The 72,089-nt window shown below is 40.6% G+C and overlaps 1 protein-coding gene across 1 annotated transcript; it reads right to left on the reverse strand.

The window, feature by feature from the left end:
• Positions 1 to 3,973: 3,973 nt before the first annotated feature.
• Positions 3,974 to 26,340, reverse strand: TNFSF11 (TNF superfamily member 11). Its single transcript, XM_066571424.1, has 5 exons — positions 26,122 to 26,340; positions 17,737 to 17,904; positions 11,253 to 11,298; positions 11,072 to 11,170; positions 3,974 to 5,906 (listed from the first exon to the last, which is right to left on the reverse strand). Exons 1-5 carry the CDS (start codon positions 26,338 to 26,340, stop codon positions 5,485 to 5,487), a joined length of 954 nt encoding a protein of 317 aa, XP_066427521.1. The 3' UTR covers positions 3,974 to 5,484.
• Between the last annotated feature and the right edge of the window lie 45,749 nt (positions 26,341 to 72,089).

The raw sequence follows: 72,089 nt of genomic DNA on the forward strand, positions 1-72,089 counted from the left end.
TTTTCCCAGAGCAAGATCTGGAGCCATGATGAGTGATAAAACATTTAACCAGATGGACCTTGTTTTGTTTTAGATGTGTCACTGCATGTGATACTGCACTGCAGAAAAAAACCCACATTTAGTGACACTAACATTGCAAAAAGCTACAAGTCAAGCAGGGAGCTGGTCAAACTTGTATGTAACACAGAAAACTTTATATCTGGGAGATGTTTACACAGAAAAAGAGTAGTCAATGTGCAAATAGTTGCTAACTAAAGCAGTGTCATGTGTTACTAGTTCCCAGAGGGCAGAATAAGCATGTAAAGGTTACAACATTTTGCTGTACATCAGTTCCCAGGGACGCCAGCAGGGTGGAGAGCCCACACTGGGGTCAGAGCAGACACAACAGTAAACTGTGGACAAGCAAGGAAGGTCTGCTCCACTCTGCATTCATAGCCAGCATCTGTGGTGAACTGATTTTAACTATGATGTCCATGGAAGTTTGTGATTGCAGCATCTGGTGTTCTTTTGTGACACAGTAAGGAAAAAAATTCCAAACACTACACCAATCCCAATTAACAGCGAAAAGTAGGTTAAAATCCTTCAAACTGGTGGGATGTATGTACAAGAGAGTATCTGAAGTTGCCATAAACTTATCTGCCATGTGATCATGTTCCAGTGCCTTCCAAGTCTATCACCTCTGGTGGAGGGGACAGGGGGAGGAGACCCTATTTGTGAATCTTGCTCTTAAGGAGCTGGGGTCCCCAAAGCCACCCACCAGGCATCCTTACTCACTCCTGATAATACAGACCGGTAGGGAGTTTGTAACCTCTAGGATCAGGAAGCAGCCACATCATGATCTCATCCAGAAGGCTGGGAAAATGAACCTATCACTTTGTGACTTGCAGCAGGTAGGGAGCTGAAAGCAATTGGAGTTCCTGCTTGTCTTCTGTCACAGCCAAGCATAAATTGATTGGCATTTGGTGATGTGCAGTCTGGGGAAAAGCAGCGTGGCACAAGAGAGTAGGCAGTAAAACAGCACATGACTCAAGCCCTGAACAAATGGAAGGAAAATATGCCCTCCCTAAACTTCACAAAATGGATTGTGAACAGACAGCACTAAATCAAAGATATCCAAGCCCTCACCTCCACCCCAGCACAAATATTTCCTTGGAAACACAGCTAGAAACCCCAGCACATCCATACTTAAGGCTAAAAAAAAGCAGGAAAAAACATTTGGAGTTGCCAAGCAGTTTTTGAAATCTGATTCAAACAACCTCAAGCTGACACAGGTTTCTCAGCTTTCCAAGACTGAGCTTTTCTTTGGAGCTAGTCACACATGGAGATATTAGGAAATGGTATGGGATCTACAGGGTCGGACTCCAGCGAGCTCAAAAATAATAAACAGTTGGCAAAGTGTGCAGGTTGTGATCCCGAATACAGCAACCAGGAAATACTGGACAAGACACCAATACTGAAAGGGAGAAAGAACAAGAAATTGCCTATGTATAAGAGCATTTTCTGGTTTAGGTGTGATTTTTCTCCAATCACCACAGCAAAATGCTGCATACAGCCATCTATATTAAGTTCTGCTGCAGATTAATTTTTTACCAGCAGAATACAAATATGTGGTTATTGTCTGCAGCCTTTCAAAACTGGTACATCAAACCAAAGGGCAGCACAGACTGCTTCATGCGTCTAACCTGCTGGCTCCTTATTCCCCAACTACTTTTCTTCATTCCTATCCAGCTCAGCCCTTGTACTAATGGTTCAAAAATCTTTTTGAAAAACAAAGTTCTTGTTATTTTCCATGAAAAGGCACAGCAAAGCTACCTGAAAGTGGGCCAAAAAAGGGGAAGTATACCTAGATCTGAACCGAGGCAGTTGCTGCCACAAGGAAAAGGAGCTGTAAGTCAGTTAGAGTGGGGTGAGCAGAACACACTGGCAGCTGGAAGGAGCCAGAGAAAAGGAAGTGGGATAGACAGAAAAAGAAACAGCCGCTGGCTGGAGCAAGCTTGGGAAGGAGGGGGGAGGAGTACCCAGGTGCCAAAATATGCAATCATAACCCCATGTATAAAAATTAACTTAGCAAGAACATGGTAAGAATATACAGATGTTTACATGCACACAAATACCCTGAATTGCAAATAAACTATTTCCAAGTAAGATTTTTTAACTTCAATTTTCAGCAAATAATAACCCTCTATCCACAGACCAAAATTATCTTTTGACGATTATAAAATAAGAGTCACAGGTACTTTTATTGGCCTAGAGCACATTCCCCTCTTCTCAAGGTAACTCCCTCCCATTAATTGATTAGTCTGCTCTTTTCATTAATTGTGTTCTGATGAAGCAGACACCAAGGAACAGACACTTCAGGGAGAAGACTTGGTTTTAGGAAGGCTAGTGCTAGTGCAGGCAGGTTTCATCATCTTGGAATATGTGCCCAGGTTGCCTCAAATGACACCACTGAAGCTTTTCAATCTGTGGCTACTCTGATATAAAAAGCTAAGTCAAACTGTGCCTAGAGCTCTACCTGGAGCTTCCTGCTTTCTTTTGAATGCACAAAACCTAAGAAGGGACCAAGGCACGACAGGCAGAATAATAAGATCTCTTACTTAATTTCTATTTTGTAGAGAGCTGAGTAAGGGCTTGGCTTCTAATTGTTACTCTCACAGCAGCCTACAAAGCCCCATGAGGACATTATCACAACCCTCCCACCTAGTCTATCACACTACTGGAAAACTTGCAGCCAGAAGATGCTAAGGAAGAAAAAAACCCAAAAACCACCACAACCCTCAAACCATTTAGGCTTCAAAGTTGTTGCACAAGGGAAATTTAAAGCCTCATATTGTATTGTGAAATTTAGATGCTTACAGCCCTCCTCTTGAGAACATGCATGCTAAGCTGAGCCTCAGGAGACATTGTCTCAGCTCTGGTGGCTTAGGATGCACAGACAACCAACAAGTCTGTGCTCAGGGGTTCAACACATGCTACAGGTCCTGTGACCTTCTGCAGAACACACAGGCCACTGCCACTGTCATTCAGGTGACATTTATGCTGGTGGCTCCCCTCCTTCATATCACACCATCTGTGATCATTTGCTAAAATCAGCGACTAAGTCTACTTTCAAACCACTTGAACCCCCATCTCTACCTCCCCAGAGAGTGACTTAAACCCCCAGGACACAGAACAGGCATTTTTCTCCCAGCCTGCCACTGGACATCTTTATAGTAGGAAAAAATGATTGTGACCTGTAGCCCCTGAAAATAAAAAAATAAGAGCCCCAGATTCCTCAGTCATTTGTGGGTTTGAACTGACAACTGTTAGATGTGAAACATCATGGGAAGCCTTCAGTTTCAGCTGAATTTCCAAGCCCTAAAAATATAACCTGACTTGAAAGTGGTGTATGTATATCTGAAGCCAAATAAAAACTCCATAAAATTAATTGTAATTGTCTCAAAATAGTTGATTTATGCCTCAGTTTTCTTGAGTGAGTTATACCATTCTGAAATCTGAATAGAATTATCAAAGCTGCACAAGAAATATGGGTACACATGAAAATAAAGAAATCACAAAGTTGTTTTTTTCTTAGAAATATATTTTGTAAGAAAACAATATTAACATTAAAAGGAAATGTTTATTATACAGTATAAAATAATTGCTTGAATTCAACTCAGTTCCTTTAACAAAAAAAAAAATTAAAAAGCCTGAGGATTTTTATGAAGTCCCAATTCCTACAGATTTGATTCCTACTGCAATAAATAGTGGGCTTTCCCCACATCATCCATAGAGCACACACACACTTCAAAACCCTCCCTCATCCCCCTCCCCAAGAAGTTGCTGTCCCCTGTCCAAATGTGCTCTAAAAATCACCCCAGTATTTGCAGCCCCCCCCCCCGGCCCCTGCACCCACCCCCAGATTCCATCCACCCACCTCTCTTGGCCAAGCACTGTACAAGCGACAACTCAGGCTGCAGGAGTCTCCCCAGGCAATCTCTTGGCTAAAATCAACAGTGGCCAGCCACTGACTAATGTATAAATGGCTGAGGTGTTCTCAGCTGTCTGTCCTCATAAAACCTGCAAGAATATCTCTTAACTCTGCCTTTCATCTGCCAATGCTGGCAGAAGGGTGCAGAGTTTTAAAAGCTACAGTGGGAGACAAGAACAGGCAATGCAATGACATAAGCGTCTCTTTTTCAGGAAACTAAGCTAAAAAATTTACTGCTCAATTGCAGAATTTGACACTGGCAGATTTTGTTGTAGGAAAATATGCCTGCTCAATAACTATAAATATCCCTAAAACATTTCTAGGGCTTACTACGTATTAATTTTTTTTTAAATTTCATTTTTACATAATGCCAGCTTAATTACCCTCCAGGTTTGAAAGGCACCCAGTGACCAGCATTCAGGTATAATTACTCATGGCATTGGTGTGATTTCATCTCCCTTAATACTGACAAGTTTAAAAGAAATGTATTAAGTTAAGAAGAACAAAGATATATATTACATTTGCTAATTGCAAACAATCTCTTATAGCTGCATTTTTTCCCATTGGGATTAAAAAGTGCACGAGTTTAACATGTCTGTACATAAAAACAGTTTAAAACATTAAATATACAAACAGCAAGAGGTTTTAAATATTTTGTATCAAATACTATAGGACAATATAATTTACATTTTTTTTTACACAAAACATTACACCTGAAATATAACTTTAGATATTACAGAATATAAAAATACATACTTTTTGTTTAAAAAAATGTATTTGCAGGTTCTGGCACAAAGTAACACTTTAAAGGCACGTCATATTTTGGCAATCTATATTTGCAATTAACTGTGCAACAATAACAACATGACCTGTAATTAACTTTTTAGAACTGCAAGACCAGATGATCTCCCTTCTTCCTGGAATGGCCCTATTAATCAGGGAACAGTTAAGTTGGACTGTTTAAGTGTTCTCCAAGCCATTTCTGCCATGGTCTGAGCTCTCCAACCCTAATCCAGCAAAGCATAATCAGCCCTAACTCAGCATCTGAAAAGCCACATCAAATGCAATGAGATTAGTCACACTTTCATCATCTTTGCTGTCTCAGGGTCAGAACACTCAACCTAAGCAAAATGGAGCCCTAAAAACAAGTAGGGAGCCAAGTTCTGTCCTGTCTACGTTTGCACCCAAACTAGTAAGGGTAACCAGGGCAGAACTTGGCAACAGAAGCTCAATAATTTTAATTGTTTTGATTTCAACTACAGCAATGCAAAAGGCACAATGACTAGTGAGGCCAGTGGAGACAAATGAAGTAAAACTGCTTTAAGACTGCATCAGGAGAACTGTGTAATTTTGCCCTTCCATGTATTTGCAGGACTCCCACTGGAATTTACATGGGACAAAAACGTGTCTTTATATGGCTTATACAGATGCAATTGGGCTGCAGAAGATTTTCAGTTCTTCAAGTTGTTTTTGGACAACTAAAAACTCAAATTTTCAGCACACTAAAGAAAGATTCAATCTAAATCCCTAACTTTAAATGCTCCAAAGTAAGTTGCTTCTTGCGAAGAATCCAGTAGCAATGGGTTTGATACCTGGATACTTATCATTTCTCTGGATTTTAATTTAAAAAATCCCCCTACATTTACAGAATAAAAATGAAATTCTGAATTCCCTGACCAGTATTTGGTGCTTCCTCCCTTCATCAACACATCAAAGCGCCTTATTTTAACGTTTGTTTTTATCACATAAACCATCAACTGAAGCCCTCTTTTAGTCAAGTTTCCTGAAGTTTCATGATGTCTAAAACAAATATTGGCATAAAGATAGTAAAATCCATCTTGATTAACAATCAGTTTTCCATCGTTGAATGTCATATTTGATAAGTTTGCCTGGCCTTTGTCATGATGCCAGGATGTGAGGTTCACTTTGCCAGTTCCTGGAGATAAAAAAAAAAAAAAAGGATTATTTACAAACATAAATGATAGGGCTTGACAAACCCCAACATTTAGAAAGCAACTTCTATGTTTTCAGAATCAATAGCAACTGGAATTCTATAGGCTAAAGTGAATATGAAACAATTATGATAAAAATTCCTAAAAAGAAAATGTCTTTTCACACCATACATTCCCAGATCTTGCTTGGTACTTATAACTGTGCCCTCCCAGCAGAACACCTGCTGAACTATGGTGCAAAACAGCCTCTTGGCCTATAGTTTGATTATGCTAAGCAACCATGAAACAAGCTCTGCTCAGGCATTGCATTCCACCTAAAACTTTAGTCAAGTTACAAATAGTTGAGAGGAATGTGAAAAACTTGTTACTGGTCTTTAACATGCAGGTGTTGAAAAGGAATAACTAAAGTTTGGAAAAAAATGCTGAACTGGCAAGTCCCTAAAGAGAAAGCTTAGGAAGCCTTCCATATTTTATGTTCTTATGACTGTAGTGGTAGAAAGGTAAACATACTTTTCATTTGATAACACCAAAAAAATGGGGAAAGGTCAGTACAGTTGTGCATCTTTAGTACTACACACTGAGTTGCCTAGACTTCACACAGCACTTCAAGTATTTATGACAAACTTCCTGATAGGCACAAGCCACTAACATTCTATTATTCAGGGTAACAGCCAGGGCATAACACAACAGATGGTGGCCAACTTATCCCCCTAACCCCTAGTAATTTTCAGCACACAAGACTGACCCCACTTGCTCCCTCCCACAGCAGTGTGTTCACGTAGGTACCAGAGTACTGTGCACCTCAGCCTCACAGTGCAGCTAAATGCCTGCTTGAAATATTCAGTACCTTATTCTCCCAACATGGAACCAAAAAACAGTCCATCCTTAGCAAACTTTCCATGGCACACAGCAGGGCACAGTGCCCTCTCCTTCGAGCATGTACAGGAGCATGCCCCAGGAGCCCACCGGGTCTGTGCAGAAAGGGAGGGGAAGTAGGAACAGGGGGATTTGAGAAAGATGAATCTCCCCTAACTGCCAAGGTCAGCAGCTTTTCCATGTGAGAGGAATACTTCAACAGCAGCCCAGAACAAAAACCTTCTGGCATTCTTCCACAAAGACAGAAGCAAAAGCACTGTCAAAGGCAGATCACAAATCGCTGCTCCCCTATGGGTCTAGTGCAGCCAGGTAGAAATTATGAAAGCAAGAACAGACAGAGAAGCCAACTTCTCTGCAGTGCCTCAAAAAAACCATCTGAAATCCATCAATTAACTGGAAAAGACAGCAAGATCTTAAGTCTCTGAGCCTGCAATTATTCACCTGCAAAATATACTGAGTTAGGGGTATCAGAGTGCACCTCTGAAGAACCGGGAACAGCTGAGGAAATTACAGAACTTCATCTGCACAGCATTAAGTCTGGAAGAAGTACTGCCCTGTCGAGGGGGGGCTGTCTTCAAGATGAGGAGGACAGGCAAAAAATCACTAGCTGGATCAGAAGATAGGCACATTAGATACAGGACAGGAATGCACACCTATGACAGAACAGAAAGGCATGCCATGATTGCCTGGTGTCACACTGGGTAGTTGCTAGGCAGGTTTTATTTACCTGACAAGTCAACTTTTTAGTTGCTAGTCAAGCTGAAATTTTGAAGAAATCCTCAGTGGGAAGATGTTCTGCTGAAGAAAGGAAAAGAAAGCAAATAGGTGCTACAGTTGCTTGTAACTGAGAGAGGGGCTCTGGGTTACACTATTTGGTTACACTATTTGGATGCTCAGGGGCAAGAGATGATGGGTGATGACCCTCTCTGTTTTGAGCAAAGGATGTGTACAGATAACTTCTGGAAGTGCAACTTCTGGAAGTGCCTTCCAAGCTATATTATAATGCTGTGATCATGTGTGCTGAAGCAGACAGGCAGTTTGCCACAATTCAGAGTTCCAGAAGAGGTGTGCCACAGCCAGCAGCAGAGCACAAAGATGCTCTAGTAGGGGTTATGCCACACAACCTGTAATGGAAGGAGCAAGCAGGTTCTCAGCACTTCTGGTGGTAACACACCTAGATTTGGAGACAGCAAAACAAGCAGTACCCTGGAACATAGGAAGTGCAGGAAACTGGAGCATGTAAGTGCTGGATCTGCTGTCCATGAATGTGATGTATCAGAAACTCTGACACATAGCCCAAGCCATGGGACAAACAAAAGTGCTGCAATACAGTATCTTCTGGAAGATTACTTACTTTGGAACCATGAAAAAAACAGCACAAGCTAAGTCCTGTTGACAGACAAGGAAATGGCTGGGGGATAATGAACAAAATAGCCCTCCAGACAGGGCAAAAAGCTTTATATAAGAATTCAAGATAATGCATGCTTCTTCTCAAAACTGAAGATAAATAAAAACAATGTCTTGCTTTTTTGTGAGGTTAAACTAAGACTAATACAAATGAGTTAAATAAAATTAATTAGCAAGAAGGAGGATGATGTGAGAGGAACAGGGGAGAAAGGAGCCCTGTTTTGATAATTTGTTTGCACCCTAGTAGCTTTCAGTATAAATAAAGCCTGAAAAAAGGACCAAAGTACTGTTTGCTCTGAAAAGTCTTCTGGAGGCAAAGGGCAGCTAAGTCAAACCTGCAGCTGTAAATAGCTCAGAATACTACAGCATTTCCTTAGACAGCTAAAGGTATCAATTCACACCCCAAATGATATATTTAACATTTATATTTATTTCTGTTCGCGATTTTCCCCTTTAAACAGTGACTAATTTCTGTAATCAATTTATAAACCAAAGTTCACTGTTTTCATTTAAAACCTAGGTAGCATTTATAGTGAACTCTGGTAAAAACCAACCAGCAAGCATCCAGCTTTAACCTAAGGCAGCAAACTTAAAAATACACACAGCAAGCCAAACCACTACTGCTTCTGTGCCAAAGGGTGGGTGGGGACACCATGATCTGAGAAGGGTAATTTCCCCCCATCCCTTGCACTATCCCCCAGCTGCAAAAGTGCACTTGAGGCCTGACATTTTTGTGAACCAAGTCAAAGCAAAATGTTCTCTCACAGACACTGCTCAGTTCCCCTTCATGAAGGGTGTTCAGTAGAAAACTGCTTAAAATCCTGTTTCACAGTGATGAAGACTTTTTTTTTCCCCTGGCACTGTTTATTCTGGATGAGTTCAATGACAGTAGAGAACCTTAAAATACTAAGAATAGATTTGTCCACTCAGGGATGGCAGAAAACAATTCAGATGGATTTCAGACATGCAGGGTAAAGAAGCAAAGGAAGAAAACAAATTCCCATTTGCAGTCAGAGAAAACAAGATGGGAGAGGAAAAACTCCTGGTGACCCCTGAGGCAAATTTTTCTTTCTTTATGCCTGTCACTAATCTCTGTGCTACCCAGGCAAGTGGGTACTGCCTCATGCCAGTGAGCATGATATTGAAGTGCCTCACAATCAGCAGGTTCAGAGTTCCTTCTATCCCTAAGGATGCAGCCCCTCACTGCTGCAATGCCCACAAGGGCTGCAGAAGCTGCGCTCATGGATTAACTCCTGGCAATGCTCTTCTGAAAGAGGCAAAAGCCAGATCAGAAGGAAGTACATGCAGCAGCTCATCACACTGACAAGGAGCTCATCTGCAGAAAAAAAGAACAATGTCTCCCTAGCCATCACCCATAGATGTGCTGTGCCACATCCTTGAAGGTTAATGCAGCAAAGCACAACTGTAAAAATTATCAGCTGCTGTAAATTACAGTTGTAAAATTACAGTCTACAGCAACATCCAGCTAAGCAGCAAATAAATGAAAAAAAAGGATTTCACAGACTGTAACACTGACACACACTCCACTTCTGCAGATGAGTGATCTGTTCCTATGACTAGCAAATTAATTGAAATCTTCCAAAGACAAAATGCTAAGGCAAGTTTACTGATACTGAATCCTCTACTATTGACCTACCGAAAAGTAGGTCAAAGCCAAAATCTGACTAAAATAGAAGATTGTCAGGAGGCATTTGAGCTAACAAGAAAACCTGTGGAAGTTCTGACTGCCATCTGACAAGCTGTTTAAGCTCTCTGCTATAAAGCTCTGGATTGTAGCAATGCCAATGCACTTGAAAGAATTCTATCCCTCCAGGCAAGAAACTGTACAGAAGTGCTTTGTCTCTAAATAGAGCATGAGCAAGGTATTACTATGCAGGCTGCTAAAATCTCAGATTTCAATTCTCAACACACCATTCCCCTTTGGTTTCGTTATATAAAACAGAAAATCAATGTGCATAGCTCAATTAACAATGAGTTCAGCCCTGCAGAACATATAAATCTTCAGAGAAAGAAGACAGTGGTGATCAATGCACCCCTTCTTAAGATCCCCTACCTAACAGCTTCAGAAAAAACTCTGGTTTACTTCTACCACACCAACTGTTGAGAATACAGCATTGAGAACACAGCAAAAAATCTCAACTGACAGTGCCCCAGGGCAAAAACTAAAACTGTTCTAACACTATCTTAAAATGTTAGGAATGAATCTTTTCCTCTGGAAAGTGTTCCAAGGCAACTCATGTCTTGTTCCCTGGTATTGTACTAGCAAGGATATTCACAAAGCCATCTGAATACTTGTGTGCAGAAAATAAGAGCTGTGGCAAGATAAAAGAATGACATCCTCTTACCACAGGGGCAGATAAAAGCCACAAGAACAATTTTTTTCCCCCTGCCCAGTAGTTTGGGCAATGTTTGTGCTGGTACATGCTTGTATGTATGCATGCACCCTCATGGCTGGCGTCCAGTGGGAGTGAAAAACTCCTGATGGGCCATACAGGCCAAAGGAAAATGGCAAACTTTAGAGGAGAGCATTCAATGTGGATCTTCCTCACCTGAAGACAGCACAAAGGGACAGGATTTGCCCCTCAAGAGGTTGGTCAAGAAAAAGGGCAATTTGAAATAGAGGCCACTCCAAATCAGCAGAAGGCTGATACAAAGGGGAGCCATCCTCCTTTAACCACTACTCCTGCTGCCTCTGAAATCCTTTAATGCATCCAATTTATTCTGACTATCAAAAGCCATTTCTGAAGTTCCAGTCTGTTGCTGTTTTGCTGAAATATCTTCATATACTTCACTTTTGATACATTTATATTAGTACTGGAAGTATTCACTTAAAAAATGAACTTACCAGATGGAATATTCTTATCATCAATAATGAGATGGGCAAATGGTTGCTTCTCAGGTTTGTTCCTCTTGTACAGTTCAAGTCCTAATGCCTCCATTGCAGCTAGAGATAAAAGAATTGCATTATCCCAAAAAGACAAGTTTAATGGAACTAAAATATTGCTTATTCATAAACCAGTATCTACCTTTTTCTGGTCTTGGTGGCGTTCTTCCCATAGCACGGTGGACTTCCTAAAATGAGAAGGAGACATTGCTTTGATGCTTTCTTGGTTTCATAATAATGTTTAGTTTGCACACTTACAATAGTCTGTGAATGTATCTGGGGACACTGTTCCACCTGCAGCACATTCAGATGTCTGGGATATAAATTATCAGATTTACATGATTCATGTAACAGGCACACACAATCAAATTACACCTAGTAATTTGGTAATTCTAATAAAGGTTCATAGAAATGTTAGTATGTATGATCACTGCAAGATTTACTGTAGTGGTGACAGCACATTTCAAACCTTTTCTACTTACTGTACTTGGAATGTTTCTGCAAGCATAACGGAACAATGATTGATAAGAAGGCATCAGATCAAATAATAGAATTTATGAACTGATTTAATGACTTAGATTCTAAAGGCAAGGAAAGAGGCATTTCTATACAGGAACTAGTGTGTAATCACTCTAACAATTAAGGATAGCTAAATTCTGAATTTCACTTGTGATGAGGTGAATGCAAACCTCCACGCCTCACCATTTTCCCCCAACAGGGAAGGCTACAAGGCTTTACAATCAAGGCTCACTTCTAACCAGGTATGCAGGAACTGAAGGATTAGGTATCATCCATACTGGACCAAAGGGACTGGGTGCCAGACTTCAAAAGGGTGTAATTCTTAGCTGCAGATACATTTTAACATGAATAAGAACTATGCTACCCAGACCCAAAACCAGCACAAAATGCAAACATCAGGCACCACAAAAAGCTTTGCTTTTAATCATTCACACCTCCTCTTGAGAAAAAGATAAAACCAGCAGATTTCAAAATTTAAGCAGCCTGTTGTTGTTACAAGCCCAGACTAAGTTTAGTATTAAACTCAACCCTCAGAACTGTCTCCCTTTTCCCCATGACTCTGTCTGTTTTCTAAAAAAACAGGGGTAATATGTTGGTTATTCTGAATACCTCATATCATGGAGCTGTCAAGAAGGTGTTTAGTAAAAGGAAACATTTTGCTGAAGACAGCCCTCTTTGAACCTAGGAGTGGTCCTTTATATCATCTTTATGCCTCGCACACTGCTATTTGCCTGATTCAATCCATGTATATGAAATACATCTCAGATTTGGCCAGATCAGCAAAGTCCCACTGTGCTCTCAATCACTGGGGTGTTTCAGAATTTGAAATCCTGCTCTGAATACACCTGAAGTCCTGCTTTTATGTAGTTTTGCAACCGCAGTGAAATATGTAGTGCCTTGGCTGGTGCATTTATTACTCTCGCTTTCCACTTTCAGTAGGTGTTTAAATGTTAAACCAAAATGAAAAGCCACAGTAGTGTGGAAGTTGTAGTATGACTATCAAAGCATAATGCTTCAGCTGAGATATGCTGATTTCATAGATAAGAACCATGAAGATGCTTTTTGCTGTAAAGACTAGAAGAAAAGCAGAAGAATCACAACTTCAAAAGCAGCAAAACTCACATCCACTTCCTGCATTACATTCACTTTGCTTCTCTGATCTTCCTACTTCAATGTCAGTTCTAGGAGCACAAAAATGAAGTTCAATTCTAGGAGCTGCATGTCAGCATCAGCCACTAGCCACATTTGAGTAAGAAATAGGAAGATGACAAGAGAATGCAAGTACTAGGTACTGTGAAAAATGACAAAAGCCTCCACCCTGAAGAGAACAGGATGTAAGGCAAAAAGAGCCTGGGAGATAGACCACATTCTCAGAGATTATTGCAGCAAACCTATCTCAGCCCTTTTTCCCTTGAAGGAGAGACATATTTGTCCACTTGCTTTCTTACTGGAAACTTCTCAGATGTGAAGTTTGTTTCAATATCCTTTCCTTTGAGAGGATGTGATAGTGTCCTTGCCTGGAAAGCCTACTGAGCAGATCCAAAAAGAACCATGTACATTCTAATCTCCTACTATCTAGACTTGGTACTAAGAAAAAAAAGAAAAATCCCATGATTGATAATTGCTCGGCCCTTGAAAGGCCTGAATTGGTGGACTGCTATTCTAGTTTTAGCTTACATTTTTCTTAGGAGCCTCCAGTTCTGCTTCTGCACATTTCCAAAGATGTTCTAGCTTAAGCAGCTGAATACCTCATCTTCTGAAACCCAGCAGCCTGACTCAGCTCATCTTCCACACGGAATGGCTCTGGTCCTCATGAGATCAGTCTGAGCTGCTCTCCTTCTAACTGGTGGTGGTGCTGTTCATCTGCAGCTTCACCACTCAGTAAGCAGGACAGCTACCCAGGAGGACCTGGGTCCACAACTCTCCTTGTATGGAATTCATGATTAGCTCAACTGGTTAGATCATGGCACTAACAACACCAAGGCTGGGGGTTTTGAGCCAATTGTTCATTGACTCTTCTGTGACCCTATCACTGGGTCAGAAGTGGCAAGACTGTGGCCAGAAAACAAAATCCTCCAGCAGCTCTCTAAGCTCCAGACTAGCGTCAAGTTCTTTACTTGATTCTGACCAGCCTCATCAAAGTTTGATATCCTTTCTGTTATGTTGCCCCAGCTTCCAAAATGAAGACAAAACACATTAATTAGTCCTAAGAAAACAGATATGGAGTTGTAGGTTTCCTCCTAAAAAATAAGCAGTTAAACACGTCTCGATTTTTTTTCTTACTTGATGTTCATACAGTTCCAAGGTGCTGATACACAACCTACCTTAAAAAAGCATTTAACTGTATTTGCTTCTGACCCTGAAGGACATTTTTCAGTGGATGTTTGAAGGTAGCCTCTTAACGGGATTATAAAATCCCCTGGTATTCTTACTGCAAGGAATTAAGAGCTGTGATTTCTCAAATCACCAAAGTATCCACTGTGTTTTTTAGCTCCTGAATGTTCTTAGGTGTCTCATACTTACTCACAATGTAAAGGCTCATTAAGGAGGCAGAAACAACTCAACAGAACCCGTGACTAAGACATTGCTATAATGGCATGAAAACTGCTGACAAAACATTACCAGCAACTTCTCAAGACTGCCATCCACAAAAGCGTGTGTGATACCAAGCTGTTCAGTTATTTTTAGCAGAACTGTACACAAAAATCACCCCACTCTTCATCTTATGATAAGCTGCACTTGTACACCTTTGTCATTTGCTCACTGCCCACCAAGTCAACTCTGCTGGCCTGCTTCCCACATTCCAACCTCCTCCACATACTCACTGTTTAAACAACAGACAAGGAGTTAGTCACAAAAATGAAAAACACATCTTCCCTTCATCCAAAAAAAAAAAAATAGAGGCCACTAAGAAGCTCCAAAACTTTCTCATTTTAAAGTTAAAAATCATATTTTACATGCCTGGAAAGTTGGGAACTGCTCGCTACCTCATCCACAGCAGGCTGCAAAAATACCTGCTGCTCTTGAACTTATGTCCAGTGCTGAGGATGCAGAGACAAGGCTACACCTGAAGACATGACATTTGTGAAAGGTTTTTAGTCTCCTTTAGCTTTTATCTAAATATCTCAGAATCTACTTTGAGCAACTCTAAGTAGCCTTTAGAGAACAATGAGAAGAGAACTTCTGGACACTCACTTATTGCTTCAGATGTGATCTTAAAGCTTCTTTAAGCACTTGACTCTTTTATTACCAAGTGCTTTAAGTACAGCTGATACCAGGAAGAAGTATCTGATTCTCTTGCCGGAAATTCAGCAATCTGAAGAATGCTAATCAGGAAGGATGTAAAATAAAAAGTACATGAACCTATATTCAGACTGTAGTTTAGAGACCAGCAATAAAACCTCTCTCCAAATGAGTAGTCTACTGCTTGCAGGAAAAAAAGAAGGCATGTAAAGCTGTAGGATGGAAACCTACAAAATTGTAGGTGAAATTTTAACAACTTACAGCAATCACTTGTGAAACCTTTACTTGGTCCATAACTATGTGCTCTTTAAATGTCTGCTAAGTATATAGATCTTTCTATAAATGCTGCCCTGGAGGTCTAGCAAAGCACTCTGTTGCCATGTGGGAGAACAGCTTATGCCTGAACTCCACAAGCAGCTAGAACCTGGGAGCCCTGCCAAGCAAAGTTACTTACAGATTGACCCAAGATACGTTTGTAGTCCTTTCTACTTCAGGCTCATAACAGACTTCATAAGGACTGTGGTTAGAGCATCTGGACTGCCAAAACTTTTTTAGGGTTACATGGAAAAAAATTAAGCAAACAGACTGGCTAGGAAAGTATATTATTTGTCTGCTTGCAAGTTTATATGCAATATTGAAAATATTCTCTCTACTTAGTAAGCTGATCCTTAAGCATAATTTTTATCACAGCTTATGTTAAGGAATCAATCATTAGATTCTGATTAAAAGGAAAAAGCTATTACTTTTTCAGGAGACAAGTATTTCTAGTCTGGACCTTGCAGCCCTACTACACTGGTTTTCATAAGAGCACTTCCACTTTCAACATCAATCTCTGCTTTACATTTAAGCACTCTGTCTACAGGTGTGCAAAGAAAACCGATGAGAACTGGCACAGGAAGCCAGAAGCTGCAACCAGACCATAAACCTGAGCAAAAGAAATTTGTCTATTTTCATTTCCTGAACAGTTCTAATTGCAAAAGACAATATATTAAAAAATTAAAAACAGAAATGGTATTTTGTAGTGCTCCCTTTTAGTCACTTAGCATGCTGCCAGTTCAAATAAGGATACTGGTTCTTAAAACACACAAGTTAGATTTTTTATTCTCCTTAAGGAAAGTGAAGAAAGCACAGACAACAGGAAACCTCCTTTAAGTCACATTAGCTGGATCCACACACAAAGGAGTGTGTGCAACTGCAAGTAAGTTATAGCTGCATCTCTGCTCTTCATTGTTGCAGGGTGACTGAAAGGCAGAATTTACAGATGATGATAAAGTATAATTCTGCCTTGACACTGTTACTTTCACTTCTCTGATGTACCGACATGATGTAAAAAGCCTCAGGTCACCACCTTCCTATTTCTTTCTTTTTCTGTCATTGATACAAGATGACAAAGCATCCAGACCACTGGTGCAACTGCTTCATAAGCTCCATTGCATTCAAAGGAAATTCAGAGTCTAATTACTGTGGCAAGGGAAATTTTATTGTTCTCAAACTAATAGTGATCAGCCAAAAAAGTTATCCCTACTCACTACTTATCCTGGCCACGGACATTGCAGCATTTAACCTCCATCCAGACTGGCAGGATATAAAGCCTCAGCTAAAGCCAGTGCCTTTGTTGAGTAACCAGCAGCAAATAACCAGAACACAGAGCTCCCCATTGACTTACTGTAACAAACTCCTTCCTCTGTCACGAGTGAAGGAGCAGCCCAGCACACAGCACATATGTAAGTGCTTCGTGAGAGGCTCTAAAAATGCAGGAGGGAAGAACTAATCCTACAGACATAACCCTTTGTTTCCCCCTTAAGCTCTTGAAGGAGGTGGCTAGCAAAAGAGACAAGACTCCTATGTCTCTCTGTGTTTTGTTCACAAAAAGATCTGTCACTTAGAGTTCTCTGTTAAAACCAAACATCACATTAGCACAATTCAAATGCTGTAAATTTAAGTCAAGTACAGTCCATGCTAAAGCATATGTGAATTCAGCTCAAATCTTATGAAACTGCCAGTCCTATGAAGATGTGAGGCAGTAAAGTTGTAATGGGTCTGATAAGCCAGAAAAACCAAATACCATAGCAGTCATCCATCTGTTACACAGCCCATAATTAGCACTAAACACTATAATGAACACAAAAAGAGATCAAAGGCAGTAACTGCAGTAAAAGGGGATTGTGGCATATTTCCAGCTTGCCTAGGCTTCTTCACTAGGCCTGACTTCTTTTGTCATTTGTGTTGGGAACAACCTGTCATTCTCAATTCCTGGACAAAGACCACCCAGTTATCATGCTATGGCCAAGTAGGTCTTTTGCCAGTGTGAGAATGGCCTGCACAGAACTGGCAAAGTGAGCAAAACCAAAGCAGGAACCGAGCCTCATTTTGGACCAGAGCAAGAAACAAGAGCAAATGAGAGCAAATGCTATCTCCTTTTCCTTCAGGCAGTATTTTCCTTGCTGATGATCTTGACTTAAGAGAATCTTGTTTGGAAGATTCCCTTGAAAACAATGTGGAACTGACACTTGTTATGAGCATCTGGAAAACCTATACAAATATTAGCGTAAATGACTACTGTTCAGGCCCATCCAAATGTCAGAATGGGTAATCACCTAACTTCAATCAGTTTTCTTAGTACAACTTCAAGTCTTCATTTCTTAAAAGAAAAATAAAGTAAATAAAATGTGCCTGAATACAGAATTGGTTAGCCACTGCCAGATTCATCAGCAAATACAATACAATCCTAGATAAAACACCAGGTGTTACTTAAACACCAGGAAATAATTTATAGAACTCACCTCTGAATACAGATCTCGGAAAAAAACATTTTAATTTCAACAGGACCATGAAATAAAGAACACACTGTCTGTGCCACTTACCCTCTGCACAGCCCTTTGGAAAGCCTGTTTCACACTTCTACAGGATTCTGGCATTAACTTCACTTCTTGACTTTCAAAGGAGGCATCATGCAAATCTGTACTTTCCTGGTGTCCAAAAAGTGTTCTGACACAGTGTGCATGTTCTTTTGAAATTCTAGTAGGGTCCATCTGAAACAAAAACATAAGCAAAACCACAGTTCTAGGTGTTAGAGACACTTTTCAACCATCTAAAAGTTTGGCCCCTGGCTAAGTTTATTATTTAAATTCTCATTATAAGCAGTGTAAAGAGAAAAAGTTCCCAACACCCAACAAACATGTGAGATAGGAGAATGAATTATCTCCTGGTGCTGCCTATTTAATTAGCTTAGACTAGGTACGTGATTTTCAAAACTTAAAGAAAAATCCCATTCTTATGGTAAAGTCAATAATTTTGAATTCTGTATTTCAACCACTCAGGGCAATATCACAGTTATTTTAGCAGGAAATATACACAGTTATCCTACTACAAAAGCTATTCTTTGTAAGATGACACATGAATGTCAAGTAGAGAAACATGGGGACAGTATGTATGTGTGTGTATAGCACATCATTTTCAATAGAAGACACAGAAGTTATCTCTGAAACGATTTTATCATTGAAATTATATCACTGAAGCTGTCAGTCAGCTATCACTGAAACTGTTTTATGGATATGGATGTGCTCATGGTGGATAGAGTTCATTTTCTTTACAGTGGCTGGTAAGGGGCTGTGTTTTGCATTTGTGACCAAAACAGTGTTGGTAACACAGGGATGTGTTTGTTACAGCTGAGCAGGGCTGACACTGAGTCAGGGCCTTTCCTGCCTCGCACCTCACCCCATCCCACCAGAGAGAGGGCTGGGGGTGCACAAGGAGCTGGGACAGGACACAGCCTGGACAGCTGACCAGAACTGGCCAAAGGGATACCCCAGACCATATGGCATCATGCTCAGCATGTAAACATGAGGGAAGGAGCAAAGGAGAGACATTTGGAATGATGGCATTTGTCTTCCCGAGTCATTTTATGTCAGCTGTCCTAGGGATGGCTAAACACCTGCCTTCATATTCTGCTTCCTTTGCATGTGCAGCTTTTTCTTTACCTTTTAAATTTTCTTTATCTCAACCCGTGAGTTCTCACTTTTACTCTTCCAATTCTCTCCAGAATGCCATCAGGGAGTGAGCAGCTGTCTGAGACTTAGTTGCCAGCTGAGATTAAACCATGGCAGTGGCAAAAGAAATAGTCCAAAAGACAGCAGACAGTAAAAGTTAAAGACCAAAAGATGACTGAACTGCACCACAAGACACCTCTGCATCACTGGACAAGGCATGGTAAGTCTAGAGAATCTGCAATACATTTTTATCAATCAGTCTTTGTGACTGAATCAAGTATATTTTTAAATCCTCTGTTCTATCAATTAGATAAACTGGAAGATAATCCAAGGGATTAGGATTGTACCTTGGTAGCACTTCATTGCACAAAAGCTATTGAAAACATTTCACCCTTTTTTTTCCTCATACTCCAAATCCATTACACTGAAGAGATTAACAACCATCTTTCGGAGATGGCCTAGGACTCCCAGAAATTGTTCTCAACTCACATTCATTCTGCTTTTACTTCTGGCTTAAAGAAGGGTTTTTGCACCCAAACTCTTAGTCTAGGCTCCCTAACTGTATCAGCTGGCCTATTTAAGAACATTGACTTCTGTCTTTCTTTAGTTGGAAAGAACACTTTTACCTGAGAATTACGAGAGGTTATTTGTATCAGCAGTGCAGTAACACTAAGACATTATGAACGGTGCCTAGTGTTCAGTTTCCTTTAACACAGAGCTGAACAAAACACCATATCAAAAGGAAGTTTTTCACAATACAAAATAGCCAGAGTGAATCAAGCATATCATTTACTCACAGGAACATAAACTCAACTCCCTAACCCCCCAAAAAAGAAATTAGTTAACTTAAAAGTGTAAGGTTAGGATTACAGTGCTGAATTAAAGTCTACACCACCCAGGCAGCCACCCTATAGTAGCACACAGCAGAGAGACACTTGTTGCACAGACAGTAGTACCAAATGCTGCCTCCTCCATCACCACCCTTCTGCTCAAGTCTCCAGATGGGAAGCTCTTTGCCCAATTAATTCAGACCAGTGTCAGATGCTGTAGCCTGGTTTAGCTGTCTCAGTCATCCCTGCAGATCTGGAATGAAACAGGTCATAGAAGGTTCACCTGATCATAAGATGCCACAGCATTGACCAGAGGGGTAGTGATGAATTACAGAATGCCTTGGAGGCAGTAACATCTTCCTGTGATGGCCTGACACAGCTGAATCCCCATAGAAAATCTGTGTACAGCCATTGTATCTCTATGAATTAAGTGCTAAAAACCTACACTAATACCTTCTGAAGTCAGCTAGTGCAGTGCAGCCTCATTAACTGCATAAGGAGATCTAAACCAGCACCTCTCTGCTCTCACCCCCTTCACCACAGAACTTAATTCCTGGATTTCAGTCTCCTCTTCTAAATCAGTAACAAGGGAGGAATTTTTGCTGGCCTAATTTCATTTAAGATTAGCTCCCCAAAACCAAGTCACTCTACCCCAAAACCAAGTCACTCCAGATAGATCAGATAAGCATTGGAGTCAGTACAGGGATAGGCATAAGAATGAAATATCAGGAAGGCAGCACTAGTTTTAACTGACTGTAAAACTGCACTCTCCAAGCATCCCTCACACTATATTCCACTTGCATTCAGAACCCAGAAAAATCAACTAAAATAAACTAAACATAACAAAAAAGAAAAAATAAAAAGAAATTAAAAAAGAGAAGCACAAAATGTTTACCACCAGCTGCTAAAAGGCAGTTAATGCAGAATGACTTGGGTTGGAAGGTACCTTAGATGTCTCTAGTCCAGCCCCCTGCTTGAAGCAGGGCCAACTGTAACTCAGGCCAGGTGGGTTAAGGCCTTTTCTAGACAAGTTTTGGAGAATGTCCATCAGGGAAGACTTTCAGCTTTCTGGACAAACTGCCCTAAAACTTCACTACTTCCAGTGTGTAAAAAAACCTTGGTTTTATATCCTTGGTGCAATTTATGACTGTGCCTCTTGTTTTTGCTGCACATTTCTGAAAAGCCTGACTGTCTTCAGGTAGCTAAAAACAGTGATTAGCTTCCTTCACCTTAGTCTGTTCTTTGTCAAAGAATCCAGCTCTCCATTCTTTTATACATGATGGCTCCTACCTGTCACAGTGGTTTTCTGCTGGACACCTTCCAGTTTGTTGATAAACTTCTGGTACCGAGGGACCCAAAATAGGACCCTTTATTTCAAATGTAACCTCTCACGCTGGGATCATTAGAGACCTGACTGAACTGATGTCTCTTAACAGGATCTGGCTATCTGAGTCTTCTCCCCTCTACACAAATCACAGAATAGAACATAGAAAGTTACAGCAAATAACTGCCAATAAATACTAACTTGTATCAATAATTCTACTAGACAGACACTACTATCCCAGTTTTGGATTTATTAAAACACATCTTCTGAATTACAAGCAAGAGAACTAGGTTTTACAGCAAAAAATAATGAAATTTGTAAAGGCCTGCGTGTTCAGCATGACAAATCATGCCAGCACAGACTCATTGCTATCAGAAATCATTCAAATGTGTCACACAATACTGTATCACAACAGTAACAGCAGATTGCACAGAATCCCTTGCTCAGTTTACAGTTATCTGCTCAAGGCTTAAGACAGAAATCCAGCATCTCTGCACCTACAGGTGAAAGACTGAAGGCTTAATGGAAACACTGCAGCTGACAGTTTCGGCAACCTGGAGCTGTGCAGCCCACCCTGACAAAAACTGCAAGTCTCCAGAGTTACTGCTTGATAAGGGGAAATTCTGATCTTGGGACCAGCTAACCCACCTGCTGCCCTCACCTTTTCCAAAGAATACCTTCAAGAATAGTCTTCACCACATTTAACTACAAAAATCAGCTCACTTGCCTGAAAAGGACTTCTCAGAAATCCTGCATCATAAGTCTTTACAAAGAACAGGCACTGAACTACCATGGCTGTAAACAAGCACTACCAAGCATTGAGATCAAAACTGGGGAAGTAGTGATGCACAGAAAAATTTCCAAGAGAGTTTTGAGAAGAACTTCTAAAGAATGAGAAAATTATAATGAAAAACCAGAAGCAGCTTGCTAACTTGCAGGGTAGGGCACCTTCAGCAAAAAGTCCTAAAGATTTACTATCTGGAAGAAATATCAAGATGCAAACACAAATAAAGGCGAAAGCTTTATAAATTGTGAAGTATTCTAAATACCCTAGAGGAATTAAACAAAAGAGAGGAGTGTCTAGCTTATTTTTAATATCTGCTTTGCCTGACCTTGAAATCAGGTCAGACTGTTCAGTGCCCCCAGTTTTCAGCATCTCTCATCATTCTAGTTGCATTTCTGGACTCTATTCAGCCACTTCAGGGCAGCCAAAATGAACTCCAGCATCATGGGTTAGATTACCTTACAGAATTAAGAACCAATTTTCTGATGTAAAAAGGACTCAGTTTGGTTTTAAGAGATACAATACATTCCACCCAGCTTTACTATTAAAGTTTGCATCAATTATGCACTGTTACAATATTTCATTAAATACTTCCTCCTTATAATAAATGTTTAAAATCTATACTTGCACTTTTTTCAAACTTAAACCACTTTCCAGACTATCAAATATCACTTTGCACTCCATGACCTTTCTTAAGCACCAAGAAGGGGTTCTTTCAGGCTTCTGAAAGATGTTAACAGTCCCCAGCAAGCTGTTTTTTCTGTTAGCCACAATGCTCACAAAACTTCAACTGAAGTCTGAAAGGTAATAGTTTGAAAACATACCACAAGAATTCCACATAAGCATGAAATAACAATAACAACTGATCTTCCAGGTCACCATTTATCCAACTGTGACCTCTTGAATCTGGTAGAATACTTGAAATTTGGACAGACTTTTTTTTAATGGGAAGAGTGCACACTCTTGGAGGTCTAGCTTAAACTGTGGGCATTAAACACCCAGCCACCACATTTCATTTTGAGCAGTTTCAATTTGCTTCACCCCTCTCCAGCTCAGTCAGTGTTAGACCAGATGCCTACTCTTTTGAAATCTAAGTGCACTAAGGAAATGGGCCAGAAAGAAAAGCTTAAAAGCTAAGCTTTTGGAGACTATACCTCAGCATTTATCAGTCAAAGTTAAAGAAAATACTTTTCTCACCTTGTGCTGTGCATGAGTCTCTATAGAATGATGACCTCCAGCTGCTCTGGGTATCTTAACTAAATTTTCATGGCATTTTTATAGATAATGATAAAATATACCTCAAAGTATAGGCAAAATAAATGCTTAAGACCAATAAATTGTTTTATCACTTAATTTCTTGGATTCAGTACACTGCACAGGATAGACCAGAAAGCAAGGATAAAACATGCTAATGTTTTTACATTTCAGTACACTATTATGAGAATGCTGGTAAAATTCAAACTTGTTGCTTTTTTTTTTCTTTCTTTTTCACCATACCAGCTCATTGTCTCCCTTGCATGGCACTGCATTATTTCTTGGCCACAAACATGTGTTTACCCGTGAAAACCTAGTGTCAGTCTTAGTTATGTGTCTTGTGAAATTCCAAATGCTCAAGCCACAAAATAAACAAAATTAAGGAAAAACCAAAACCTCAACTATTGTCTCAGCTTATACAATGTCATGATCCAGCCCAAATGATTTTATGCGAATACAGACAAAATGTGAGTGGTAAAACTGAGTCAGAGTTTACTCAGACTCTTAGATAAGGTTTAAAGAGCTTCCATAAGATATATAATTTCTTAACATCAGCCTATACAGTCAAATCTTCCTAATTCACATTTGCTTAATTTACCAACCAAACAATTCAAATCTTTTCATCCACAGCTACTACTACTAATGCCTCATTATTTCAACAAAATTAATTAAAAATAATTAAGTTCTGTTATTAAAGTACAAATGTAGATAGATGAAATTTACACTGAAAAGGCCAAATTGAAGTAGCTTAATAAAATCAAAGGTCACAGAAATCTTTCCAAAAGAAAGAGGTCTGATCATGTCCCACTTAAATAAAATAAATCTAAAAGAGTGTGAAATAAGAATTAACTGCTGCAGGACCTACCATGTTTTTCTATCTATATTATTCCACAATTAGAAATGGTGAACAAATATGAATTATCATATCTTCTTATAGTGAATTACATACTTAATTCAAGAGTATACTTATTATTCTATTTTCCATTGATGACATTTTCTCCATTAAAATTTTTTAGGCAATGACTTCAGTCAAGCCTACATTGAGTTATATCACCTCTTTAGATGTTTTAGAAATTCAAATTTATGAAAGACTCCATTCAATAGCACTACTCCAAATCTACAGGAACAAGAAGCTAGCAAGAGAATTAAGCTGTCAAATGCAGAATTACACCTGAACCATGCCATTTTTTAAAATCAAGGAAGCAGAAGAAAAATAGCCATTATGGGTTCTTTTTACCCTTTGTTAGGCACACATGAAACCCTGACATGTTCCTATCAGGAAGAGCCTTTCATAAGGGGGTACACTTTGATTAGTTGTTTTGATTGCAATAGCTCTCAAGCCCCCTAATGAACACATAGCTGTGCATCTCTGAGCTGTGTTTTGACAAGAATGTCTTTTCAGGTTCATGAACATCTGGAGTGAAAAACATTCCCCTGTCACAAGCTGAAGCAGGCATTAATTTATTTCACTGTCAAGCAAACAAGTAGCTTTAAGCTACTTTAAAATGAGTCCCAGAAATTAGATGTCACTCTTCTGAAATATACAAGTTATGATTAACTAAGTGGTGTACTGCCGTTACATTTTATTTTTCGAAAAATGGAAAACACAAAGCAATTGTCAGTAAGAAAATACGAATTAGTCTGCATAATAAATTATCAGCAGCGTTACTGTATATTTGACAGTCACTCATCTGATTAAGTGGGTATACACTTGTGCAACACCTGCTTTCAGAGTGCACTTAGTTAAGAAATCCAGCCTGCTACCTCAAGATCAAGTGCCTCTACCTAGAAAGTAAACCGAAAGAAACAGGTTTCCAGTCTGTGCCGACTTCAAATGAAAAGTACACACAACAGAAGCACCACTTCCATGACGGCAGTGAGAGCCACATCAACAGAACTAGCTAGCATCCGACAATAAAGCCAAGCAGAAATCTAACACCTTGCCCTGAGAACCAACCCCCTGGCAGCTCCCCACTTCCTCCGAGAGGGCTCAGCTTTGCAGGGCAAGAGATGCAGCAGCGAGGGAATCCAGGCAGCCGAGCCATTTCCAAGAAGCTGACCCCTCCGCTCCCCGAAAGCCCAACCGCTCATCCCCTTATCTGCCCCCACAGCGACACCTCCCGCGCTCCCCTCGCACGCACCGCTGCCTCTGCTGAGCCATCCCGGCACACTTGAGGCCTGGCAGGTGAGGTGCGGCTCTCCCAGGCATCCCCAGAATCCCAGGAAAAGCTCCTGAGCCGCGGCAGGCGCCTCTGGCCGATGCCCACGGGCACACAGACCCAGCTCCTCTGCAGCGCCCCTGCGCAGCCTGAGTGACAAACCATCACCAGTGGTGTTTCGTGACGATCTTTTTTGTCCCTAAAGCCATTTCTCCTGCTGCTGAGACATTTAAGGCAGCCAAAGACCTCAGCCATGTCACAGAATCACTGATTATGCCGAGTTGGAAGGGACCTTCAAGAATCATCGAGTCCAACTCCTGACCCCACAGAGCACCATCTCCAAAAATCCCACCATGCGCGTGAGAGCCTTGTCCAAACATTTCTAGAACTCTGTCAGGCTTGGTGCTGTAACCACTTCCCTGGAGAGCCTGTTCCAGCGCCCAACTATCCTCTGGGTGAAGAACCTTTGTCAAATACCCAATGCCAAAATTCTCTACAGTGGATAACTGAAAGCTAATCATTAAAAACCAAAGCCCTGCAAGACTTCAGGTGAAGGATCATGACTAAACTGTTTCTCGAGTCAGGGAACCCCTCATATCCAACCCGGCGGCGAAGCCCGGTACCCCAAAATGCACCCGATGCCCGGAGCGCTACCTGGAACCCTCGTAACTGAGCAGCTCCAGTGATCAGGGCACAGCACAAGCCGGGCAGGGCACTGGGAGCCAATTGGCCCGACCCATCTCAGAACTGGATCAACTTTAGAGACAGATAAGCGTCTCCTAAAACTTTTTGGTTTGTTTTTATTTTATCCCCTCGATCGCACCGGAACGAGGGCCTTGCCGACTTGAGCAGGGTGCGAGGCGGCCGTGCTTGCCTCAGCGGGAAGCGCCCGCGCCAGTTCCCGCTTACCTGAGCTCGAAAGTAGAGGAAGAGGGCGACGCTGCAGACCACCTGCCCGAGCCCCAGGAGGACGAGGGCGGCGAGCAGGGAGCGGGACGCGGGCGGCGGGTGCGGGTGCGCGGGCGGCGGGGGCGGCGGCGGCGCCGGGGCGCTCTCGTGGGCGGCGCCGCTGCCCAGCTCCTCGGAGCCGCGCAAGTACTTGGTGTAGTCTCGGCTGGCGCGACGCATCGCAGCTCCGCTCCGCTCCGCTCCGCTCCGCTCCGACGGCTCCACACGCGGCTCCGCCGAGCTCCCCAGCGCCGGCAAACAACCTCACCACCCCGGCCGGGCACCTCTTATAAACGGGGCGGCCAATCAGCCCCGGGCGGCGCGCCCCTGCCGCCCTCCTCCTCCTCCCGCCCGCCGCCACACGCACCACCGCCGCCCCCTCCTCGCCTCGCCTCCCCGAGCACAGACCGGCCCCCGCCGGCCCGGGTCGGGCCCGCCCCTGCCCCCGGTGCCCCGGCCCCGCCGCCGGGCAGGTCGCCCGGGGATGGCGGTCGGCGCTGCTCCGCCCCGCGCAGCGCTGCGCCTCCGGGGTGAGCACCGCGGGCAGCCCTGCCTCCGCCGCCTGCTGCCCCCCCGCACTCTTGCCCCACTCAGGTTTGCGCTCCACGCAGGCGGCCCCGTCAGCCGAGGCTTCCCTGAGCCCCTGGGTGCATCTGCAGGGTCCCTGTCCCCTAAATTGCCGGTGTCTAAAGTCAGCGTGCACCTCGGGTGCGCATCCCCTGGCCCCTTTGCTGGGTCCAAGCCCTCAGGGGACCAAAGGGCTGCTAACCCCTCCCAGTCTCACTCGCTCCTCACTCCAGCCAGGCTAAAATGAGCACAAGTGCTGTTGACTTGCGCTGTCCAAAGAAGCAATGCAGTTCACAATCGTGTTAAAGGAAGGGGTTAAAGACATGGCAAAGGTGTGCTGGCACCTGGCTGCCAGTGAAACCAGCTCAGAGCCTCCTCATCTCCCGTTACAGACACATTTCTGAGCCCTTGGTTAGGAGCATCTTCTGGTGTTCTCTGTGTCTCAACTTACATTCAGTACCAAAACCTCTGCTTCGTAAAGCCATGCTAAAGTTTGTAGCCATTTTCTTTTTCCTGGTCCTCTCAGGGTCCTGTTCAGGCCAGATATAATAGTGAGTTGAAGTCCAGCTCAGGCTTTGAGGAACATGGGAGAATGACACAGATCCATCCTACAGCTCATCTTGTCGGTAGAAAAAAGTCTGTGTTTCAACTCCAATACATGACACAATATCCTGTTTAGGTCTCTCTTATCTAATAAACTGAGAAAATTTTACCTTCCTGAGAGATTGACAGAACCTGACGTACTTATGAGCTCCAGCAAAGTAAAGGAAACTGGAACTCACCAAACCACCATGCAACAAATCACTATCAGAAGGAAGTGATGTTTAGCACTGAATCCAAATAGTGCAATGACAATTCCTTAACCTACAAGATAGCACCTGAGAAATGATGAAGAGGGGACCTGCATCTCAACATCACCCACCATATAGCCATTGGGAGGAATACCCCAACCTTGAATATCTACCACTACTTCTTCTTTGTAAATGCTTACTTTTATTCTTGGAAACATTGGGAGCATTGTGGTCTGTAGTCCAATTGGAGGAAGTGTTCCTGTAACTGTGTCTCAACTTTTCTAGAGAAAAAAAAAAAGACAAAATACCCACCACCACCTGTAAAATAACCATTAAAATAATCTCACTCTCCTAAATCAATTTTACATTGGTTTACAGAAACAATTCTTTCAGAAAGAATTTTTTTAAATGGGGGTTTTTAAGGGTCTACATAGTTTTTAAAAGCCAGTCATCAATTAGTTATTAAACAATTGATAAAGGAGAAGTTAGGATAGTATCAGTGATGCCAACACATGATTTTTTATGCTTTCCTATGAGAAGGAACTCAAGAAAGACCTCAGATTTTTTCACCTCAGAGTTCAACTTTCTTCATAATGAAGACGGAAAAATTATGTCAGCTCTTGTCACCTTAAGGTGCTCGTCTAGATTCTTGCAGAAGGAAACAGAAGGAGACTTTCAGTGAAGAGCTATCAAGATCTGCTGACACCATCTTTAAATACTTTGTCACGTACGAAAACAACTTTCTCTGGATAAACATGCTTCCTCCAGGATTGCTGCATCATTAACTATCTTCTCTACTGGCTTCATTAACTATCTTCTCTACCATCTTTAGTGTTGCCATCATATGCTACACCAAGGAACCATTACTGCTGACCCTAAGCCTGAGTGTCTTATATGTGCTAGTCTCTTGACATTGAATGATCAAGCCCATCTGTTTCATGTTCATCCACAACTGTTTCACCCTCACAAAATCTCAGATGCAACTACAGGCACCCAGGTTTTTTAATCCAGGACATCAGTAGGGTGTCACCCCACGTAAAACACAACCCTTCCCACCAAATCAACACGGGTTCCTAGGCTATGCTGAGATACATAAATGGCATCTGTACTGAAAACTTAGATTCCCTCATTGATTTCTACCACAAATCCAGCAACCAGAATTGCCCATTAAACTCTTTGGAAAACTTACATCAGCACCAACTTTCTAGACACCAAAGTCAACATAAAAAATAGCAACCGTCAAAATACCATATGCAGAAAATCCACAGACCAACACACCTCCTTCCACAAACCATCAGCTATCCAAAACACACTAGAAAAACTGATATAGCCCACAGACATCACCTCATTTGCTCTGAGGAAAGCACTCCTGACACGCCCTCACAAAGCTTCAGATGATGCTCATTCAACACTGACACTCCACTAGAATTGCATATTTGAAGAAGCCACCTAAACCTTTTCCAAACTTACTACAATACAGAGAGGAAATCCCCTGCTGGGTATCATATACCACAATATGCAAGAAATGTATACTGGAAAATGTTAACGAGTTGTAGCTTATATTGGAAGAAAATCATACCTTGAAATTATTTTTCCTAGAAACACCCATCCTTCCCTTCAAACCACACTCATTATCATTAGCTCCATCACTGAAAGCAAGTTTGCAGACTAGTATATGCTGGCTACAGCCAGATAGCTCAGGAAAATCCTACCCAAATATTGCCATGGCCCTCATGATAAACACCTGCTCCAGCAGAACCACCAAAATATGCAGATCCTAGACATGAGCATTCTGAAATGCCATGGGCAGCACCAAATGCATTCACTGCTCTTAGGGAGCTTTGTGGGTGAAACCAAGCATCCAGCAACCTCATTAGGAAAGAACAACGACACCCAGTTACCAGTTGGAAAATTATATTCCCAAAACAGCTATTCCATCTCTAACCTTGCAATCCTGATGCTGCAAGACTAAAGATGGGCCAGAGAACCAAAATGTGCCACTCTATCAGATACTGGATTTCATATCAGATGAATTTGACAAAGACTTCTGGGTTTCCTTATTTCTCAAGTCTTGCTAATCTTCAATTACTGTTTGCTCTGATCATTCCACTTCTGTCACCACTTACACTCTTAATAGGGTCAGGATCACCCTCTGGTCCCAAAATAGAAAACACTTTTCTTTCAAATGTCGACTGATTAAGATAATCAAATAGAATTCAAAGTAATGATCTACAATTACTTTCATATTTTCTCTATGCTTTGGGCTCAAAGAGTAGTTCATCTGCATGAAAAAGAGTCTGCTTTATCTAGTATCTCATTTACACAATTGTCTCTGTGGGCCTAATAAAAGTACTTTCTTCTTAAAATATGTGTCATTCTTTGGGTTGTGAGGACTAATGACATACACAAAAGTTCCCTTAAACGAAGTCCTGGCTTTGTAATATGAACTCTTGGTCCCTGAACGGAACACAGCTCTTTCCTATTGTCTGCAAAATACTTGTGTTGCAAGGGATGGTCACAAATCTAGTACCTGTTGTGATAAGACTGCATAGCTGCTAGGACTTCTTTTCATCATCTTGCTTGAAACAAAACAGGAAACTGTGTTTACATAAAAGGCTGTGTTGAAAGTAGCTCTCATTGCAAGGCTGATTCTCTGCAAAGTTGAAAGTCTTAAAAAATCTGAAAATGTCAAATAGCAACAGGCCTGCAGGTCAAAATAAAACATTAGAGGGAAAAAATGTAGGCTTTTTAATTTTAGTTTATTCTCTTTCAAAACACAGGGAATCCCAAAGCATTCTTGTCCTGACCTACACTTCAAATAATACAGTGTTTTTTTACCTCAAGAGAGATTATGCAGCTGAAATACTCCATTTTGGTAAAGCAGTTAAACAAGTATTATATTCTTACACCAGAAAGATTTTTTTCCTGTGGACATATGTTTGTAACTAAGGCTCCTGGTATTACTATTGGTTAGAATATTGTCAGGGAAATTATTTCATCAGCCAAAGGTTGTTTTTGACCCGACACAAATGTTTAATTGAGTTGTATGAATTTTGAGCATGTTTTGGACAGCGAGGGTTCCAAGGAACAGCACAGACTCTTTAGGGGATGTAAAGAGAATCCTGTACTGAAACTCTGATCTACTCAGTATGAATAGGGATGTTTTGATGAAAGTAGCGAAAATAGTCAGAATTTTCATGTATGTTGGGAGGGAATGAAATTCTACAATTTCCAAAATTGTCATGAAATGAACTTCACCTTATTTTTTTCACTTCTTGACATGCTATACAGTGGTTAATATAAGTAAATATGTAAGTGTAAAGAGGAGGATGGCAAAATATGACAAATAACACAGAATGCCTTAGTAAAAGCTTAGGCTTTTATTTAAAACACTATCCTAGAAAAGTCTGGGAAACAGCAATTGATACACTGAGAAATAATTTCTATATTTTGAGTGGAAAAATGCATTAAAATGTCATTTAAGCTTTCCAGCAAATTGTCATTCTGCTTCTTTATAGTCTAGTGGGTATGACAAAGGTCAAAACAAAGAAACTGATTTTGAAATATCAAGACAAATAATTAGTATATTAGTCTTTTATGTTTATGTAAAACCACTTAAGGTAATAGATGTAACTTTGTCCCTGTTCAGGAAAAATTAACTGAAAGGAAATTATAGGAACATTCTTACATTATTTTAGAGCAGAAGTCAGCAACAGGGTGTAGGGGAAAATATTGGGAGAAGAGTTCATATCTCTCTAGGTTTGGTAAAACCTAGAGAAACCCCACACTACCTGTGTTAGTTAAAGTCCTCAGAGTCAGTCAAAAAGCTCGGAGAAATTGGTGAATATATTTTCCAGAACTTCAGTATGTTTTGGATCAGGTTTCTCCAGTAAGAAGGCTGGAGGTCACCTTATATGGATTTGCACAATTTGCTTTTGTATTGTACAGGTTTCACGCATTAGGATTGCAGCACCTCAAGGCCTCTTTTGCAGAAGAGAGACTTTCTGGATGTTTTTTAAGCCAGATATGCTGAAACATTTTTTAATATAAAAGGTTTCTGTAGTATCACTTGACTGTCATGGCACATTTCTTTGTGTTGTCTGAGTTTCAAGTATCCTAGTCCATGTCCAAGTTACAGGTGACATGCAGAGCTGTGAGACTCCTGAGATGGAATCAAAAGACAGATGAGAGTCCATCCCAGTGCTTATGATCCATACGAGGAGCACAGGCAGTGAGGCACTTTGGTGAGGAGAGTTTGATATTGGACAAGGTCACTCTGGTCAAACTACACATTAAAGGTGTTTCAATTTTATTTTCCAAATAAATCAAAACATAATGCAATACAATAAGCTGAATTTATTAAAGTATTTCAGAAAAGTATTTTTCATTAAATTATTCTGTCAGAATTAGAGGAACACTTTCTATCTTATTTCACTGAGCAGCCTTTCCTTCCCCATGATTTTATGTTGAAATACCCACAACCGTAAATTTTTATTAGGACCATCTGCCCAAATTTAAATATTTCATTTTACATTGCAGCTAGGAACTGTATAACTTTATAACTGTATAACTTTACCTTCTTACGGCTGTCTTCCAAGCTGCTACTAAACATCTACTGCCTTCAGCACTACCTAGAAGTGGTGGAATTGCTCTGATGGCAAGGAAGAACCAGTTGCTGAAGGTGTATGCAATTGAAAACAAATCATTTGCTGACAGCAGCTGTGCCACAAAACAGCTTTCTCACACAGGAGGACAAGAGCAGTACTGAGTCAGACGGAGATCCATCGACTCACGCTGGCCAGTGTGGGTGGCAGCTGCTGTAGATTTGGAGCAGCCATGTCCAGCTGTGGAGAGCAGTGTGGCTAGCCCAAGCCCTGCTCTTTGGAAACCAGACTGCAGTTGCCTGGAGCCTGTCCTTCACAGGGATGGTTTTGTTAATCAAGTGGAGTCTGGAGCTCCAGCCACCATGCTGGAATTTCTGGATCTGAGACTCTTGAACTGGCTGGTTCAGGCAAGAAAAAGTACTCCCCACTGTGACAGGGAGCAGAACAGTTTCATGCTCATTCAATATCCAGACTCTTTCTGGCCAAGAGACCAATGGCCGCAAAATCAATAGTGAGTAAACCCAGCTAAGACGAGAGGATAATGTTCTGATTGCAGAAGTGGGAGTGGCCAACAGTTTATGCCCAGGAAAGAAATAAAAGAACAGGGCAAGCATGTAATTAGACTTCCCAGTACACTCCAGCAGCTTGTGGCTCAGAGCTGCCCTAAGTCAGTGGTGGTATTTTTTGTGTTTAAGTTTGTGCCTGAAGCTGCCTGAGGATTCTGATGGTGTGTGGACATGTGATGGAGCCTTGGTGGGAGCTGAGTCTTGGATGGGGCAGGGACAAGAAGACGTGGCACAAAAAGAAAAGGCATAACATAACAGTGATCACAACGAGGAATGTGAGTCAGAAGCTGTCAGACATGCCCAGCAGGGCTTGTAGCTCACAAGAGGGGACAGAGAGTACCAGATGATGTAGCAAAGATCCCTTAGAGAGGATATTGAACAAAGGAGACCTGGAAACATGAAGTACTGGATGATGACCCATGAGAAAAGACCAAGATTAAACACTTGGAGGTCAGCACAAAAAAACCCTCTTTCTTAAAATTTAACTAAATTATAGAAAGGCTTGGGTTGAAAAGGCCCTTTAAGATCATCTAGTACTAAGCACCAAGTGATATTGGAAAGGAAGTTGATTGAGATAAATTAAGTGTCCACTTGATGTAGACAAACCTTCATCTTACAAAAGGGATATGCCATTCCAGGCCACATGGGAGGACGAAAGAGGATCTTCTTTTGGAAGAGGAAGGGCAATGCCTTTAGCCTTCCCATTAAAGTTTTGACAGTGCTCTCATCAAATCCCATCAAATTTCACAAACTGCTTCATTCCCACTCATCTCATTGGGGGTGGTCATGCCTGTAGGTGCTCTCTGGGCTTGGCACAGAACAGCCATTGAGGAGGAGATGCTGGGCGCTCCCACAGTCACTCCACAGGATGTGGGAGACTTGTCTTTACATTTCTTTTTTTCCAGTGGGATTCAAGCCCACAAATATTCCAGGATCCCTAGGAGGAAATCCTAACCACATATCTGTGTGCTGGCTGAAGGATTTTATCTCCCAATTTGCACAGTTTTGGGGATTTTGAAGGGAAGAAAATGGGAAAAAGAATAACATGGGGGAGGGAGGTGGTGTATAGGTGTGTTCCCATGGAAAGCAATGTTTGCCTTAGAGATAGTATCTGTCTATCTGGAACATCTGTCTTCATCTCACACTTCTTCTTTTCTCCATGTATTTCAGTGGTTAAAGCATGGGGAAGAGCATCTGGTTTCAATTCTGCCTCCATGAAGGCACAGAAGCATATCCCACATCCCCAAAAAGAGGTACAATCATCTGTTATTCTGAGACAGGAGAAAATGCATTTGCATAAGCCCACCTGCCAGAACTGTTCCACGTTGCTTAGAATGATTAGAAGGAAAACAAATAGGGATTTTCCAACTTAGTAGGATGCTCAATGCAGAAAGGAGATGGCATGAATTGGAGAAAGATCTCATGTAAATTATGATGTTACGTGGAACATATATCCTGAAAGCAGGGATGCAGGTCTGAGGGCTTTGGCACTCAGCACTGGGCCTTATGAGCTTCATTCCAAGTACCTGCTGTGGAGAAACTGACTGCAGACCCAGCTCAGGACAGTGTCCCAATGCTTTGTTAAGGACAACATGAAGTCTGGTGTCACAGTGCCCAAGATTCCAGCCCCAGTGCACTGCAGATGACCAAAGCCTGCACAGTAGCTGAAGTAACCTGCTGAAACACGCATTCACTAACTTTTTCCTCCTTTATCACCTCATTTGATCCTGCAGCCAGTACCACTTAACAGTTCAAATAAAGAATGTGGTAAAAGCTGCCCAGGAGTATTATAAAGCAGAGGCAGATTTCACAATCTGAGGCCACCTAACATAGCATAGCCACTGTAGCATAGTCAATAGCAAAGAAATGCACTTGTACTTGCTATCTTTTTTTTGTATTGATCAGTTATCAGTAGGGCTGTAGTGCTAAAACTTGTATAAACCCTTCAATAAATGCATCAGAACTGCACAGAAACAGCAATGGTTTCAGGAAGTATTCAAGTAGAAAGCAGAATCTCCCTCAGCATCGCTTGGAGCCTGAAGAAATAGGATAATTTCTTCATGAATAACTACTTGCAGACAATAACACAATATTCTGCTTCATCATACAAAAGCACAATAAAAGAATGAACTGAAACAAGGAACAATGCTGTTTATTCTGCCACATTTTTGAAGATCTCAGTCCTAATTACATATCATAAAATACTTTGATTCCACATATAAAAGCAAAGTGGGAAAATAATACTTTGCTTGTTGAGAACTTCCTACTAATTATAGTTTGAAATGTTTGCATTTGCTTTATCTCCTCAAAGGCAATTACCAGCAAGCTGGTGAATTTAGGTGAGACTCCAGTGCTCTAGTTCCAAATCTATTTACACGCAGGGATAGGGTTAAAGCTCTGGTGAAAGCTCACAATCTGTCCCAATCTGGTACCCACACTGAAGAAAAATTTCAAACAGGAAGCAGAAAAAAGAAGCGCTATCAGAATATCAGAGGAGTGAAAAGCTTTCAGTCAAGGCTAAAGCGGTATAATTACTTGTCACAAATACATTAGGTATATGAAAGTGGAAAAGGATCTTATTTAAAGTAAAGGTCTACAGACAAAAAAATCAATATAAATTGTCAATGATTATTTAAGCAGGAAATTAGAGGAAGGCTTTCACAGAATCATAGAACACTTCATGTTTAAAAAGACCACTAAGGTCATTGAGTCCAACCATTAACCTAACACTGCCAATTCCACCTCTTAACCTTATCCCTAAGCACTACATGTCTTTTAATACCTACAGGAATGATGACTGAAGCACTTTCCTGGGCAGCCTGTTCCAACACTTGACAATCCTTTTGCTGAAGAAATATTCCCTAATGCCTAATCTAAACCTTTCCTCTTAATTTGAGGCCATTTTCTCTTGTACTATCTCTAGTTGCTTGAGAGAAGAGCCTGTCCCCCACCTCACTACACCTCTCCTTTCAGGCAGCTGTAGAGAGCCATAAGGTCCCCCTGAGGCCCCTCTTCTCCAGGGTAAACCCCAGCTCCCTCAGCTGCTCCTCTTAAGACACGCGCTCCAGATCCTTCACCAGCTTCATAGCTCCTTTTTTACCCATTTAAGGAGTAATGTTAATGGAATAACCTATCAGTTAGAGTAAATGGAGCAAGGAGTTTCTCCAGAAACTTCACTAGATAGACTTTATCTGTGGAAGGAGTAAAGTGTTTTATAAGTCTTGCAATAACAGGTATTTATCTTGAAAAGTCTTTTCCAGTCCTCCTCCTGTAGTGACTTCTGCTTCTGCATATCAAGAGCTTTTGAATACAAAGCAGAAGTTAATCCTATGCTTGTGCAAAGTCCATGTACCTTGAAGCACAGAGGAATTTAGTGGTTTCTACCTTAGATTTATAAAATAAGGCTGTTTCTCATGCAGTTTGAAAATTATATTAGTGAATAGTTTTATGGGATAAAGGCTCAATATCTAGGTATTGTTATCAAGATGAACAGAGAGGTTTAGAGAATGAAACTGCAATGCAAGATTCAGTTTTAAGTACAGCTTTCTCCTCTTGGAGACCAATACCTATTGTGCCTGTAGTTAGCAGAAAACTGAATCCCACAAAGAAAAGGGAAAGTTTCAAACTCTTGCAATAAAATAGATGTCATTGGTAGAAAGACCTCCATGATAACAATTTTGCAAATTGGGAAGTGAATCTGGAAAGGAGCACATATTCTGCTCCATATTAATGCTCCAGCATTGCAGCCAACATGCACTGCAAGTCCTTGAATTGTTTATGCAGGTGATGGTTTTACCTTCATTTTTTATGGAGCAATGCCTTTCCCTGGCAACAAGTCAATGGATTTTACTTATTTTTGCTCTCCAGACATTTTGTAATTCAAAAAGAAAAAAAAACAAATAAAACTCCAAAAAACAACAACAGCCAAAAAGCAAACAAACAACAACAACAAAAAAACCCCACAACACTTGCCCCAAGGTTCATTTCTACCTACAAGACTCATGATTAATTAAATGGCAGCTTTTCTACTCCATCACCGCACTTATGGACAGCAGAGTTCAAGAAGTTCATGAACTGGTTCCCCACAGTTATCTTGAACATGAACTCACTGTTTAGTCAATGGCTTAGAAAAACAAGGCTGGACAGCTGGTCTCTGTGCTACTTACCACAGTCTCAGGGCAGGGACAGAGGAAATTTAGAGAATATTTCCAAATACAGTCTGCCAGATTATTCAAATCTACAATGCATCCTCATAGATGTTAAGTATTATTTGCTCTGAAATTTAATGTGCACTGTAATATGCTCCCTGTTTTATGGAGTGTGAAGGCTGACATTTGAAATTAGTGCTGTTTCATAGCCTGGTATCTGGTTGCTACATCTGGCTGTGTCATGTAGTCTGGGGAAGTGCTCTACCACAAGGACTTGAGCCGCAGAGGATGGTGAGACAGATGAAGCTAGATAATCTTTTTTATGTCCATGAGGGTCAGTGTTTCAACACCATGAAGAACTAAGACAAATAAACAGAAACAGGACTCACTGTAATTAATGGCTCCAGAACACAATAAATCCAAACAGCTTCTTATTTTCTATCTGTGGCTTGTTCCAAACTAATAGGAAAATTTAAAGGGCAAAAAATATCTTTCCTATTAACTGTTGAATTGGAGCTTTCTTACAGAACCGCTTTCAAACTAAATATGCACACAGACAGAGCACTGCCCCCACCTAAGGTCTCTGCCTGTATGTATGCTTGTCTGTGCCAGTATGTCATTTGAGAGGGTTCTTCCTTTCCCAGTGTTTCCTAATCCTAAGAAAACACCATGTCCTCACGTTTTAACTGTGCAAGAGCATTTCAAAAATGGTGCCATTTGGACTTAGATATCAAATACAATTTTGTCCTTCTCATTTTTTCATGTATTCTTTGGTGATCCAAATGAATTTTCACTTTAAAATCCTTAAATATTAGGCTTGATGCAGAGATGGCTGCAAAGATTATTTTAAGCACAGATTACCAGATTCACACACACTTCACTGTTGCTCTGTAATATGACAAGCTTTGCCTTATGAAAACTAAAGATTCATCCAATGGGTTGATAAACGTAATTTATTAGTACTGTCCCCAGCCCCAAACACATGCACACAAACACAAACACACACTCATGAAAACTGCAGTCTGGGCTCAGCAATCACTTTCATCTTCACACTGAAGTCATTGAAATATTTCCATTTACAGTCAGAGACTGCCTCCTTCTCTTTTACACCCCACCTCCAGCACCCCAAGGCATCATCTCTCCTCTTTGGCTTTGGCACTTGAGAAAGAAAGGAGGAAAAGCAGGGAAGGGGTAGGAGGGACAAAGTGAAATTCCTGAGAAAGGCTGTGTTTCTTGTGCAAGCTTCATGTTCTAATGCCTGTTCAAATCAAGCCTGCAATACTGCACATTGTCTACTAAACATATACTGCATCATTTGAAGAAATACCTCTGTTTAATCATTCCTCGAGGCTGGTTCTTTGATAGTGCCTTCTTTATAACTGATTTTGAAGCAGTTTATCTCCTTTTATTATGGAAGTTCAGGCAGTATATCTTTATGAGATGTGTTAAATCCCCACACACACAAGATTTGGGGTTTTTAAAATTTATTTTGTATAGCTGCACTCATGTGGATTGTCAGTGTGCCAGCCCTTGTTGCAAATAGCATGCTGTCCTTCTGTGCCCTGGGCCTCCTGGTTGGTCTGGGAAATGCAGTGAGCTAGGAGTTTCTGGCCTCCTTTGGGGTTAGGTATCTCCGTCGTGCGTAAGCAAGTGGTTTCAATCCTTAATTGCAATGGGGAAGTGGTCAGACAACATACAGTCCTGGCAGGATAATGGCAAAACGTCTTGGAAGAAGACCAGAAAATAGCAAATCCGTTACATATGAAGTGAATATGTGTTTCTAACATAACCTGGAAAATGTGTAACGTATAGGAAAGCAAAATGCAAATATGTTTTTGAAGGTTTTTCTTTGAAACTGGTGCATTATCTCATGCTATTCCCTTATTCCTCTTTACAGAAATTAAAGAAGTGGTTTAAACATATTCTTCTTACATCACAATTACACAAATCCAAACACTTATTATGAAGAAATGGATGTGGGTTTTGGCTATAATTATGAATTGAAAGTGAGCTGTCAGTCATCAGTAGTGAAGCACCAAATTACAGGATTTTGCCTTGTTCTATCTCGGAGAGAGATTGCTTCATCACAGATGAACACTAATACCTTGCACTAGACAGCTCACCTCTTCCAAAGAGACAGGAAATCTTTCACAATATCATTTTGGTAACTTACTGCATCCTTCTGAGATATGTTTTACTTTGCTCACTTTACAAGGGATTAAACAGAGACATAGAAAACTTAGCAGCTCTAAGTCTCTTTATGATTCAACATGACAGCTGGGAATTACTTCCAGGAATTGTGTTTCCAGCACCTTCTTACAATCACTTTAGAGATTCTCTCAAGTAATGTTCTAGCCAGGATGAAAATCCAGCTTATGCTCCCAATCTTGTCTGTGAAGCTGATTATGTGAATGAACACCAATTATCATGTACATCCTTGAAGAAAAAAAAAAAAAAAAAAAAAAAAAGAAAGGCAAAAAAACCCCAGCTAATCCAACCAAAATCAAAACAAAACCAAAAACCAAACCCAAACAAATAAGGGACAAAGGGACATCCTCTCATCTGAGAGTTTCAAAGTGAGCTATTTGGCCTCCCAGCTCTCACTGCTACTTTGAGACAAGGCTGCACATCACTTCCATTCAGACACTTTTGTGCTTTACCTGTTTATTTTACAGGTGTGGATGCATTCTCCTACCTGCCTACCTGCCAACCTTACTTTGTATCCATGGTCGGTTTACACTACAGACATGAAGGTGGCAGGACATTATGTATATAAGGTAGCAACAGCACTGAAGATGCTGGTGCCCATTTCTCAGCTTCACCCTCTAAAGTGATATACAGAAGCTTTGTCCTCTTCCCTCTCCTCTTGCAGCTGCTTTTCTGCTCTTTACAGAGTGAAGCTCTTACATATATGTGAAAAACCATGCGTCCATGAACAGCACCTCTGGTCCTAGGTCATAGACTTTCCTCTCTGTGTAGTATCTTCCCTCTTGTTTGTTAGAGGTGGAAGCCTATCTCTGATTTTATGGGAGAAATACAGAAATAAAAGTAACTCCTACTTGGTCCCAGTCCAAAATAAAATATCACTTGGAAAATATTTATTTACCACTCTTTTTGACAGTAGAAATTACTCTTTTATTTTCTTATTATATATGCACAAAATCAAGCATAAGGGATGTAGCTTAATTCAGCAAGAACTATTTTAGCCTGTGTCACCTCAGAAGTAGAGAGACCAGGTCATGGTTTCATCTTAAATCATTTCTATCTTCAAAGATAGCAGAGTTGGCACCAGATGCTCATGGGACTGTGGAGTTATCTTGCTCTACCAGAAGAGGAGCATGTAAGCATTCAGCTTTTCCAGGGCATGTTTACCTCTTCAAATCCATCTTGATTCTAGGGGATGTGTGTGGATCTTTATAGCTAAAAATATTTATAGCACCCTGTGTTGCTATAAATACTATACAACACTACCTGTTGTATGCTCAGCTATGACAACGTGAACAGCACACCTTGATATACCCAGCATTATTCCAGGTACTCCAAAGAAACTAAAACATGAAAATGACCTTTCCTTAGTCAGACTGGTGCTGGGTAAAACACAAGACAGCACACTATAAAATCTGGCATGTGTGTAAATGACTACTCCAGGGCTGGTTTGGATCTATTTCCCTGTTTCTATGTGCACCTAAAGTTTATAGTTCACCTGAAGTTCACTGCCTTGTTTGAAGCTCAGTCACCATCATGTGGGGAGAAAGGAAATATCCATTTAATTAGGCCTTTTGTCTGCTGGTCCAAATGCCTTTACTGATATGGAGGAGGTTGCACTCAGAGGCTCTGTTCAGTCTGACCAGAGAGTGGCAAGTGAATGAATTGCAACTGCAATTGTTTTGTCTACAAAAGGAGAAAAAAAAAGAATAGAGGAGAGGAGGATGTTTATTACTTCAGTTATATTTCTGAATTAAAAATACAATACTTTTAGTACCGTATTTTTAATATTTTAAAATTATTCTTCTAGAAAAAACCTGAAACAACATCTATATATTGTGGGGAAATAAAAGCTGTTCTGCTGCGGACACTGTTTCTGTTGTTTATAACACTTCTCACTTAGGATTGACCAAGTGCTGCACATAAAAATATCTTGGGGAAATGTCACTACCATTTTTCAATATATTAGAATGGTTTCAGATGGCTAGAGAAAACTGCTAAGACATTTTCAACCCAAGATGACATTCAGAGCTCTGAAGCATAAGTGAAAAGTCCATATTGGTTTGTGCAGTTTCCATTTGCTCTTTTCATTTGCTTGCAATACACCATTTTCAGTATTAGACCTCAATACCTGGGGAGTTAGTTATCACAAAACAAGCATATCTCTCCATTCTGGTAAGAGTTTCCCAAAGGTTGAGAGTTGTTCACTCTAAAAATGTGTTAAAATTTAAGTTTCAGGTACAATTTTTAGAAGTTGAATTACACTGTCTGTATGGGTGTTGCTATTGGTTGAATTTGGGGGTATAAGAAGTGGATTAAGCTTAAAACTAACCTGCAAGTAATTCTGCAAAGTACAGTCAATACACACAAAAAAACCAAAAAAAAAAACAAAAACCAACAAACAAGATGGAGTGGGCAATTCATTTTCTCTGATACATTTAAAACTATAATCATTTATCAAAGAAATTAACTAGATCTGGTTTTTACTAGCATAGAATATCTCCCTGGCAATATGAAGAATATCCATCTGCCAAAATGAGGAAATATTACTTTCCCAAGTAGTAACCAAATTCAAAATGCTGAAAAGAAACCCAGAAGGAACCAAGTAAAGACAGCAGCACCGCTGCTTTATTTTTGTAGTTCTTTGTAACTCAGTTTCCTGTTCTGCAATAAATTGCTTAACTCCTTACAAGATTGAGCTTATTTTCATCATTAACCTTGTCCAGTAAAAGCGAAAGTGGATTGGCAGATGCAGGTTAGCCACTTCCCACAGTGGCAGGTAATCCACTTGTGGGGTGAATTTGCATAGTATCGATGAGCCTGCAGCCCAGCACGTACAGCTGCAGCAGTCAGCTCAAAGACAGCTGACAGCAGGGAGGAATTGCAGGGAGAAAAGTTCCCATTCTCCAAGCACAAGCCAGGAGGCAAGGAAGGGGAGGTGGGGAAACAGCTGATTACCTAAAAGGCCCAAACATACCTTTCTTTCTAGTTGTCACCCGGAGCTTCCTGGTTCAAAAAGCTGCAAGTAATCAGTTTTGTCTACAGCACCACAAAGATACAAATATTTGAAGTCTAGGCTGCAATTTTCTGGCTCTGTGTGAAGTCAATGCCAAATGAGGTATCTGTTGTAGGGGTCTGTGCATCGTTGACACCTTTCTGTTTCTTGAATGTGAAGTCATAGTTTGGCCATCTTAGGTAACACCCTAAGTTGTACTTCTTGAGCTCATAAACTATGGTAACTGCTACACCAAAATAAGGCAGCTACACCAAGAAATCTGAATGTGAGCCAGACTCACCAACACCAGCTTTGTAATCTGGTTTTAGATATGTTGCAATGATTATCAAAGAATTCAAGAGAACAGAAGTGAGAGAGGTCAAGAGAGAAAAGGTAAACAGGATCATTGAGATTCTTGCACAAAACAGCATCCTTGTGACCTTACACCAAATTTAGAAGTGTGTTTGGGCTTGTTTCTTCATCCAGGTAGATGCTTAAGGTGCCAAAGCTGCCTATGTCTAATCTCACTCAATGCTCTAACATTCAGATCTAACTTAACTTTTTATCAGTCAGTAGATCTTTCATTGTCCAAGTTGAAATTGTTGATGCTGGATATGACAAGGCTAAGTTTTTTAAAAAAAAACAAAGTCAAAACCATTTATTTTGGACATGGTTAGTGAGATATCAGCTGGCAGACAATAAGTCATTTTGCACTACAGATGTTTCAGTATCTGGCTTTAAATGGTTTTTCCCTGCAATTATGTTACACTACCCACAAACTCAGTTTTTTCCTTAGCTCAAATGGCAGAAGCCTATGTACTAGATTGAAATGTTCCAGTCCTTCAAATGCACATTGCACAATGCTGCTGAGCACTGGGACTTCTATCCTTTCATTTTCTGTCTTTAAAGATCTAGGAGGGAGACACACAGATCTGTTAAGAGCACAAAAAAGAAAGCAAAGGAAGATAGAAAACATGGTGGGCATATATACACTATAGTATGTTTTGTATATATCAGAATCACATACAGATTTCATCTCTAGTGTATTTTGGTTTTGTTTATTTTCTGGCAAGCCTTATTTGGAGATACTTTGGGCAAGGCATCAAAAGACAGAGTGTTGTACAGAACTGGCCAAACTCTCTCTCTCTGGAGTCCCAAGCAATTCCAGACCAGCTCCCACAATTAAAATGTGTTGTGCGACCCCAAGGAAGTGGGCAGAAATGTACCTCCACAATTTTTTCAGTCCTCTAGGCCTCAACTGTGCACACAGCCTATTTAGCATGAGAGGGGAGACCTCTAAATATCTCCTAGCTATGGCTCCTAGAGGACATTTCCCTTTCCTTTTCCTTCTCTCCTTTCACCTCCTCTTGCCACCAGACTCTCATTCTTTTAATGTTTTTCTACTACTTTTTACTTAAAACTAAATAGAAAGATAGGCTATTTTCCTAAAGTGAAATTTTTGTCGCAGTATATATTGTCCCCAAATGTTTTAAGATCTCAGGAAAAGGGATTAATGGCAAAAAAGAATATGTATCCCTGTGGCTAGAGGGATAGGGATAAAAGACGGAGCAGGGAAAGGAAGACAAGGTTGAGAATGAGAAACAGTGATGACATTTGTTTTCTCAGATGAAAAGCCGTTGTCCTTTGAGAATACTTCACATATTTATCTTTTAAGGGAAGAAAAAGAATTCCCACTAGATGGACTGAAAATTTGAGAAAGGTCTGAGAAATAGGATCTTCTCAGAAGATCTTTGTCTGTAGGTGGGTAAAGTCATAATAGCTCTGTTTTTCTTGGTTTTCTTTACATGAGAAAAACTGAGTAAGAATGCCTTACTATGCATAATTGTAAGGATATTCATTTCTTGGAGTTCTTTTTACACTGCATCTCTGTCAATTGAAAGGTCAATTTAGTTATTTTTCCCTCCCTCACATCCTATACTGAGGGGAAAAAACCAACACCAAAACATGTAGACAGGTCTTTCAGATTTCAGTGAAAATAACAGCTGTTACCCATAAAAGCAGCTTCCACCCAGAGTGAGGATGACATTGCCACAGTGACTGAGATTTTCCTCCCAACAGGCAGAGCTTTATCTCAGGCAGAGCCCAACACTGCTTTGGTTAGCAGAAGCAACTGTCCTGATTTCACTGTCAAACATCCTCTGCTTTGGGACTGAAAGGAAACCTTTGATCTGACTGCATCTCCGAAGCTGTCATGTAGATGATGGAGCATATTGACTGCAAAAATCGCTAGCTTCAGCATTTGTTTTTTTGGCATGGTGCAAGCAGAAAATTTGGTTTCATATTGTTTTGGTCAGATGTAGGTTTTACATTCCTTTCTTATTGCCTGATCAGTGCACTAGGAAGACCACCAATCTTTTGGGTGGGCTCTACAACAGTCTCTTATTTCCCAATTTATTTAAATTCAGGGTATGAAATCATTACAACAAAACCACAAAAGCCATGGAGTTTACAGACAAACTAAAGCCTCTTCTCCAGTGACTTAGATGCAATTATAGTACCATACTAAGCAAGCAAATATTGTTTAGCAAGGAGGTTGTTTCTCCCCTAAACCAGTGAATAGCTGGGAGAGCAGTCACTTCACATGTGTGCCTAATTGCAGGCCAAGCATGGATGCAGTACAACAGTGATTCAAATTCAGCAGATAAGCTGGAAACAATCATGGACTTCCATTCTGACATAAGTCCATCAATGTGTGTCCCATAGGCCAGATGTGAAGATCATAAAATGTTGTAGGGCAGAGAAGCAGACAATGTGCTCATCAGTAGTGTGAGACTGTGAGATAGGTGGGACTCAGGTGAGTGTGCATGGAGCCTGGGGTACTTCTGATAGCTTTAGCAGCCCTTACACTAAGCCACCCATGCTGGAAAATATATTTGATAAGAACATTTCAGCTAGAGGCTGGAAAGGACACATGCTGTTTCCCAATGACACTCAGTAAAAGAGTCTGTAGGTGGAGAGCAATGAATTGTGTAAGAGCCACAAGAGATACAAAGTTTTAATAACTAACTGGGATAGACCTCTCTATAAAAGAAATCTAGCTCTAGTTGGAGGTGCATGACATACTTGAAACTGCATTCAAGATTGTTAGAACCAAAGTGTTGCTACATCAGGTGTGGTGGGTGGCAATAGAAAACCCAAGTAAGGACATGACTAACATGAGTAGGACATGAGCATGTCCTTACTCATGTCATGAGTAAGGACATTTGTCTGTGTGAAAAGGCAGCAGCGCCATTATTTTTTTCTCTAGCTGCTGGCTTTCAGACAGCTCTCAGCAGTGTCCCAGCCTGGCAGTGCACATTTGGGTCCTGGGGTGCACAGTGCTGTTACTTCTGTTTGCAGGCAGGGCATCTCCCAGCAGAACTAACATTTCAGTTCCTGAACAGCTTTCACTAATTGAGCTCTGCACATTAAGTGTGCGGTATTAAGGGATAATGTTGTGGCTTTTTACATTGTCTGCAAGTATGCAGAGCTGCTGTGCATTACCAGGGCTTCTCAAGAGACCTGTTAACTGCTTTTTAATATTTCAGCCTCTGACATGGGTGTTTATGTGGTGTTATAATTGGAAAAGTCTCTCTCCCTTACTCAGCAGTTTCATTCCATGTGTGTGTTCCAAGACTTACTTGCTGACTTTATTGACACACATAATAAGTTTATTGCTTCTCCTCTTGCTCTATACTGTTATTGCCAAGTCCCAGGCATGCAATCTTCAGTCTTGATAGAAATACATAAGCTAGAAAAGCATAAAGTCTGACTTCTTTTATCCAGGCCTGGGGTTGCAAAGTTATTAGGTAACAAAATAAGAGGAGAGGGGGTGAATGCATCATTTCAATACCAAAAAGAGTTGATCCAGCCCAGAAGCCCTGTCAATGCAGTTTGACAGAGTATTGTTTCTTGTTTTTTTTTCCCATCAGTATAATATCATGTAATCCCTTAGTTATTTAAAACTAGATTTGTCTGGTATTTTATACTTTCCAGGTTTTTCCACAAAAGCCTGAACCAGAGTTCATAGAAACAGAATCACAGAATATCTTGACTTAGAAGACACCCCTAAGGTTTGTCAAGCCCAGCTCTCTGCTGGTAGTTAGAACTACCTAAAACTAAACCATACAGCTCAGAGCATCATCCAGACACTCCCTGAACTCGGACAGGCTCAGTGTTGTGACCACTTCCCTGGAGAGCCTGTTCCAGAGACTGACCACCTCCTCAGTGAAGAGTTATTCCTCACCCCCCAATTTGATTTCTGCTGAATCGTGGCCAAAAGTAGCAAACTGGGAATTTGGTAATGATGCTCTGAACATTTAGGTTTAGGAGGAGCAATGTTGCCTTGAATAAAATGACTTTTTAAGAAGGGAAAGAATAGAACAGTGGTTGTGAAGAGTTAGGATCAATGAGAGAAGTGGAAATTTCCTAGTACTGTACAGAGAACAGTAATTTGAAAATAATTGGTTCAGTAAAAAGAAACTCATTTGATATAAAATGTTAGCACATCCCTAGACAAGTAACTTATAACTGAATCACATTTCCCTGCATTCATTAAGATCTTCTTTATTTTCTTCCTTTTATGCTCCTTTTAGGGTTTCCACAGATTGGCTTCAATATCAGCTTAGGTCTTTCAGCAGAGTAGGGAAAAATGAGTTTGGGGATTTGGAAGCTGACAGTAAGGCTAAACCTAGGATCTGACCATGACATCAGACAGATGTCATGACAGTTCAGCCACCTCAAGGCAAAGAAGGACTGGTACAGAAGGGACAGAGGAGGGGGAAGTCTTGGAAAGCCATGTTTGTGGCTTGTGCTACTGCTTAAGATAAACAAGCCATAAAATAATAACTTGTAGGGGGTTTCTCGCCAGCAGAAGTTTCCACACAGCCATGTCAGGTCAGATTTTGGTTATATCAGCTTCCTGCACTGACTTGCCTGTTCTTGCTCAGTGGTACCAGCACTGGAAATATGTGGGAAAGGTCATTCAAGGGCAGGGGAAGGGGATCTGAACCACATCATCATCACCTCACATGAGCTTCAGCTATTACACAACCACAGTGTAAGAGCTTTGGCTGTGGGAGAGGGCTTATAGCAAGGCACACACCTGAACCACCATCTCCAAGTACATCATCTGGCCACGAATCTAGTGATGAGTGTCATACCTGAATAACCACTCCTAGGGCAAGGTGCAATTTTTAAACAATTAATTTTATGCCACACTTACTTACAATGGTAAGAACGACAAATTACTCTCTAGGTTCCATCTCCACTGTGTGTTCATGGATTTTCCAGACAAGCTCAGCACCTTTCTGTGCAGCCCAATCAAGCAGTACTAAAACCCCACAACAGAGATTGACATTGTGTTCTCCCTCAAATTCAGCTTCCATTTATCCCAGCAGTGATTTGCTTTGTTGTTTCAAAGCAGTGGGTTGTCCTCAGGTTCACTTTGTCCATGCAAAAATGAGCTTCCTAATCCCACCCTATGAGCAGAGCAGTACTGCAGCATGAGCCACCGTGGCATGGCTTCTAATGTTAAAACACTGCCAACATCACCGAGCAGCCTGTGGGAGACAGCCTCATTCCCTTCACACTGCACAGTTTTGACAAGGATAAAAGGAAATACTCAGATGTCCTGTGGGAATGTGGGTGATCTCAGATGTGAAGGAGTGAAGAGTTAATCAGTCATTGCATTTTCTTAATGAGGAACCACATTATCGGTGTCATTTGGTATTATTGCTTGGAGGGCTGGGGAGCTCTTACATTCATTCAGCTCTGATCCTGCACATAGTGAACATTCTGTGCAACTGTACACCTTGCCATAAGGAATAAATCTGCTGGAAAAATGCTGTGATTGATTAAGAGTGGTCTTGTTAACTAGAGACCTTCCCAAATGGCAACATCTGCTTTGACAAACCATGATAAATAGAAGTATCAGCAAAAACAATAATACCAAACTCACAACAGCAGGTGCTGACTTTGGAACAGTTGTCTTTTCATTTTTAGAATCTGTTACTACTTTGCCAATGTTCTGTTAGGTATGCCAGGTGACTCAATTCCCCCTTATTTATGATTTCTTTTTGGCAAACTGAAATAACATGAGAATTTTAATAAATCTAAATGAAACAATAAATATGCTGTGAGAAAAATGTGTTTAATAGAACTTAAGAAAAAGTTGAAGGTCTGGTAGGAGTTTTCAACAATATATTTTTGTTTCAGGAGCTATTTTTATTTTAACCATTTTTGTTAGCCCAGCAAAAATAGAAAGGACAAACAAATATTTTCATGTTATTCCAGATGCACCATTTGACCGCTCCAGCATAAAAAAGAATTGTTTTAATCACTCAAAGATGCAAGGTTTTGGATCTTGATGCAGCTCTCACGACATCTGTCTACTCCTGGTTCCAAACCATTGTGCAGCAAAGGGGAGCAGCACATTCCTGGCCTCTTTCTGCACCTGTGAAGAGCTGGGATTGACTGCAAAGCCAAGTAGCACAGAAGTTAAATAACTTGGAGAAATCCTCTGCCAGGATGCTCGTTCAACATCTGCCCAAAGTCTGTTCTGGCACTGAGAAGAGGCTGCTACAGTCAGAGGGAGCATTTGCACCTGCAAGGATGGGGCTGAGGGCAACAGACTCTGCCTGCAAGAAGGCCTGGCTACCACATCTGCCTGAAGATTGGAGGTGGTGGCTTGCTGCCAGGAGGAAAAGGCTGGGAAAAGCTGATAACTTTGGGAAAAGTAGCTCACTGTCCTGACAGCTGCAGCCCATTGCCAGGTGAGGACTGCAGTGAGGGGAGAAACTGAGGAAGGGCATTTTCTTGCTTCCCAGTTTCCAGTTAAGGGAAGTCATCATTTGGTAGCTAGAGGTTTTGTGTCTCTGGAAGTATCTTGGAGGCCCAGATACTACTCACCCTCTGTCCTTCCAGAGGGCAAGGACGCCCACACACACTTGGGCATGTTCACTCAGGGAAATCCCGTCCCTCTTGGGAGTTTGCCATATGGTTTTGCCCCCTCTTTCCCCCTGGCACCAGGCAGAAATCTCTGAGTACCTGCAGCCATTCTGTACTGGGTTTGTGGTTTGGGTTGTTTTTTTTCCCCAAAACCACAGTCCCATTCTTTTCAGAAGACCCTGCTGCGGTCCCTTGATGGCTTCACACTGATGCTGATGAAAGTATCAGATGTGCCAGCTGCCTGACTCAGCTTGTGGCTATGCCTACAAGAAAGGGACTGGCCTACTCTTCTTGATCTTGGGCACACCACAGTCAGGCTATGGGGCACGGTGGCACAGTTTTATAGGGCAGCATTGTTTCAGCCAGGCAGAGTTGAACCTGTGTCCTTTGAACACAGAGACAAGCAGGAGGTTTGCTGGCTCCTCTGTTCCTCTCCCTGCCACTGAGTATAACCCAAAAAGTGGGAAACTTAAGTTGAGCATTGATCTTTGGGTAGAAGCCTGGGTGTCCAGGAGCCTGGACTGAGTTCTGTTTTCTCAGCAGTTGATTAGCTGCATCTATTAAATGATGCTCTGAACAAGGAGAAGTCATACTCTCTATTTTTAGATGTTTAACTTGGCATGCTCAGAATGGCTCTCAAGCTAAATAATGAAGATGTTTTCAAGTAGAGATGTTGTGCACTCACTGGGAAAATTCATTAAGAAAAAAACAGTCTCTTTAAAAGTGCTAAAAGTACTGCACTGCAATGATGCAGGAAATCCTTGCATTTGCTATATTACCAAACAAGCAGAAGTAGAACCTTAGAGGAGGCTAAGCCCGTCTATTTGTTATCTTACACACTGTTTGGAAACAGAAAAAAAAATCCTGCAGTTTGGGTACATGTAATCTCAGAAGCTCTGAGCCTCAGGCACAGATAGGAAATATATAGATATGTAAAATATATATTAAAAATTGGGATGAATTCAGGTGTCATTTTCATTTTCTCTCGCTGTACGGAAGATTAGCTTGCTAAGCAAAACACTTCTGTGTATCTGGGTAACAAAGCAAGATTTGGCTGTTCTTCAGGGTTGTGGATATTCACTGTGGATTTTACGTGCACATTCTTGTGCTCTTTACAGGGAAACTGTCTTGGTGTGGGATGGGCAGAAAGGGTTAAGAAGCCACTGATCTTGTGTGTGATATTTTTTTCTATATTTCATTTTCGCTGTACAGCAAAATAGTTATTTTGCTTTCGCTTGTTAATGAACTGAGCACTGCCATCTTGTGGGAATTTTTAGCAAGTGAAAATATTCTTGAAAACCTGCTGAGGGCAGGAATAAAAGCTGTCCGTGAAGATCTTGCCAATGGATTCCTTTCCACCTCTATTATGATGCCTCTGTTTACATCTGTAGACTTTGGCTCTATAATCCTAAAACTGCAATTAATAAATCTATATTAAAATTGTATCATAATTTTAAAAACTGATCTGGATCTCTTCCTACATTTTGGGGTTGGTTTTTTTTTGACTGGAGATTTACCAGTATCATGTGAACTTTGCAATGAGGAGCCTTGGTATTTCTCTGCACATTTCTGATACCATTTTCACAGACCACGAGCTCAAAATCCAGTAATTGTATTTAAAGTTTATTGACTCATGGACTCATGGTGGGGGGCTGATTCTGTGAAGATATCCTGGATCCAAACCTATCAGCTCCTTCTGACAGGTAAGAATTGAAGGGCCATTCTTAGAATTCTCTTTTAGGCAACAGCTGAGAGACAGTGCTATTTGAAACACTCTAAGGTGAAACCAGGAGCCTGAGGTATTTCAGTCTCAAGACTGCTTGGCATGGTTCTCCAGCACATGGAGAGATGCTAATACAGCCTCCCTTTATGAAAATCATTGAGTAGAGCTTAAATTTTAAAAGATAATTTCTCCTGGTGTCTAATGAATTATTTTTTATGCAGGCAGTGATGGGACAAGGGAGAACCATTTTAAAAGGAGGGAGAAGTGATTTATATTATCTATTAGGAAAAAAAATGTTACCCAGAGGGTGGTGAGGCACTGGCATAGGTTTCCCAGAGAAGCTGCAGTTGCCCCATCCCTGGAAGTGGTCCAAGGCAGGTTGGATGGGACCCTGAGCAACCTGGTCTTTGGAAGGTGTCCCTGTCCATGGCAGGGAAGTTGGAACCAGGTGATATTTAAGATGCCCTCCAACCCAAACCATTCTGTGATTCTATGAGTTTAGAGAAACACTTGAGGGAGAATTGTCAGTGTAAGAGGATCAAAGCATACCTACACAGTGATACTCGAGAAGTCAAAATACCTTACAGAGGGTCAAGAAAATGAACCATACACACTCATTAGAGTTTATTTTCTCCAAAAGGCATTGACAATCTATGTCAATGTAGGCAAAAGTATAGCAAGAATGGGTATTGGTGAGAACTCACTTCTACATATTATAATTTTTAAAAAAATAGATAATTCAGTCACGTATCACAAAGATTGCTGAGAGCAGTTCAAAATGGGGAGGCAAAGCCATCTCTGACTGGTGCTTCAGGTGCTGTCTAGCCCACAACAGGGCACCAAAGACATTGGCTCAAAAACCTGGTCATTGCCTACAGCCTAGAATAACAATGATGTTGTTCAAGACAACAATATTTCTTGCCTCCTGCCAGGAATAAAGTCTGTGTCATTTGATGGTGAGGGACTTTTCCTCTGACTCAATGCCTGAGGTAAAATCTTCAGTGACCAAAGTCCCCTGCTTACAATCCCTCAGTCCAAGAACAGTGCCCCCACACCTGTCTTCTGCGGGTTTTTGGGCTGTGCTTGGGCTTGTGGTGAATGCTACAGATCCCAAACCAGCTCTATGGACCATCCCCAAAGGGAAGGCCCTCCAACTAGAGCCAAAAGATGGAAAGTTGGAGGGAGCTTCCCATGTCCACCAAGCAATCCTACTCCCAAAGCCTTAGGAGAAAGAAGTACATGCATATATTATTTTTCTAAGTATATAGATATATGTGTGTGTGTGCATACATGTGTGTATATATATATATATATATATATATATATATATATCTGTATGTATGTATATTTTGGAAGCAAATCAGTCCTGAAGAAATTGGTGCAAGGCTTTGTCAGTACCAGAGGCCCTATAGCACAAATGTGCAATGCATGTGGGCTTTTGCTGCAATGAAAATGTGTGCAACAGCCCACCATGAGGACATACATGGGACTGGCTACTGTCTACTTTGGGATGTGCTCGCTGAACAAACAGTGGAGGCAGCCTGAAAAAACTACACTGACATAAGCACAGGAGGGCTGCTTCTCCTCCACTGGCCATCCAGTTCTTGTCACTACCCCAGAAATCCCCCATGACCAGTGAAAGCAATTTGCACAATGAACATGCTGCATGTACAAGGCATACATATCATATATCATTGGTTATACATCCATCAGTCAGTCCTGGTTCTTTTGAAAGCCTTATATCTTCATCTGTAAAACAGGCTTAATAAAAACAAGCTCTGGGGTTTGTTTGTTTTTTCTTTTTCAGAGAACATGGAAAGCCACAGCTCAGAAGTCATTCATGTAACAGATAAATGCTATTAACGGTGCCTTCATGGCTCCGGCCAATAAAGCGGAAATAAATTGCTTAGCTAGAAAGGATTCTGAATAGTTGTATTAACATTTGCAAAGTGCTTTGAGACTCTAACATGGACAGTGGAAACAAATATTGTATAAACATGCTGTTATTAAATGACCGCTCATCTCTGGGAAATGGCATGGGAGCGGTTTTTCCATATTTGTCGTGACTCAGTAATTCCAGGTAAAACACACGTGTTTCACAAGTTAAAAAAAGAGAGAATTCTTAACTGTCAGCTCTGTCAACACATCTGAGGAGTCAAAAGCCAAGCCATGTTTTTCCTGGCTTGCTGATTAACACCACTAGCAGCAATGTTACAGGGGAAATGCTCCTTGCTCCTATTCCACAGGATTTCACCTGAGGATGTGAGTATTCTGCCTGTAGGTGAAGGGCTGAGACACTGTCAGTCATTGCTTATTTAACAGTGCTTCTGACAGACAATTGATCCAAAAGCCTTCAGCTCTCCCTCCTCGTTCAGTTCTGGCTCAGCAGAGTTTCTACATGTAAAACTGTCAAACATTTATTTTGATTAATAAAGGCAACAATGACTAAATTCACATCAAAGATAAGTACATTGGATGAGGAACACCATTTTCACACAGTCACTCTAAAGAATGCAATTTGAGGTACTAAATCACACAATTATTTTTTGTCAAAATGCTGAAAATTATTCATCTTTTCCCTGCCTTAACAACCCATCAGAATGTCAGTTCTTTTTCAGTGCAGCTTCTAACCATATTATTTAACACAGGTAATTATGCCTCTTCAAATGCAAAGCAGTTGAGTTCCGTAAAGCATGATGCATGAAGCTGTTTTACCAGCTCTTTTCCCAGGCCTGAACTCCTGAGCTAGACTGATACATTGTGCTCCTGGTGCAGGACTTCTGGTGGTTTCATGAAAAGCATCGGGAGGCAAAAACATTGTTGTATTGTATTTCTCCTGTGTTTGGATGCTGGCCCATGTGGGCTCCAACACCCCCAGAAGCAAGCTGAAGCTGACCTTGTGGCCATTGACGCTGCTCTGAATATGGCTTATGGAAAAGTTCCATTTAGTTTTACACTTGCAATAACATTGTGCCTTGTGTGTTGTTTTTGTGCTAGCTGAAAAGCATATGTTTTGGCTTTTCCCATCAACGTAGGAGAGAGGGCTTGTATTTTAAGTCATGGGACAGAAAAGGAATAACAAAGTCAAGGCTTTCTTTCCAAGCTGCTGCACCTACGCAACATTTTGACAAGCTTTTTTGCTAATTTGCATAATTGCTCTTTGCTATTTTTTACTCACTTCTGCTAATTATCATCACTCAATTTTTGCACAGAATTAACAGCTTGTGAGGACGTTTTCATAGCACAGAAGCAAATTTTCTCTATGAGAGTATGTAATTATTCAATTCTATCCAAAAAGTGCTGACATGCATAAAATGCATCAAACATATTACCCTCTTCACTGGTCCATAGAAAATCTAATAAAATCAAGGGGCACAGAAAATTTTTGCAAGGTGTTCTGACACTGGAAGACTGGGTTTCATGGTTTATATGGATTTATTAAAGCAGTTGATTATCTATGAATTGATTACAACTAACTCTTGTCTGATTTTACATTAGTGGCCAACAGCCATCACTCTTCAGACCTTGCCAGCTGATGCACAAAAAGCAGAAATTTGTTCTGATGAGATCAGCTGGGAAGCAAAAACCTACTCAAAAAGGTAAAGATACAAAGACCTGGCACTGGGTGCAAATGGCATCTTGTTACAAGTTGGACTTAAGGTAATGTCCATTCAATAAATACTAAAAATATCAAAAATGTACCCTTTTTTTTCGAATACCAGCATCACAGTTTTTGAAAAAATAATCACTCTAAAATTGAATAGCTGTAGATTTTACTAACAGACCCATCAGCTACTCATCTCCATTACACCGATTTCTATTACAATTGTAAAAACAAACTCCTCCATGATGCTGAAAAATAAATAATTCTTGGCAAAATGATAACAAAACCCACAAGATGTCTAATAGATCTAGTTCTGGAAGTATATTATTTGACAGTCAAGTAAACTGTTGATGTGAAGGGAAGGACTTTTAAGCATAACCTGACTAGCATGATTCCATTTTATTTAGTTAATGAGAATCAAAATTTTAAAAAATTCCCCTAAACTAGTGATGATGTATTAATACATGCTAGACCCAGCCTGCCTTTTTGAAATTACTTTGGGTGATGGCTCGATCTTCTGAATGCCTCCAGAGATGCTTTCCTCTTCTTGGTGACTGTAGAGAGAATTTTAAAACTCTGTTAGGAAAGAATGTTTCATGAAGCAGGCCAAATTTAGGTTCCCCGCTAAGCTGGGCTGCATAGATCCAATGTAAATATACAAATTGAACATAAAAATAAGCTCATGTAAATTTACTCTGGGTGCTGTGCCGAGTGAACACGCCTGCCCAAAAGCTGGCTCTGATGACTTTTGTAGCTTTGTGTGAGATCCTTGGTATTTCTTAGAGATTAAAATCCCTGCCAGATTACACCCCAAGCTGGGGGACTGTCCCCATCTCAAGGCTGACAGTTTCAGAACATCCATTTTCATAGTGTGGATTTATACCTGAGGAGAAGAAGGTTGTATTTCAGAATGCAAATACTGCATTGATGAACTTTGCCTTTTGTTTTATAGGATGGGAGATTCACTCATGCCAGTTACTGCTGGCTCATACAATTAAATGAGCCATGGGGACAGCCCAGCTCCCTGCAGGGACCCTGGCTGGATCTGGCTGCCTCTGAGAGCACAGGGGCAAGGCTCACCATGCTCAGCCTCACAAGGGTACTTGGTGCCCACTGTGCAGGTGTATCAGTTCAGAAATCATGAGCTGGCCCTCTCCTAAACTAGATAGAAGATTGAAGGTGTTGAAGGTTTCATCACGTTCAACAGAGCGGGCACTGGAATACTAAAACTGGAGAAGATAGAGTGCTTATTTTACAAGCAGCAAGGAACTCTTTTTGGAGAAACCATCCATTTGCAGAACAATTTGCACCTAAAGTTTTATCCCCAGTGAGTATTCTTGATTTTTGTTCACAGGCTGCATGTAGATAATACCTCTCTTAGTGACACACCATACTACATGCAGAGAAGTCAGACACAGTGGTGATTATCTTGTGGACAATCCCTTGTTTCTCTTGGAAACATTTCAGGGATGAAGTAACAGTAACCACATTGAGAAAAAGTCAAACAAACAGTACAGTATTATGGCAACTGATTACATCTTGTTCAAAAAAATATTAAGGGTCCTGCTCTATCTTCTTTTTTTTTTAAACTTGAACATATACTTTTCCCAATCCCTGTCCTTCCTCCAGCACCACCTCTCCCAAATCTTCCTGCTGGGATTCATGCACGAAGGAAAATAGCTAAATTAGCTGTTCAATACTGTTCCCAAAGGAGATCCAAAATGTAGGATACACACTGGTTTCAAGGCTGCCAGTCAAGTAGAGCATTTGACTGTGAAATTAAAGATGGCCCTGGGGATTCCTTTTGTGGTCACACAGATGAGTGGGGTAAATTTCAGTATACAATACATAACACTCAGAAAAGGATGATCACAAAGGCGGTAGTTAAGGCAAATTAATGGTCAGCCAAGTAAAAAAAAGATTGTCATGATCATGCAATGATCACTTATCACTCCTGTAACTTCAAAGATTGTTCCAATTCCTAAAAAAAGCACTTTAGGGTATCCCAAAACTTAAATTGCACAAATAATGAAATCATTCTTGGACATAGCCACACAAATATTAAGTTCAAGCCTAGCTACCATGTTCTACCACAAATTATCTGGCCTAAAGTACACATTTGCTTCTAAACTCCTGGAACTTATACACAAATGTATAAATAAGCATTTACCTTAAAACTATTTGGTCTGGGAAAGGAAAAACTCCTATTTAGAATACAACATGAAGGATGCACTTCTGGAAGCTACATTTCTTTAAAGTCAGGATAGTCCTGGTTAAATGCTTCCTCTGATTGCAAGGCCGTATGGCATGAATCTAGAATCCATTTTTTAACAGAGCAATCAAACCAGAATGCAAGTAAACTCTGGGATGACTGACTGTGAAACACCAGTGTCACGAGCTGGCACTAAATTACACCACGTGATAACTGTGCTTTGCTTCATTTTCTGGAAAGAGGGAAGATACAGGTTTATGGCAGGGGTACTGCCTAAAATCCAGCTGGTGTGTACACAGCTCTTGGTATCTGAGTCTAGACTCACAAGCAGACACAGCCTCCTACCCAGACTGGCTGGAAAAAAGTTATTTATTTGAGCCACTGCCACAGGGATGAGCAGCCACCACCCACTTCTCCCCATTTGGTAGTGCTCAGGCACCACCAGATCAAGCCACAGCTTGTGTCCTCATTCCTATCATGAAGCATAATGAAAAGGAAGGGGAAAGGGAAAGGGAAAGGGAAAGGGAAAGGGAAAAAAGAAGAGGCAAGATAGAACAAGAAACAGAAGATAAAAACTAGAAATAGCTGTAATTCTAGTTAACCCCTTTTGAATGTAGCCAACATTAAAAAAAATTTATTTGAATACTTTCTGTCATCTATGTTTAAATCAAATTTCACTTAGAGCAGCAGATTTCTGTACTACTAATATTTTGCTACAGGGCTGCCCACTAAACCAAGGGCTGCTTTCCAGTAGACCCCCTCACTCTGCCACAAATTGCACAACAACACAAGCAAACATAAATAATGCATCTGGAAATACATGACATATTTAAAACCTGCAATCAAAGAGAGCCCAATGGGGAGAAAAGAACACTGGTACAGGCTCTAAGGCACTCATATAGCATGGACCCTTTGCCCCTGAATACAATCTGCCTGATACATGCTGGAAAACCTCACCGGGCCAGCCCTTCATTCCTGATTGCCCTCGGCACAGAGCCAGATTTAACCATGCTGGCTTCAGCCAGATAGATTGCTGAGGGAATGAGGGAAGATGGATAAATTCACCCACTGGTCTGAAGGCCAAAAACATCTGCTGGAGTCATGGAGTTGTTGGTTGGCTGAGTTCACATAAAGGAAGCCCTGCTGGGAGTCAGTACCCAGCTCTTTTGAGTTTTGAGGGTTGTCCTCGGAGACCGCAGCGTTTTGCTACCTAGGGGCAGCAGAATGTCAAACCAACCAAGAAACCTTGCAACCTATTAGCACAGCATGACACAGCCAAAATGCTCTTTGTCAATATCAAATAGATATTAAAATCAGGAGGGACTGTTTAAAGAAATCCTTGAGTCTGCACACAGTCCAAAGGCTGAGCTCACTCCACTAAATTAAAGGTTTCAGATGTGCAAAGATTTGTAGCACATCCATCTGGGGAGATGTGAATGCGGCACCAAAGTGATGGGCAGCTGCACAAGAGCTGAAGACAGTTAAAATGTAGCAGATTTTGTTTTTGAATAACAGAATTAATATCATGATTAAACAGGAGGATTGTTTCTCTGTTGGGAAATTTTCAGAGGAAGTTTCTTATCTCTGATGCTCCATAGGTATTTCATATCTCTGGCAACAATGTTATGTCAGATTCATTCGTGTGATTTGTTTCCCCTGCTTTTGGAATCAATGGATGTTACTGAAATAACCTACTAATGACAACACAACACTCTGGATTAAATAAATTTTAGAAACATCTTAATCTTCAATTCCTAGATAAGATTAATCTTAAAAATCCATATGTTAAATAAGTAAATTAATAATCCAAATGCTGCATACTGTGACCCTGTACCAGACTTTACAACTGAATTTTGCCACTCTCTGATGACTAAGGAGTTGCAATAAGTGTTGTCCTTGTGGTATAAATACAATTTCCTAGCAGTCTGCTGTGTCTGAGTCATCCCAAACACTAAAGGAATAAAAAGTCTCTCCCTTCAGTTTTTGCTTCTCATATCTGAGCAGGAGGCACAGAACATTTTAAAAACCATTCCCTGGTTCAAAGCCCATTGAAATCAGTAGGAGCCTTTCTGCTGAATTTGGATCAGAGCCACCACTCTTTAATACATTAAACAGTGAAGTTTAAAAGTCACCTGCTTCCATTACTCATCTCAAAGTATGGAGATGTTTTATAACAGTTATATTTATAATTGGAGATTGCAAATCCCATTAACCTGGTCACTATGGGAAATCCATATATAGATACAAGGTAAGGGCCTGATCCTCTACAAATACTAACCCATTTTCAACTGAAAGTTATGCCTTTGGCACTCATACTGATGTTGCAGATGGGAGTTTAGGCAGGAGTTAAATGTGCATTTTAGATGTGCATGCTAGAATCTTTTGAAGAGTAACACCACTCTGTAGCATGACAAATCTGCTCTATGCATTAAGACTGCTATTGCCTGCCAGTTACATCCTTTCCCAGTCAGTTTATTAGTTATAGATCACAAGCCATAGAAATGCCAAACCTGTTTTTCCTGGGGTTTGTGCTTCACTGACTGTGAAGCATTGGGAAATCTGCAGCATATCTTGTAATTCAAACTCGATCCCCTTAGCAAAGAGACTGAAAAGCAGGAGCTCAGAGGTTTGGACTATCATCAAACACACACTGTCTCCCTGCATCTGAATTTCTACTTCTCTAGAAATGTAACCTCTTCTGAGTATGACAGAAATAAAAGTTGTGTTAAATGTTCTGTGAGGTCTCTCAGAAGTTCTTTACAGAAATAATTTCTGATTAAAAGATAGAACTTTATTTCTAAAGGTCAGACTGGATTAGAAGGAGGGCTTTGTTCACAGACATGTTCTCATCAAAACTTCACTCTTATGCTATGACATAGGCAGCAAGACTGATTTGCCCAGACTTTTAGAAGAATGGGAATGAATTCCTATTATACATTCATTTAATGGGGAGGGAGAAGATAGGAGATATGATCAGTCCTTCATAAATTTACTGTGTGGTTAACAAATACATGGAGAAACAATCCTATTTTAGTGAAGTGCTGGCTAAATATTGAAACACTGAAATACTAATCCCACAGCATTTTTTAAGTTACTATCCATCCTATTTCTGTAAAATGTCTCCTAAGAATTATAGTGTTGAATCCTGAAATATTTATTGAAGCAATACTATGTTTTCCCTGGGTAACAACTCAGTAATGACTTCAGCATATAATTCGTATTATTTAAGTCATATGTAGCATCCATATTTTAAGCAGTATGTCAGCTCCTTTAAATTGTATCAACACTGTGTTGTATAAGCTTGTGGCAGGAATAGAAGCAGCTTTTGTTTGAAGCTACTATTTAAATTTTCACCAGAGAAAGAGAAGGTAGTAATTTATCCATGGAAATAAGATGTTTCTGAATATTACAAAATAACCATTATTTATGGTTAACTGCATCCAGAACCTTTTCTAAACTTGATGTGAACTTCTACAGTCCTTCCAAAGAATGTTTTTAGTCAATTCTGCATGACATCTATAGCCATAATCTGAGGAAAGTAGAGTAACTGGATACCAGTATTTAGTACCAGTAGGATCTACTCTGTCTCTTGCTATTTATCTGTTATGTTTATATTGCCCAAGTAGCCAATGAGTACAATAAGGACACTGATTACCTTCTTGAGAAATGAGCCTTTTAAATTGTAATGCTGAACTGCTGAGCTTACAGGCAGACAGATGAAGAATCAAATTAACATTAAAGAAGAGCTTTATTATATTTTGATTACAATGTGATGTAAGAAACTCTATGCAAGTCAAAAACATGAAAAAGTTACTATCAATATTGCTTTTTCATTTATTGAAAGAAAATAGACTGGATTTTTTCTATCAAAAGCAAAGTAAAAATCTTATTTAGTTCAGGATGAGTATTTGAGCACGAATTAACTGATTTTTAGGTCTGTGAAGATTTGTGGTGGCACTACTCATGACATTCCCATCTGTCAATAGGAGTAGGCACTATTTTCACTGTGTGCATTTGTGTCATTTTTCTGGGCCTAGTTTACAAAAGTAAATAAATCAAGATGCTTTTGAGAGTTAAAAGTCAAAGATATGAAGAAAGATAATGTTCCAGAAAAAAAAACCAAACAACCCAGGGTGGTTACATCAGGCTTTCATTTTTAACATGACCATGATTTCATCACTCTGTGGTTGGCTAAACAGATCACTAACATTTTTGGTAATTAACACTTTTTTTTGTCACTTTGTGGAATTGTTTGCAAATCTATATTTACATAACTGCTTCTCCAAACTGCAACAGAATCTGGCACAGGCATGCGTCACGGAATGAGCTGGATTTAGACCCACTCATTGTCTGACCTCTCTGATTGTAACACATACAAGGTTTTTACCTTCATCATCCTAATTAGCTGGCCCATGTTTTGTTGAGGCCTTTCACAAGCTTGAAAAGAAGTAGCCTCTGTTTCCTGGTAACCAATCTTTAACTTTAGAACTGTCACAGATATTGCAAAAGAGATTTCATTTTGAGCTGCAAAATAACATTCATACAGCTATTTATCTTATTTATCTGTTTTCTGTAGTCACTCATAAGAGCAAACCTGTGTGTAAACTATGTAATGTCAATGGACCAAGCCAACATCTCCAGTACTGGTCCTACTGCAATCTGCCTGTGTGGCATTAAATCAAGGATCAAGGCATTACTGGGGTGCTCAGTTTCACTCTTATACAAACAATGAATGCATTTTTATTCAAAGAAATACCCTCAGCAGTGAGGCACTACATATTTATGGCATTGAGCTTCAGCCCTCTCATGGCCTGGAGACAAGTGCTGTGAAGCTCTGGACCCCATGGTGAGAGCACCAACACAAAAAATACATCCTTTGGAAAATCAGAGTTATCTTGTCTCAGAAATTGCCTTTAGAGTCTCCTATTATGGATGTGAGATTTTCATGTTTCCATTCTAAAGTCTATTGTGGACATTGAAATCCTGTCCTTCTTTCAGTCCTAATGCTTTCTGTAAGGCAGCTACAGAAAGGAAATTTCAGGCTGCGCCTACTCCTTTCTATGTGAACAGCATATTAAACTGTGAGAGAACAAGAACACTGGGGAGTAAAAAAACACTGTAAGAAAGAAAAGAAAGAATGCTTTTATTCTTTCTGTTGGTAACAGTCATACAGCAGCAAATTTAACCCACCTTTTTGAGCTCTCATTGATGGGTCTGTCATGTTTCTAATCATGTCTCAGTCTTTCACAAAGTCTGGCACTCTGTCCACTGCACAAACAGAAGATGCATTAACCCCAATAGCAGACTGTTAAATTTTGGGTTCTGCTTCTTTTTATGGCTGCTTGCCATGGAGCTACCTTTACTTAAGGCACTTTCTAAAGCTTGGAAAGAAAAACTCCAAATTCTCAGGGCAAAGCAAGATGTTTACAGGTGTTCCTGTGCCTTAACACCTCATCACCCCTTCGACACCACTCTTACACAACTTTTTATGGCACTTCTGGCACATCTGAAATGAGCACAAATTATCAGACTGTTTGCTCTGCTCCTCCCACTATGTGAAAATCATATAGGATGCAACTGGCCATATGGCAGATCAGGAAGCATAGGAGTGTTGCCACATTGACATTCAACATTTCCTCCATCCCCAGCTGCAGGGTCCTGGATGAAAGGCTGTTGAAGGGTGAAATTCCACATCTGTTTATTTGTTCAATGCGTTCACTTATGTCAGATGTTCTGGGAGGATTCTTAAACCACTTAAGCAAGGGTTATCCTGTTTCTCAATATCCGACTGGTATTGATGCAGATGTATCAGGAAAGTATTTTAAAACAACAAACTTAGTAAAGAGTTACAGTTCAGTGTAAATTAAAGAGCAGCCTCTCTTTGGAGCCATATCATTCCTCTGCTGTCTTTTTCTCTCTTAATTTGTCTGGGAGGGAAAGACAGTAAAGGTCAAGGAAAGAGACTTCTATTTTGAGGGGCATGAATCAACCATTCAAGGAGGCTCTAATAAATGTGCATCAGGTAAATAAAGCTTTCTAAAATTCTAGCTTCCTCTTTGTAGTTGGTGACACTAAATTCCTGGCTTTACTGATGACTACATAGCCACTTCACATGGAAAACTGGGAATTAAAAAAAAAAAAGCCAGTGGAAGAATGGAAGACTAAACAGAAGAAACAGGATAAGAAGGTATCTGTAAATGTGAATTACCACTAAAGGCTCAGGTCTGTTGCCCACACACAGATATTTAGAGGCACTTGATCTTCGCTGTAGAGCCCTGCCTGGACTCCATCTCCTGGCCCACAGCTCCCTCAGAGTCTTTGTGTCCTACCCCTAAGTACACCTTGGATGTTTCAGACACCACGTAGCATCTATGTTTAGGCAGCCTAATCCCTCAGCCACAAATGTTTGATATTCAGGTCCAGACTGTAGACACATAAATATACTTTCTAATTGTGGGTGTCTTCATGTGATCCAGTTCCCATTATAGCAGGTGGAGACTAGTCCATAGGGGCAGAGGAATCTAGAGAGCTGTTCTGCTCTCCCTAAAGCAGACACCTGTGTCTGGCTGGTTGAACAGCCCCCTGGCTCTGAGAATGGGGCTGACTAGCTCACTTTACACAGCCAGCAGCTTGTGCACGGCTGGAAGATCAGTGTTAGACCTAGGAAGTGTTCACAGCCAAGAACTAAACCCTGCCCTGAAATCCAATCATCCACTGTGAGAAGCTCTTGGTGAGAAGGAAAGTTCCAGGCTGAAACCTTTGTTCCACACAGTCTCAGATTTTTCTGAATTTCAGTGACATCGGTGGGATGCGTTGAGCCCCTGAAGAGGTCTCCGCAAGTATTGACTGACAGATTACACCTGGTGGGCTCTGCAAGATGCCACAGAAATAGAGGCAGAGGGGCTCTGAAGACACGAGATGCCCATTAATACATCCTCCAGTGAAGGACTCTCAAGTCAAACATGGCAAGGCCAGCAGAGAGGAAGCACCCTGGACAACCGCGTGGTACAATAGCTCCAGGGCTGGCTTCAGCTGCCATTAACAGAGGATTGCAGACCTGGCAGGGGCTATTAAAAGTATTCTTTTAATCCACACAGAGAGAAAAGCTGCTGAAACCTGTTTTCCACTCAATCAATCTGTTCTCCAGGGTTCTTCAAAGACATCACTGCTTTTCTCAGCCTTCCACTGATCTAGAGAAATGCACCACACCTGCAGGGACCCTGTGAAAAAGTGTATTAGCTCTAGTAACACCACCAAGAAAACCCTTGGACAAGATGCAACAAGTTACAAAAGAAAGTATTACTGTGCTTTGCATATAACAGCTCTTCCACAGGACCAGATAATGAAGATTTCTCTTCATTAATCTCCTACTGCTCTATGCCTAAGAGGATAATTTTTTAAAATTTGAGATACATATAAAAACACCAGAAAATTAAGGGCTAACCCACGACCCAAAGTAAAAAATGTTTACCATTAACTGAAAGCTAATTCAAAACCATCACCCATGCTCCCATTTTCAGAAGAAGTACTCCAAGGAGCAGCAAGAGACATTGACAGCAACACATTGGGACAAAAAGGGGGAAAGAAAAAGAAAACACTTCCTGTTGCCATCTCCTGCTGTAAAGAGCAAAGACTTGCAGTATTGGGTGTTAAAAGAGAGTCAGTGCTTACCATTAAATGTGCAAAGAGAAGAAACATGATAAATATCTGGAGAAAATGGAGATTTTTTTTCCTTCTTTCACTTACTAGTTCACATGATTTATATATCTCTGTAGCTACTTGAAACTAGTGTGAATACCAACATCCAACACCTGCATATCAACAATAAAATAAACAATTTACATAAAGCTTCTGCAGGTCTTCTGAAATTCAACATGACAATATCCAGGAAACAAACTAACATTTTTTTTAAAGGAGAGGGAGGAAAGTGTTTAATTTTCTCCCTATCTACATTTTTTTTTTATTTCTTAGCTACCCATTCTTGTGGACACTTTACTGTGACAGAGTTTTGTCTTGTGAATACTTTATTTTCACTCTGGCAATATTCATAACAGCTATTTACTAAATCTTGTTTTCTTTCCTCTTTTAATTTTTTTTATAAGGTAGGTTTAAATGGAAGGCTATGAATTTTTTTTTAATGGGGAAAGGGAATTTTGGTTAGCTTCTATTGCATTTGAAAATGCCTTCAAAATACACCTCACATTGGAGAATACAGCACCCAAAGGAGAACAAAGTGCAATTCTGGTCTTGCTCAGAGCCCAGGGGAGTGGCTTCATATGCTTTAAGCTGATCCATATTCTGTGTTTGGCTGATTACTGAAGCATCCAATTTTCAGAATGAAGACACTACTGAAAATAGGTGGATGACAGTACATGATATTGAATCCATATTTATTAATTATTTTGATACTACATTTCTTTTAAAATAATGTTTCCAGAACTGGCTGTTTCAGTATTTATTCTGAATACCACATGCAGTTTTCAGCCAGGCAGACAGTGAGGCATCAGTATTAGACTGAAAGGATGAATGTCAGCTCCATATATTTCCTTTCCTCTCTTTCACAACTCAGACATAGGCACATGTTCACTGTGGATTTCTGACATATCTTTCTGAAGTCTCAAAAAACTTCTTGGTGTGACTGTGCTGTTGACCACTGGCTTCCTTCCTAGCAATAGAGAGGCCTCTAACTTCCTAGGAAATACCAGTAACTATGACAATTAAATAATTATTTAATGACAATTAAATAATTATTTTAGTTATGCTTAATTCTATGAGAGAAAACAGAGAGCGTGCAGAGAAAACTTTTTAAGGAAAGAGGGTCTGAGTAGTCTCAGCAAAGTTTGTACATTGTTTAAATACATATATTTTTACATTAAAAAAAGTCATTCAAAGCACCTCAGCTAACAGTTTGCTGCCTGGTTTGAGGCAGTTTAACCTTAAGGTGTGGCAAGCTCTGGAAACTTAGTGACTCACTGAGTAATAACCAGCTACAACATAAAATATCAGCCTACACACAATTTTCCAACCTCATTCTGTAAATCTTTTACTTGAAAAGAAAAATAAAACAATTATCTCATTTAGTCTGTTTTTAATCTTTATGGCAAAAAGTAATATACTTAAGAAATATTGTTCTTTCTTGAAAACGTACTAAGATATTAAAGAAAATCATAAACAAGGCCTCAGAAACTTCTTTGAGGTTTTACTCTCCATTTCTTCATTTTAGTTTTATTTTAAAGTGATATAATATGCAATATCTATAGCAAAGAAAAATAAACTTGTAATATCTATGGCATTATTATTATTGGCAAAAAAGCAAGAATGGGGCACACAGATTCTTGTAATAATAATACAAGAAAAACTCAGAGAAAATACATATTTTCTTTATTTTTCCAGACAGGATAAGTGTTATGTTTCCCTCCCAACCCCCAAGTGAATGATCTTTGTTTGCAGAAATATTCCAGATTACTCCAGACACAGGACCAAATGAAGAATGCCATTAGCTCTCAAAGGCTTCACCTCACTAAATTTCCTTTTTCCAATGGGAAACCAACATTTCTGAGGAGTGAGAAGGAGGAAGAGACACAGGAAAGGCAGAAAATCTCACCCAAAATTGTAGTCAGGATGTGGCTGGATCTGAGAACTGCAAAGTGCTCCCAGAGTGTCTGTTCAGGATTTAGTGTCTACATACATAGACACATAAATCCATAGAGCCTGGAGTGAGTATGGAGTAAGCCACCCCCAGACACAAATATTCTCCATTTACTAGAATGCAGTCAGGTAGCAGTGACATTCAGGATACAATCTTCTCTCCTGGAGCTGCTCCAAATGCCTTTGCCAAGAAAAATAACGTTGTTCCAAGGTAAGAGGAGATGGATCTGGTGGGAAATATCTCCACAGCTGATGGACTGTGGTGGGTTGACCCTGGCTGGATGCCAGGTGCCCACTAAAGCGATGGCATTCCCTTCTTCAGCTGGACAGGGGAGAGAAAACCTAACAAATATAAAATTCATGGGTCATGGTAAGGCCAGGGAGAGATCATTCACCAGTTACCATCACGGGCAAAACAGACTCAACTTTGGAAAATTGAGTATTTATTACCAATTTATTACCAAATTACAATTTATTACCAATCAAATCAGAGGAGGATAATGAGAAATAAAAACAAATAATAGAATACCTCTCTCCCACTCCTCCCTTCTTCCCAGGCTAACTTCACATGCAAATACTCTCCCTCCTCTTGCCCCACAGCACAGGGATATGGGGAATGGGAGTTGTGGTCATTTCATCATGTTTTCTCTGCTACTCTTTCTTCCTCAAATGGGTGGACTCCTCTGCCCCTCCTCCAGCATGGCTCCCTCCCACAGAAGACAGTACTCCAAAATTTTCTCCAATGTACATCCTTCTGGCTGTAGTTCTGCATGAACTGTTTCAGCACAGGCCCCTCCCATGGGTACAGAGAGGGTCCCCCATAAGATCACAAGTCGTCCCCCATAGGATCACAAGTCCTCCCAGCAAACCTGCCCCAGTGTGGGGTCCCCTCTCCAGGGCCACAGGGCCTTCCAGATTTCTCTTCCAGCATAGACTTCCCATGAGTTCACAGATTCCTTCTTGCATCCACCTGCAGGTGGATCTGTGCTCCCTCTGGAGCCCCCATGGACTGCAGGGGCACAGCTGCCTCACCATGGTTGCACCATGGGGTGCAGGGGAATCAGCTCCAGTGCCTGGAGCAGCTCCTTCTCCTCCTTCTTCACTGACCTGTGTGTGGGTCTGCAGGGCTGTTTCTCTCACACATTCTCATTCCAGCTCCCAGGAATTTGTTCCTCTTTATAACTCTGTTGTCCCAGAGGCACTGCCACCATCACTGATGGGCTCAGACTGGGCCAGAGTGTGTCCATCTTGGACCCCTTGGCATAGACTCTGTCAGACACTGCAGGGGCTTCTGGCAGCTGCTCAAAAAACCACCCCTGTAGCCCCCCACTACCAAAACCTTGTTATGCAAACCAAGTGCAGACACATGCTTTGCAAAAAGACCAGAGAAATGATTGAAGGGATGCCTTCCAAACAAGAAGCCTTTTATCAGTACTGAAGCAGCTCATCCTACTCAGAACTAAACTTAGAAACAAAACCGTGAAGCATCAGTTTTGCTTTTCTCTACGACCTTGGATATCACAAAATTTACTTATTTTGAAAGACTGGGATATAATTCACCGTTGTTTTCTGCATCCCCTTTCCAGATGCGAATGCAGCCATTTCCAGCTTCTATTCCAGGATTTAGATGAACAGGTTTGGGGAGGCAATTTTCTTTCAGGTATGAGTCTCACCTCTCTTGGCTTGACTTCCTTTACTGACAAGCCTTTGGGTCCTGTCTTGGACAGCTTCTTCTACCAGATTATACCAAATGAAGGGATCAATCAGTGGCAGAAAAATAAATAAATGCAGAGCTGTCCACAGAGTTTAAATTCTTTTTAAAAAGGAGATTTTTGAGTCCAACATCAACTGCCTAATTTTGGTAGGAAGCATGAGGTTACTCTAGAGAGGGGAGGCAGTAAACCATGTATTTGTGGCGTTCAGATTGGTGATACAATCATGTAGTTCCAAAACAGGAATAGTCCACACTGCCAAAAGCTACAGAATTAAGTGTGATGCAGATGATGGTCAGAGGTGCAGGAACACAGCAGACTGATCATTTCTAGTGTTCCTCCATTATGTCCCAAGTGTACAGGTGAGGTAATATTGGAGCCCAGAGCTTTCTAAAAAGAAACATAAAGGCAAAGTTTGCTAGTTTACAGACAGGGAAGTATTAAATACATCAAATTGCAATGCTGATCTTTTTAGAGTCAATGTTTTTCTCACAAATCACCATGGCTTTTCCAACCATGTGTTTAAATACCAAGCAAAATTGCATGGCTAATTTAACAAAATTGCCTTGGCATGTGTGAACCAGGTGACTGCGTGTGCAGAACCCCTAAAACAGCTAAAAGGCCACCAAGGCGGTCAGCCTATACCTGTAATTACTTTAGCAGCACAGACACAGTCTGCACAAGATGTATTTTGTCCTTTGGTATTTACTATGTGAATGTTATATGTTAAAAGAAATGAAAAAAAAAAAAGGCAGAAAACAGAAGTTTTCCAAGCCTATGGAATGACTTACATAATGGTTTGAGGGATTTGGCCCCAAATGCAGGAAACAATGTTCTGTTCTGGTTTTGAATTCAAAAAAGAAAAAAACAAGCAACTCTAAATATTCTAAATTTATAGATGGCACAGGGTATTACATGCTGCAGCATCTCACACGAATTTTGCTTGTGGCCATCTTGAACGCCTACAGCTCCAGATACACTGTAATTACCCCAACCCATGTGATCAGCATGTGCTTTCCTCTGCCAAAGGATCTGCCAAAGGATAGATGTCTTTTCCATACAGCAGTATCCTAGCAGTATACTCCACGTGCCATAAAGCTCATCCTGAATACAGCAGGAGCATGACCGGTCAATGCAAAAGGAAAGCAATTAATCTGGGTAGTTTGCAGCCTTTGAATTTCCTAGACATATTTAATAAGAAGCTTATATAAACACTGTTAGAAGAGCTAAGCCATTCCTACATGCTCATATAAAATCACTCATTTATGTGTGCTCAATGCAAGATCACCACAAAACCCATACATTCTGTTAGAATGGCATTAAAAAACAGATGTATTAATGCATTAAAAAGGAATTAAAATATAGTCCCCCAAGACTATAGGTAAATGCTTAAAAGAATCAAATCTGTAGTCGAAATTGAAATGAAAATTGCTTTGACAAAGCATGATAAGCTTCAAGGATTTAATGACAATGATCATAAGAAAGGAAAAGAAGTGCTCAATACTCCACTTTTCCTCAGCCAAAGAAAATACAGACAAAGGCAACAAGCTACAGCTACAACATGAAGTCAAGAGACGTAAAGAAACCCATGCAAATATTTACTGCTGAGCTTGAAAGAAAGCCACTGAAAACTGCCATCAAATGCGGGAAAGTCTGCCCCAAAAATCCCTAGAGTCTGAATTCTCTAAGCAAGAGAATTCTCTAAACAAGCAAGATTTCCATTTCCAAACGTGTAAATATTTTTAAGTGCAGTGAAAATACTGTAGAATGATAATATGTTTATTTCTTATAAATGCCAGGTCACTATGGTTTTCAAAATTAATAAATGTATGCCTAAGAAAAATGTCCATCGTGCTTAAATTGAGCAGCATGGAATTGGTCTGTTGGCATGTAATATTGTAATTAAATATGCACTCCTAGTGGGGCTTTGTTGCCTAAAGGGATAAATTCCATTCAAGCATTTCTAGCTATTCATTGTCCAAATTTTAGCTTAATGAAATATTAAGGAGCAAGGCGGTGAGTCATTTTATAGGTACATGTTTGCCTTACAAGCAATGGACAGTGGGACTAAAGTTTTATCATGGATGTTAAATACATCTATGCTATTCCAGTGAAGCTCTTTTTTGATTAACTATTTAAATCTCTGAGGCTTAAGCTGTAAGACTGCAAGCTTTACCATAACAACAGAACAATAGGAGCAAAAGAAAAATGCCCAAAGAGGATTTGCAAAACCTGAAAATAGTTACATCCCCTTCGTAAGTGCACACACAAATATGTAAGGGCACAGAAAATGATCAGTTGAGGCACATGCATGTTTAAACCTCTGCTTTTTTCAAATATGCAATTGCAGAGACATCAAATATCTTCATTACTTAGAGCTGCAGTTGAAAAATCAGTGACCTCTGGGATACATGACAAAAGAGCTGACAGAAAGTCCACCACTTTCAAAACATATTGGATATTTTTTCCTTATTTTTAAATGGCATCTTTCTTTCAAAAGTTACAGAGACCCTTGTGGGGTTTTTAAGTAATTGAAAAGGGTGTGTAGCATATGAAACATTAACAGTGTAGTGTATGAAGCATTTAAATTGATGCCTAATTATTCATTTATTTAAAAGTTCAATTTTTCACTAGTAAACAAAAAGAAAGAAGAAAACTAAGCCATCTTTGCCCAAGCTTCCTTTGGATGCACATTCATGTTTCGCCTGCTTGTTTTGAGAAGCTGTCCATAAATCCTGTCCAAGTGGCATTGTGGCTCCAGGGTTCCTAGAAGTAAGAGATAACCAAACACTCCTAGATCACTCAGTTCATCTCACTGCTAATGTCAGACAAAATAACAACAAAATAACAGCTCTTACTGCCAGGAAGGTTTTCTTACCAGCTAACAATGGCATTTTCTCTCACTGTTTCACTCCCTTGTGTATGCCTTGTGCACAAGCTTGAGTTATTCCGTCATTTTCTGATATTCCACCCACCCAGTGACATGTGGCTGTAGTGTAAAGCTACCCTCCACTAGGCATCCATAACATGTTAACCCCAGACATCTGCGAATAGTAAGGTGTAACCCCAAAATTACAGCAGCTTTAGAAGAAACCCAAAATTTTTAAAAGTTATCCAGTCGAATTCTCTTTATTCAACATTTCAGGCTCTTTGTGTTCACAGTTTAAAATAGCTTTTTATGCAGCTCTAAGGGCTTGGATTTCTCATTATGTTTTTAAGTGGAAGCTTTGATTTTGTGCATTTACTCAGTAGAAAGATTAGAGTTATAAAGCTAAAAAGAGGTATGAATTCTTGAGATTTGCAAAATATTTACAAGTTCTGGACGTATCTTACCCTTTTTTTCTGCATTTTCCCCAATATTTCAGGATTTATCTAGGAATACTGCCCAGCCGTTCTGGCAGATACAAGGACTGAGTTTATGATTGCTGCCATATAAACTTGGCACTTTACTCTGCATTTCCAAAACTCACGTTTACTGCAGAAACAATTTCCTGGGCGTTTCCTGCGTCTGTGGAGGGAGAGAGGAGGTGACAGCCAACATCTTGTGGGAGGCACAGTCTAGTAGTTCCTTCTCCATACAGTTCTGATTTTACTAAAACAGATTAATCTCTTGAGCTTGTGCTCACCTTATTCCAAGCTGTTTATCAGCTGCCAGTCTCTAGACCATATCCCACCACCTCCCATTTTTAATGAAGACTTGCATTTTCCTGTGAGCGCAGAATGGAAACAACAACTGAAACCTCAGGAGTTGCCACACAGCAAATTTTTCTGGCAGCTCTGTTCACATGGGAATTTTCAAAGAGCCTTTAATAGTCTTAAATCCAGAAATATTCCCATGAATTTGTGATTTTCATCCGCAATGGTCAACAGTTTCCATGAATTGCAGTGTAGGAGTAAGTCTGTCCAGAGGTAGATCACTGCCTGCTTTCCCAAACCTTTGAAGGAATAAATGAAAGAGCTGCCTCTGAGGACGGTTTCTGTCTCTGCTTGTTTCCAACGAGAAGAAATCCTATCCCACTGTCTCAGTTAGGACGACGCTTCCCCCTTTTCTATGTCCATTCCCGCCAAGGATGAAAAAAGTCAGCAGAAAACCACAGCTGGATGCTAGCTTGATCCAGACGTGTTGACTGGGTGGAAGGAAGGAGGAACCAAGAGGGGACAAGGAAACAGCTGGGGCAGGATTTAGGGACATGGGGATGTGTGGAG

Source organism: Molothrus aeneus, chromosome 2 (assembly GCF_037042795.1).
Source record: "Molothrus aeneus isolate 106 chromosome 2, BPBGC_Maene_1.0, whole genome shotgun sequence".
Lineage (NCBI taxonomy): Eukaryota > Metazoa > Chordata > Aves > Passeriformes > Icteridae > Molothrus > Molothrus aeneus.

Excerpts from the sequence above, each read along its gene's own strand:
- TNFSF11 (XM_066571424.1), bottom strand. The coding sequence starts at position 26,340 with ATGCGTCGCGCCAGCCGAGACTACACCAAGTACTTGCGCGGCTCCGAG. Across the intron at positions 17,905-26,121 it reads TCCTCTACTTTCGAGCTCAG|ATGGACCCTACTAGAATTTC; the intron begins GTAAGCGGGAAC and ends TTTTTGTTTCAG. Across the intron at positions 11,299-17,736 it reads TCCAAAGGGCTGTGCAGAGG|GAAGTCCACCGTGCTATGGG; the intron begins GTAAGTGGCACA and ends TTCTCATTTTAG.